Genomic DNA, 72,089 nt, shown 5'->3' with positions numbered 1-72,089 from the left:
AGTCCCTTAGGTTTCCCACCGGACGAATAATGGCGCCGTCTTTCACGATATGAAGTGAGGTGGAGGATTGCGTAAGAGGGAAGCAACAATTCCAACACGGTGTGCCTTTCGCCCTGGACAAATTGCAACATTGTTTCTCTAAATAAATAAATATATATATATATATATATATATATATATATATATATATATATATATATATTGTTCAGAGAAACATTGTTAAAATTCTTCTTTTATAGCCAATTCTTTTGAAACAATGAAGAATATTCACAGTGCGCCATTGGTGCAGGTTTATCAGTCGTAATACAGAAAAATTTGAAGTTTAAATTGAGGCAGGTTTCCACATAACTCATATCTTCTTCCACCGCCTTTATACATCAGCTCATGCAGGGCCTGCTGTACATGGCCCTACAAGAAAATGATGCTTGGACATGGGATCGCTGTGAACGACGCTGTGTGTGTTCATTCAGCAGCCCTATCGGAATCGTGGCATTCAGCATTTGCTTCCTGGAGGGCATCGCGGGTCGGAAGTCTTGTACTTCGGAACCGTACCGCAGTTTTCGTCGTAAATGAACTGGCAGCAATGATCCGGTTTGTTCAGTGCGTCGATGTGGCGCCAATAGGTACATCCAAAACCTGCATAACCGTAGCAGTGAAATGTAAAGCTTGACGGCACTGCCCCTGGCCGACAAGATATATGAGCACCAACCAAAAGCGTACAGAGTTTAATCACTGGTGTTTTTATTACGTAATCATTAACCCACAACTCAATTGGTCGGTGCTTCACTTCGCGCCTTAATAAATGAAGTTAGTCACAGCAACACAACATTACCTGTGCTTGTCTCTTGAGGAGGGGTCTACATAGGTACCGAAACTACTAACAGGAGAAACCAATATGCGTGATCCGGCCTCAGACAAGTTTTGGTGTTTTGCTGTTGCTTCCTATACTATTCAATCAACACAATGGAGTTTGTATAAACTCGAAGCGGCGTCGCCTGTTCCTCGTTCTTTAGGAGTTCTGACATGGTGCTGATAAATTTGCAGGCATAGAAACTTGCACTATGCTAACGGTGCGCACACGAGAGTTGTGATGAACAATTATTGTATCATATAAATGGGCTGCTTCAGTGAGGCATAAACATCTCGTTATTTCGAGTTCATGGGAGCCAATTAGTGGCCCTGCTACACCGGTTCTGACGGCAGAGAGCCCGTCACGCCTATCCCAATGAAAATTACTTGGAAGTGCGAGGCTCGCGATACGGGACGAGAAAGGCGCCCTTGGCAGGGAAAAAAATCGCGAGCTATGGAGGAATGAACTTGCGCAGCAGATGGTACAGAAAACTACATGCAGCGTATGACATTCGCTATGACGTCGAGAATAGTATATGCTCCATCTGCGGGACTCTGTACAATGAAACGAGAGCAATCTACTGGCTACGTGAGCCAATCGTATAAGAGAGAACTAGAAAAAGAGATCCGTCATCGTCAGCACCTGTTCGCTCTCTGTAGAATGACGAATGGAGGGCAGCTTCGCAAACAAATCAGTAGCATGCAATGAAATCTGATTAATATTTATATAACAACCGAGATTTTGGGAGGGCAGAAAGACAGTACACAAATAATGACCTCACAGGCTCTGCGCCCGCTACAGTGTGTTGCACAACCCCTAGTACGGACGCGTAAAAATAAAATATACAATGACTACGTCAAAGAACATGTTGGTTAAAAAACGCGCATGCTAGAATACGTCAGAACCACCTGAAAATATGACAACGCGACAATTGGCTGCGATGCAGTTACAGCACACAAATTCATGTACGTAAACGTCGCAATATTCCTTTTATTTAATAGTGCGAAACTGCACAAGTAACTGTACAAATACGAGGAACGTATTTATAAATGTACGCGAGGCACCCTCCCTTCACTCGAACATGCAGTCAGCTCTCGTAACCGATTCACTGACTTGGGCTCTGGTACAGCTTCCACTGGATTGCATGAAGGGGGTGAGACGAAGTGTAAACGTGTTGTATGTACCCTCTCCCCCCATATTACTTTACCTTTAACTCGTTGGTAACTCGAACTCCACTAAGCATAAAGATTTGCAACGCAGAAATGCTCCCCCGGGACAACCTCTAACACGGTTTCAAGAAATTATATTAAATTTTGGACAAAAAAGCTGAATTTTACGGACTGCCAGAAGCACGATCTTTAGGCAACCTGTTTTCTTACCTAGGCCGACGTTAACTGAATAAATTTTGAAATAATTTGTTGAAGAGCTCCGAACTTGTACAGTCTTACCCTAGAGAACAGATATCACTTTTTTGTCTGTTGAATACGAGTGTTTTACATGTTCATTCCATCATCATCATCATCATGAAATAGGGCACCCATAGCTACTCGTATTTTACATGTTCATTTCATAATTATTATGATCAGATCTAAAATCTATCAGGCTCTTGGCCAATCGCCTTGAGTGGATATGCGCCAAACACATTAAGATCATCATCATCATCATCATCATCATCATTAAAGGCGCCGTTAGCTGCTGGTGGACTTCTCTCGCCTTTCCTGCCGCTACAATATTGTTTATAGTTCGGAATTACTTCAGAAACTACACGAACTTGCACAATGTTTACTAACTTGTACAAGGCATGTTTTATATTGTACATATTTTATATATATCTGCTAAATCTGAATTTTCCAGCCTCTAAAGGCGCAGATAGCTGCACTTTATTGAATGAGGATATTTTTTCTTTTATTGCTCAAGTACAGCCTGTAGACTTTATGCCTAACTTTTCTGAACTTTTCCTATTTAAGAAATGATGATCAGGAAGGTGCAAAATACCGGGTGATATTAACGCTGTTTTAAGTGCAGCAAGAATTCTCATAGTGACTTCGGCTAGTTCTGAGAAAGACAATTTATCTGCTCTTAAGAAAATATGATATGGGGTGCTCGGGTCTGCTCAAGCTGTTCGGTCAGTTTTTTCTTGTCTCCCGTAAGATTGCTGCAAATGAAATACGCTTCAATTATTTTATTTAGGTGGAATCTCCCGAAGTATTGCTCCCTGTAAATGCTACTCATTCATCACCTTCGAGCAGAAACTCAAAATTTCCTGCTTTTCCAAATAAGCATTTTGCCGGCCCCTATACCACAGAATTACAACGAGCAGATTTCAGAATTAGAGTAAGTACAAAAACAGTTGCAGTGTTCTTACCGTTGGCAACGTAACGGTGACGCATGATTAAGCAGTTGTAGGGTTCCCAGAAGATAACATGAGTCTCGATGGTATAGTTAGCTGAAAAAAGAAACTTCGGATAATATTATTGCCTGGAGAGAAAAAGCTTAATTTTTAAAGCTGGACGAACACTTGGAACACTAAGCGAAAACCATGAAACATTTTTGCAAGATTCGATGTTATACATTGATTTGTTAGCTTGAAAGCTTTCTTCTTTTTAGTGATCTCGTGCTATCCACCGGAAACAGCCAAAAGTATTCTTTGAAGAAATTTGCGATTTACTTATTCGCTTCCTTTTATGTTTCGCGGCTTATATTCTTGAATGTTGCCGGTCACATAATAGCAAAAAACAACCGCAGGGATGGCGTTTATACCATTATCAAAGCTTAAAAACTGTGCTTTCGGCAGCTTCATGTGAGTGAAATAAATATTTGTGATAAAATAATGCTCCCAGTATTGCTCTGTATGATATTGCTTATATCAACTGGGGGTGCACGGACAGCTAAACCGCATGATATAATATTATTACTACAGCGCTTCCCGTTTCTTAAATTTTACGATTGTGAAACCGATTTGTGGTGTTGAATATTTCGGCCATGATACATGTGATATAATATAGTGCCGCAAAACTACATGTATCATATTTGACAAGTTGTGTCTCTTGCCTCAAAATGTTTATTTAAGCAAGGGGTACTTAATGCTGGAGTAATACTTCAGCTTTTGATAGCTCAGCAAATCAATTCTAATTAAACTTACTATAATATATGTACTTTATAAAAACATCTTTGTCACGTGCTGCATAGCGACTGAGTTATCCAAGGCGCTAGCAACTACCGAACATGGTGGCTAACAGGCTATGTCATTCTTTTGTTGATCAAGAAGTCGTGGGCTGGACCATTCACCACTGTGTCAAGTTTCGATGAAAGCAGAATGTCAAAACGTGTCTGATTCAAATCGAAGGCAGCCAAAATGAACCTGGAGAGCTCGCTACAGCATATCACCTGGACCAGCTGTTCCTTTTGAGCGTAAGTCAATAGCACCCAATTACAGTAAAGCATCAGCGCTGATTGACACCCTCGCGTAGAATATAAAGGAGATAAAATTCTATAAGGCAAGGAATTCGAGACTTGAATCAAGAAGTGCCTTTTTTTTCGAGGATCACACTTGTATTCTTATCATATGAGAATACCAACATTCAGTAGAATGGACATTCATCGGTGCATTGCGTTTCCTACTTGTGTACTCTATTTGCAAAGTGAATACAATGGTCTCACCATGCTTTCTTGTTACACAACTTCTCCGTATCTCATGCAAATCGGTACTTGATCCCATCTGCTTAGTTTGACACTGCACACCCGACTAATTTCTTCCATGTCCCGATCGGCATTGTGAAGGTCCCTCGTAATCGGAGAAAGGGTGATCGAGAAGGACGCTCGGCCGCTCGCCAGCGTTGTGCCAGGGCCAAATGCGGGAGCGCGTCACCACTACTTGTTTTAGTAACAACCTCAGATTTTTCTACTAAAATTCCCAGAGGCAACTCTGATGCTTCAATCGTAAAGATACCATGGGAAGGGGTTGGTAAATAAGTTTGTCTCATCTTCATTCCTGCGGTTTTATTCACTGCTCCTTATCTGCCTTTGATGGTGTAAATGTCGAAGAAATTCTGTATTGCTAAATCACAACGCAATATTACTTTGCGCACACGCGTAATTATTGCAAATTGTTGGGTTTATTACGCAGTATTTTATTTAAATACAGTAAGCCCGCAAGGTTACAAAGCCGTTTTAAGCCAGAAGGATGAAGCTTACGCAAACGCATGTACTCTGAATAGTTCCCATGGTCTCTGAACCGCCATGCGTTAAGCTCCTGTAGACACTAGTAATAGAGTTATTTTAGTAAATTTTGTGGGACAATATTCCAGGCACCCAGGGAGTGCAAACAACGTTACTTCTGCCGCTGTTAGTAGCAGACGCCTTGCCAAAAAATGTAACATGTAGCAGCCACGTGACCAAAACTAATAATAATAATAATATTTGGGGTTTTACGTGCCAAAACCACTTTCTGATTATGAGGCACGCCGTAGTGGAGGACTCCGGAAATTTTGACCACCTGGGGTTCTTTAACGTGCACCTAAATCTAAGCACACGGGTGTTTTCGCATTTCGCCCCCATCGAAATGCGGCCGCCGTGGCCGGGATTCGATCCCGCGACCTCGTGCTCAGCAGCCCAACACCATAGCCACTGAGCAACCACGGCGGGTGTGACCAAAACTCTGGCGGATCTCAGTCATGCTACCAAAACCATGGCCTCCGAGATCACAAATGACCAGCCCATGCAATATCAGAAGCCATGCCAGTATCATAGAGGTTCCTTCAAAAATTACTTCAGGTAACTCTAACATTAGTGAGGTGACACGGTTCAACCACCACAGGGAATGATATGTATATATCACATGTGTTTCTCTAAACTTCTTTTTTTTATTTGAAGCGGCTTTGTAACCTTGCAAATTAATTGTTTTCAACCAGATATCGCGTTATACCAACAATTCTCAACGATCTTGGATGTCCGTAAAGGCGCATAGCCTTGTTGTGTTTATAAAGCTATGATTGGTTGGAAAGTTGACAGATAGAGTGCAATAAATAACGAGATAAGCATGCCTGAAGCTACAAGCACAAAAATTAGACAATGACGGTAATAATAATCACGGTGGCCCTCTTAGAATCGGGTGATTTACGGGGGGATGAAGCTCGGATCTCACCTGTAAAATATGAAACAAAAGATGCAGAATAAAGAAAACGAAAATATCAACATATAAAGTTATTTCTATTCGCATTTTTTTCCTCTTATGGGACACTGGGCTGTTTCCAAGTGCGCCGCCAGTGTTCGAGTCGGCGTTTCATAGAGTCAACAGCTTTCCAGTCGGGCTGCTCGCAGAGTTAGTGATCACCCAAAGCTAGCGCCAGCGCAATGTTATCGTCGGCGTGCAGTGTGGCCTCGGCCTCGAGATTCGCGCATTCCAGTAAAACCTGGGGAATCGACTCTTCAGCAGCGCTGCCGTGGTTGTACTTTATCCGTGGTGTATTTCGCCTTCAAAAGGGTAGTTCGTAGCATACCACTATGGGCCTTGCGCAGGAGACGACTCTCCTTGGAATTGTCGCAATGCCACCCCTTCACGATGTCCTGTTTGAAGGAGCAGCACACACATCGCTGGTTTTGCCTTTGCGGTCTCCTTCCATCTTTGCAGTTCTGCAGACCTGAGGTACTTTGTCACCTTACGCCTTATGGGGGGGTTGTGAGCCGGACCATGTTGACGCCGTATCGTCCAGTGAGGTTTTTTGACCTCGTTACCAGCTTAGTATTTATCCATCTCGAGTGAATACACTTGTGGGTCTGTCGAGCTCGTCGGTCAACGGTCATTCCTCTTAGTCTCCGTTCATATGAATCTTTCACCATGGCCTTACGCGCCTCTAAGGAGGACTAACCAACATCGGCCACTACTGCCTCATTGGGTGTGCATCTGTGTACGCTAAGAGCACTGTGGCTAGCCTACATTTGTCGGGTTTCCAGAACCTGCCATGTAAAAGAAGACAGGGATATTACAGCATTCCCGAAACACACGCCAGACTTCGCTTCGGGAATGCGGTGCGCTCTTTTTGAAAAAACCCTGCACTCCATTCCACACGCCACTTCAGTCCTTGAACCGGTTAAGGACCATAGGGCCTAAAAGTCAAGAAAGGATCGATGGGTTTTCGCCTTTGCTCTTAGATTCCCTCATAGGTCTGCATGAAATTTGGCGCCGCCGTGATGGTTATAGCTAAGTATTTGAATTCACTAGCCCAAAGCATGCACTTGCCCTGTATGTGGAGTTCCAGGACTTCCTGGTGTGCCGTGGGAGCAAAGGCTATTGCCGTAGACTTATTGACGGTGAAACGTAGCCCAAGATTTATTCCCTTTTCACTGCGTATGCCAAGCAGGCCTTGCAACTTTTCATGGCTGTCTACCATGAGGACGATGTCATCAGCGCCGAGCAGGGCTGGTATCCGCCTCAAGTTCGCAATGCCGCCCTCCAAAAAGCTTCGCATAAAACACAACCCACTTTCGGTCAGTCACCGCTGCATACGAGAGACAGCATGAACAGAAAAGGAGAAAGGGAATCCTTGCAGCAGGGCTCTTGACAGTTTAATTGCTTCTAAATTTTTGGCTCCCCACTTGGTAAGAGCCTGAGTGTCTGCATACAACGCCCACAGCAATACAAGCACTTAGTCCTCTGCACCAAGGTCACACAGAGTGGACCACAAGCTGGACTGCTCTGCGGTATCGTTGGCCTGCGATATTTCCAAGAAAGTCATAAGGGCGGGACTTCCTCGAAGCAATTTCGATCGTCCGTTTCTCAATGAACAGGTAGTCTTCTAGGCACCTGACAGGTCTGATGCAATTTTGCAGCTTTCCCAGCGTCTCAGCCCCCGAGCTTCTTTTTATTCTTGTTCGAAGAATGTGGGCAAACAGCCTGTACATGGCAGTCGTTGTTCTGATGGGTATGGAGTTACCTGGAAGAGACTTCTAAGCAAAGTGTTATGTGTGCATTCCTCCCTTTCTGTGATATGTGCTGGACTGAATCATGTCTACAATTATAAACACTACCTGGTTGCTGAACAGTCACAGTGCCTGAGTTCCCTCTAGTTATTTTTGTAGAAAACGTTGTACTCGGGACAAAAGTGACGGCGCCTCCGAACGCTCTAAGCTGAAGCGCTGCATTCTGGATGAGGCAGGTCAAGGCATCCTAAACGCTCAATTTCGACCACGCGAATGTAGAGTGCACCACAAGAATGGAAAAAGTGTGCTCGAAGACAACCGGACGAACGTATACTTTAAATAAACTGATGAGTCCTCGTAATTACAGCAAACACGTGAAATTACAAAGGCGCATTCTTTCATCTGCCTCTAGAGGAATAATGTAAAATTGGTCCGTAATTCATAGCACCTTGCTATAAATGAAAAGGAAAGCGTATTCTTTTACGTACTTCTACAGGCATACAGGGAATATTTTTGCAGTATACAGCATGTTGGCGATTGCGAAGTCCGCATATTTCCAACTTACATTGGCAGAAGTCCAAGCGAACAACATTTCTTGCCGTGTAGCCTTCCGATGAGTCTATAGTCAAACGCCCGCGCCTAAAACGAAATCAAACGCAGATATTTCAGGGTGATCTTGCTGTCATGCGATGAGCTTTTATGAGATTGAAAAATGAATAAATAATTGCATTAATTTTTTTCCCTAGAATACGGTTTTTTTCATTCACGATATTGACCTCCTCATTTTGACACCGTTGCCATGGTTGATAGCTCAGTCTACCTTTTTCTTTCTTTAAAATCCTGGCCTTTAGAAGATTTCTCTAAGGCCACATGTTGCAGCCGACCGGTAATCATAAAGTAACCCGTGAAATACAACAACAACAATTTCTTTGAAGCTCGAAAGGTACTCTATCAGCAAAGTCCGAACGTCCGACTTCTTGTACCAGCGCTTCCAACATAGCTCTTTAGTAAGATGTCCTTTAAATTGTCTCATACATGAGAATCCCCATGGCTGCGAGACGTAACTGCCGCAACCAGCAACGATCGCTGGGTGCATCACAACAACTACGACAGAAGCCTGCTTTAGTTCATACACAACACTGCAGGCCTTACAACGAACATCTAACGCACACCAAAAATTATGCCTTAGGACAGGTCCTCTTCGCATTAATAAAAAGCACTGGTGATATGGCGCAGGATCTGCTTACACTTTCACATCGGTCTGGTAAGTTATGACAATTTCAGAGCGATGCTTTGTGTTTCTTCCATATTTCTGGTTTTTCAGACCCTTGACTTCGTCGCCAAAAGATATATCTCCACGAAAGTTTCTGTACATCAAGATCCACTCGCCGAAATCAGGGAATCCCTGCGTAAAAGAACACAGATCGTTTCGTCAATATCCTTTGTTCATATAATAGTGCATTCAGCATAGCCGAAATTATACGTAGAAAAGAGAGGTAATTTCTAATGATAAGGCGTAAAAATGCGCTTCTTTCGTAGCAGTAATGTTTATCTGATCATATTTATCTTCTGAAAAATAATGGGAACCTGTAGTGACATTTCCCGATTCGTATTTTTCTTTTTTGCTTAGGCTATGATATTGAGCATTTTTACAACTGTGTAAATACGCACATATAGGAGACAAATCTATCGTTAATTACCTCCAAAATTTTGATAGTGGCAACCGTGAGAGTCATTCAGGGTCCAATGCAATAAAATCCACTTGTTTGAAATTTATGAAGCACTTACAAATATTCTTCAACACCATGTTCGTCATGATCGAGTGACACATAGCTGAATGCATTAACCTTGCCAAGCCAGTTCTTCTGATTTCGATGCCTACCAGTTCTGAATTCTTAAATACCTGCTTAAATATCACCTTCGAAATACGAGCAGTAGGGCCCCACAAACCTCGCTAAAATAGCTATTTTTTATACCTAAACTGAAAAAAGACACCACCTCTACCGTTCGCCGAAAATTCTCATGTTGAAGCAAGTGCGGGTTCTTCGCATGACCTCCGAGATCAGGCGGCGCCCATGGCTAGCTGCCCCCGCCACGCTGAAAAATCTCGGAGGCATGGATGGGTCTTAGGTTATACACGCTAACCGCCAGGTGCACGCATCATCTACTAAGTGGCTGTTTATAAGCTTCTGACAAGAAAAACATAGTTACGAGCCCTACAGGCTTTCCAAGTATGCTTAACTGGTATATACTAATTTATAGCCAATTTTGCCAAAGTTAAAATTTGTTGCAGTTGGTCTTTCAGTTGATTGCGACATCACGTGTGATTGTCTCAGAACACTCTATAAGCACATCACCAAGGGACGACATTCGAAAAACGAAGTTGCATACAGAAGGTTTCAACAAGTCTAAGAAACCTCGAATGAACACATGCAGTGGCATCCCTTCTACTGGCGCTGCCACGATATCTTAGACTACACGCTTTCCCAATCAAAATACATAAAACTGTTAAGCAGCTGTGGATATACAAACGTACATTTTATCGTTCTGCGTATGTTTTGTATTGTTCCTTGTTGCTGTTTGCGTACAAAGTCTAAAAATTTATTATCTTCTATCTCAAAGAAGGAAGAAAAATATCAAATGTCTAGAATATATTTGTATTCACGTAAAATATATAATCTACAAAAGGGTCACACCAAGGCTCAAACAGTCTGACCTTTTTAAATTCCGGCATGTGCGGCGAGAAGGGGGGAGGGTGTTTGAAAGGAAGGTGGTATAGCTAGCGTGCTGGACTAATGTATGAGTACTGTACTATCTCACTAGTCGTTTGCGGCACAGTAGGATCTGCTGGGCTACTTAGCCAATAGGAAAGCCGAAAGCCCTCGAGAAGGGTTCATCCGCGTTGCGTCGCAGGGTCAGTGCCACAGTAATTCGTGGAATAATACGTGCATGCGCAAAGGTTTGAACATGTCATATCACTGTAACGTACCATGTACCAACAAAAATGCAACTCCCTAATCCCAACAATAACTAGGCTGCAACGCCCAGAACTTTATCTTGGTGCGCAAAGATGTTACTTGCGACAGTGCTGCAGGCGAATTGCAGGTGGAGATTAGATACTTCAGTACCGGGTAAGCAGAAAAGATCTTTAATGTGCTCAGTTATCTTTCCATTGGTACAGTTCATGTTAAACAGCAGGCACAACATGTCTCCCCACAGAAGACGTCGAAAATATAGGTTCTTACCAAGCCAAAATCTTGGTACTTCTGGAGGTGTGGTTGTATTTCAGAGTAAACGACAATGCTGGAAAACACTTGCACGACTTGAACCACCAGTAGAAAGAGACACGAAAGTAGCATCTTTCACTCCAGTGGTTTGCTTTACACGAGCTTAGACGTGGTGGAGCGAACGGAGCTGCAGCTGCAGCTTTTAGCATCCGTGCCGAGCAAATTCTCGTGCATGCTTCGTGGCAGTTAAATTGCCCAAGTTCGTCGGCTCGTCACAGAGCGACATCCGCTTGGAAAGGCGGACGCGCATACTTAGAGGCAGTACAATATAAGCAAAGTGCAATCCGACTTTTTGCACGGCGTTAATCATCCTCGTGCTTGGGTGCAGAGTTTGTGCATTTTAGCATAAAAGAAGTTTTTAAGGCGGCACATTACTTAGTTTGTGATTAACGCTGGCGCAATGAACAAGGACGCAGCGACACGACAAACGCGTGGCGCTGAGCTCGTTTCGTCTTTGTCCTTTGCGCTGCCGCTAATCATGAGCCAACTTGCACAACTCGCCACTCTTCTGAACTTAGTTTATATTTTATCATAGCAGACTCCCGCGATGACTTCCCTTGGAGCGGCCCAACGCGGCCACGTGGGCTCTACCTTGAAGCGATCTGCGGTAGGTACGGAGTCAAGGCTGCCGAGAGCTGATGGCTTCGTGTGCGCTGTGTTCTCGACGCTTAGTTCGCGTTGACACGAGAGGCAGCAAGAAGGTCAATTCACTCATTACTGCTGCCGCTCTTTCTCACGCCAGCGTTCTGACAGCGAGTGTTTGCGGTAATCGAATGAGATCTGTTCATGTTTGCTTGTGTGCGCGTGACACCAAGCTTGTTAATTTAGTCGCTAAGCGAATGTTTATAAGTTTACACGGCCAATAAAGCTGATATCCTTACTTCATATAGATGCCTAGTGATTTGCTATCGCTATTGATGCTTCACTTTTGGGAAAGTGCGACATTTCTGTCTTTGATGCCCCAAGCTAGAAAAACAGCAACAGCAATCACAAAGCTCTTCATTAATCAGAACTGCATATCGTTGGCTGTCCCCCTTTCGCTGTCATGATTCCCGGATGCTATAGGTGCAGTAACGAAAAGCTACAGCGTCTAAACTGTTGATGCTTCGTTAGTTACCGTTTAGGTTTCCTAAAAAATACAGTTGGTCACAAAAGTCTAGGCGACACTAGATTAAAAAAAAGAAACTTAACTTCAGGAAAGCCTACGCAGATATCTTCGATTTCAAAGTTTCATCGCGTATTAGCATTTTCGACTTACAGAGTCTTATATTTAATATGAAAAACAGGACAAATGCCGACCACGGTGAGAAAATAATTAAAACATGACGCTTGACATTACGGCCCCCAAACAGGAGCCCCGTTCAATGGATCCCTGTGGGAGTCATAACGTATGACTCTTTTTTGTCCTCTTGTTCGGCACCTGTCTTGTTTTTCGCCGCGATTATTCCTGGCGAGACAAAACTTCATCAGATCCTCGATTTCAGTAGTAGAATAAATTAAGTGCCTCATGTCTCAACCGAGCAGAAATTCACATTTGCATGATGCCCACGTCCCGTAATTTCTGTGGACAACCGTACATTGCAAGAATGGCACAAGAAAAAGCGTAGAGCACCTGACAGGTTTTCTGAATTGCTAACAATGTGCAGCAATGTGTGACATATCAGGCAAGAATGCCAGATATGTCAATATGTATGTGCGCAGAAATATCTGCGGAAAATAATACCATGCAAATGTAGCTGCAGAGAAACGAGTACATTCACGCAAAAGCATGATTGTCAAGTAGACCGTGGAATTGTAACTCAAATACAAATAGAAAAATTAAAAATAAACGCTCACTACACAATGGAGGGCTACCCATTTCGATCTTCTACTAATGACATGCAAGGTTTTTCCTTACGAGGAAGTTTTAGCTCGGGAGGTGTTATGCAAATACATGAAACGGAAAAATCAATTTGCCGGTAATCACTTCACGGATATTGATGACGTGTGCTCCATTTAAACAATAAAGAAGATTGTGACCACCGTAAACCAAATTTCAAATCCGAACTCAAAGAAAAACAATTTCATAATTTTTAAAGTGTACTTAATAGCACAGCTAAATCTACAAAAATTACATAATGTACGCCACTTATAGATATACAAATAATATGCAAGTCGGACATTTCCTAAACTTTCGTAAACATCGAACAAACGTACGTAAGCTGTAAAGTTATACATCAAATTCGTCCGCTTTCGATGTTCTTAAGATTGCGGTTTACAGCACTCAGACAACTGGTTTTGGTCCAGAGTAAGCAATTTGTCAAGTTGGTGTTTTGTGTATTTTTAACTTGCCAATTTTGGCGATTACTGTAAAGCATTCCAGGCCCCAAATTAAGATTTTGCAGCTTCGTCCTATGGGACCTCTTTCTGTGAATTCATCGATGTATTTTTGCTATTTGTGAAATAAAAGTGATTCATTGGCTGGTTGAATGATTGATTGATTTACAGTCAACAGAGTTCAGCTTTCTCTCTTAAACGTGATAAATTTATTTGAAATGAATGCAGAGATTGTTTTATGATAGCATCTCTGAATCTTACATGTATTTAAATAGGCAGAATGGGAGCTGGCCCCGACTGTAAGCTTCGTCTTCAGAGAAAGCTTTAGCTGCGGTACGTCTTAATTTCCCAATTCAAATACATGAGGAATTTAGAAGTGCTCTAACAGACATCCACTGTACCGATTTCAATAATTTTTTTTAAATTTCGATCGGGTTACAAATGCCTCACTCTGTATGAAAAACAATCATCGCACTTCTGTAAACAGCATACGTTTTATATTAAGCGGCCAAATTAAGTACAGAAATTTCAACCCGCGCGTACTTGTTACAATCTTTACGATCCATAAGGTCTTACTCTCCATATAGTGGTATATTTGACACTGGTGGTAAATATGTCAAGTGCGCGTTTTATATGTATTGTTAGGTACATTTTAATGATTTACACAGTTGAAAACTTGGTATTTTAGCTTTCTTTATTTCGCAAAGTGCATCAGTTCTTAAAAAAGAAATCAAAGCCTGAAAGACAAATTTTCGCTCTGTATTCATTAGTTTTGAACTTACTTTTTAAGTCAATAAAACTCAACAACATCGACGAATTGATTGCGCAGAAAAACGATTTCTGCTTTCCCATGTATTTAGCTAACATCTCCCGAGCTAAAGATCATTCAACCAAATATATTTAATTGAGTTCCATGTGTACTTATGGGAAATGTCTGAAGGGACGATAACCCATATCGGTGGATAATTTTTTCCCTTCACTGACTTTTGGTCAACATGTCGACGCGAAATTATTATAGAGCGATAAAAAAGCAGTTTCGTATCCAATGGTTGTCGTGTCCACGAACTCTTTGCGAATATCTGATACCTTCACTACAATTTGCTCAAAACGTATGCCTCATTTGATTTATGTTTGATTTAAGCAAAATATTGGTCAGGCTCAACTGAATGGGGCAAGAGGTACGATGCAATATTCGCGACAATACAGAGTTCAGAACTGCGTGAAAATAACAAACGCATTTTTCTGTTTTATTGTCGTGGCAGGAAAAAGCTGTATAGAAAAAGTTCAGTGCCCAGACTATTGACGTAAACCACAAATATATCAGGCTAATACACTTTGAGCATCTACCGTCGTTCTGTTCAGGTTTTTCGTGCGACTGTACCGGCAACCGGACGCGTTGTTCCCGCGCACATTTTGTTGTTCTTTTCATTCCTCCAAGAACAATCTCAAAAATTTTGATACTTTAATTTGGCAACCGTCTAGGCAGAGAGGTCTCTGTTTCTAATGCTTTATTTCTGGCTTTTGTTTATTCGGTCGAATTGTATTGGAAAAACTTTAATAAAAGTCCTTCAGGACGCACGTCAGCGCGCAGTGCGCGTCTCCCACGCAGGGACCGACAGGGAGTACCTGGCGGCCGCTGCGCGAGCCTGCTGGACGGCCCATAGCTGGTCTTGTAGGAGCGGGCTTCGAATGGTCTTCTCCCACTTGTCGGAGGTAGAATCCGGGGGAGCGTTTCTGCACTCCCAGAGCACGTGTGCGAGTGTCGCCGTGACCCCGCACGAGAGGCACGCATCGTCTGGGCAGACGTCCGGGTAGATGATGTGTAAGGTTGCGGGGTTTGGATAGGTATCTGTATATAATAAGCGTAGCATTAGTACCTGCGGCCTGTTTAGCTTGGGGTTTTGGGGGCGGAAAGAGACGTCGCCCCAAGTAAATGTGTGTGATGATTTCATTGTAGGTTACTGGGGCGTCTCTGTTCGCCTCCAACTCATTGAGACGTGGCTGCCCGGGGGTGACGACGCGGTCGGTAAGCGCGCGCTTAGCGTCGTGGGCTGTCTCGTTGAGGTTGGGCGGGGCACCCGGAATCCGAACCATGTGGGCGGGATACCAGATGACGGTGTGGTGTTTGAGGGGGCTCGGATCAGCGCCGCGGAGGATGCGTAATGCCTCGTCGGAGACGACTCCTCTCTCGAACGCTTCGATGGTCGGTCTCGAGTCGCTGAATATTGTTCGCTTATCGTCGAGCATTGCCACGGCTATGGCCACTTGCTCCGCCACCTCGGGGTCACGTGTGCGGACCATGGCGGCGTTTGAAATCCGTTGCGAGGCCGAGACTACTACCGCGGCGAAGGCTCGGTTGCATCGGTAGGCGGCGGCGTCCACGAAAGCGACGTCGTCCGCATTCTTGTTTATTCGTTTGAGGAATGCGGTGGCCCAGGTTAGGCGCCTGCCTCGATTGTGTTCTGGATGGCCGTTTCGCGGAATGGGTGCGATTGTGATCAGGTCGCGGAGCTCGCGAGTAACCGGCGTAAACTCCAGTAGGTCCTGGGTGTTCGGCGGGAAGTACCCGAGCTCGCGCGAGATGTGACGGCCGGTCTTCGTCATCATCTGTCGTATCATCTGCGCTCTCTCCTGAGCCTCAGCGATCTCTTCGAGGGTATTGTGCACCCCGAGCTCGAAGAGTCGATACGTCGGCGTCGTGACCGGGAGCCCAAGGGCCTACTTCACTTCCTTTCGCATGAGTGTATTGAGCTTGTCACGCACCGGTTGTTTCCACTTATACATTGCGGCAACGTAGGTAAAGTGACATATATATAGGACGAACGCGTGTACGAGATGCAGCAGGTTGTCTTCTTTGATGCCGTGGTAACGGTTGGCCACCCTGCGTACGAGTCGTATTGTGTTGTCCGTCTTTGTCGTCAGGTTGTGGACCGTCTGGATGTTTGATCCACCCGCCTCGATAATTATTCCCAGCACCCGGATGGAGTGGACCCTGGAGATTGGGCGACAGTCTCTGGTGCGGACGGTGATGTTGCGCTCGGTCGGTGGTTTCCACCCCTTAGGCCTTTTGCCTTGTCGTTTTGGGCTGTACAACAACAGCTCCGATTTGGCGGAGGGGCACTTGAGGCCCGTGTGGTCGAGGTAGGATTCAGCAGTTTCGACTGCCTCCTGCAGAGCGGATTCCACAAAGCAGTCCGCCCCGCGAAGCACCAGATGGTGATGTCGTCCACGTATACCTTATGGTTGAGGCCTTGTATCTTCTAGAGGCGTTCGGAGAGCCCAATCATCACCAGGTTGAACAGCGTCGCCGAGAGGGCGGAGCACTGGGGGGTGCCATGCTGTCCGAGCTCGACTTCTTCCGACGTGAGGTCGCCGGCACGGATCACGGCCTTGCGACGGGTTAGGAAGGAGCGGACGAACTCGTATAGAACCGGTGCCCTAGCCCTAAGTCCGCGATCGCCTTAAGTATTGCCGAGTGCTGGATGTTATCGAAAGCCTTCTCCAGGTCAAGGCCGAGTATGGCGCGGGTGCCCCAAGTAGTCCGGGCGTCTATGATCTGGTGTTTCAGGAGAAGCATCGTATCCTGCGTCGAGAGCCCGGCTCGGAAGCCGATCATGTGATGTGTGAAACAGTCCTGGTCTTCGAGATACCGGCTAACTCTGTTGAACACGACATGCTCGGCCACCTTACCCACGCACAACGTGAGCGAAATGGGGCGAAGGTTATCGACGCCAGGCGCCTTGCCCAGTTTCGGAATAAGGACCGTCTGGGTGAGTTTCCAGGCATCAGGTAACTCGCCCCCCCCCCCCGTCATTGATGGCGCCCGTGAGGTACACGACCGAGGGGTCGTCTAAGTTCCGCAGGAGCTTGTTGGTTATGCGATCGGGGTCTGGGGCGCCCTGGAGCGCTCTGGAGAGCCCGGCGTATCTCTTCGATGGAAAATTCGGTCGAAGTATAGTTTAATTTCTGGCTATTTATGTAGTTGTATACGTATGTACAACTATTTTAGCCACGTATCAAACCTGTTTCAGTGTAGTGAGAATGGTGCTTATATTCAGTACAGTCAAATGAATATTTTAGCACAGTCTGTATTCATAATACCTTTTCATGTTCTTGTTTTGCATCACCACTGTCACATGGAACAGTATTCTGTCGCCATTCTATTTAACGCTGTTGCCATGTGACGGCACGTAATGGTTCTCTTGATCTTGTAAACACGCAATCGGGCATTTTTACACCAGTTCACCAGAGGACTGATGAGTTAATTGATTGGTTGACGGACATGCTGTGCACCTGCATGCTGCACTGCAACTTAGCGGGAAAGGTGGAAAAAGGCGCTAGGGTAAACACCGAAGAAATCAAAGATCGAAGTGTAATAACAAGCCGGAGACGTAAGGCTGTAAACAATGTTATACTGTACGTAGCTCTGTACGTAGTGTTTATTAGCTTAACTTGGGGGCCATATTTGATTCAATAAATATAAATTGTTCTCGAGGAAAACACCCAACGTCCTCAGGCACCCAGCTTTTGTTTGCTATAAGGGCTTGAAATTAGCCCTTCCGCATTGTTTGCAGGGAGACAAAATTCGATTACGTGCAGACATTGCATTCCCTCGTAACTTGATAGAAACCCGCCATGAAAGTATCATTTACAACGCTCACGAATATTTTTAAATATGGTGAACAGTGTTTAAATAATGTATTGAAGGCCTCAAAGACGTGCCACACAATGTCGACGCATTTCTCTCCCGTTCTCTCCTGAATTCTCCCTAAACGTTTGAAGCTACTACAGTAGGACAGCAGAAAAACGCCTATCAACATCCGTCCCTCCAACAAGCATGTTCCTCCTGATCTTTACCGCCTCCTACACAATCCTTCGGGTATTAAATAGAGGATAAGGCCACATATCGAGATCGTCAGCTCTGATAGTAGCCGGTCATTCAGGGCAGTGCCAGCATGGTCACAAGTGAGCTGCATGCTGTAGCGGGACAATGGCGAAGAATACCTTAGTTGTCTCGCTGCAACAATCATCACAGGCAACACTTTCTGTCATTCTCATGCGGCAAGGAACAGTCTTCGTAAAAAGACACATTAAGCGATGGTGCCTGTGGAGAACTGTTCTCTCAGTTCGAGATAGTTCAGTTGGTTTACAGATACATCGGAAGGCCGACGAAGGCTCTACTGAAGCTTCGTCGCACGAGTGGCTTAGCTGAACGACTCTGACATGGCCGCGTTCTTTTTGTTTATTTGTGTGTGTTGGTGCGTGAGCGTTACGGGGGTGTAGTTCTCTCTGTGCTTCCGTTCTCTGTTTCACTTTTCATTTCTTTGTCTGTGTTAATCCTCCTTTAGTACACAGAGTAGCAAACCTACCCTACGGGGTGATTTTGTGGTTATAGTGTTGCGCTGCTAAGCACGAGGTCGCGGAATCAAATCCCGGCCAAGGTGGCCGCAATTCGGTGGGGACGAAATGCAAGAACGCCCGTCTCCCCTACATCGGAGGCGCGTTAATGATCCCCAGGTGGTTTAAATTAATCCAGAGACCCCCCCCACCCCCTATTACGACGTACCTAATAAGTATATCGTAGTTCTGTCACGTAAAATCCCAGAATTAAGCCGGAGTAGCAAACCGGGTGTTCGTCTTCCGGTTAACATCCCTGCCTTTCGGATCTCATTTATGTTTCTCTTCATGAGGACAATCTCTGTCAACGGATGTTGAGGGAAGTACGTCATTCAAATTTCTGGCCAAGCAATCCTGACTGCCTTGCGGTGATCTCTACTGGAGACCGGCTGTCCCTCTGCCATTGAAACACGAGGTCCTCGACCCTAATCAGTCAGTGGAGGAAAGTTCCTCCAAAAAGACCAAGAAATTTTGATCGGGTTAATACTCCATATCTGCTATTCAGCGTACTCTTAGCGTTAATGCAGGAGGGCAAATCTAGGGTGTGCTGGTATTCTCATACAAATTCTCTGGCCTTATTGGAGTAGTCGTTACGAAAGAGAAGGAAGCACCGTATTCAATGTTTAAAAGCTCGTCAAAATTGCCAGTGAATGATATGGCAGTTTGGGATAACTTTTTTTATCTTGAGATACTGGTTTTAGATTCGGAGCATTCTCTAGCGTGATCAAACAATACTTTCTTTAGGCTCGAATTTGTTATGTTACATAACATGAGAGAGAGACAAAATACGAACTGCCACTAATATAAAAACGAATTCTTGGAGCGCAGGACGCAGGGAGCTGCAAGTAAGTGTTGGCGCTTGTTGTGATGTCCTTTCATGTTATGGTCGAGGAAATATGTCGGAAATGTATAGTCGGTGTCATATATGTGCTACAAGTTATCATTCCTAAAGTTTTTATTCCTTTTTTCGCTAGCACACAAAGATATGGTGACATTTGCCGTCACTAAAGCACACTTCCGGATGGAGCATAAACTGCAATTTAACCATAAAAAGTTCAGGTTAGCAACCCGATAGCGTCGTATATATCGTTTATTAGTCCGGAGGAACCACTTGAACGAATGCCTCCCACAGTGTCATAAAGAAATACGAGACTCCGAGGATATATAAATTGGCTCCTCTACGAGACCACAGGCACTAAGTTGCTTACAGCAAGATATGATCGTACAATGGAGTATATTCGTAGTTCTGATGCAAGTTTCGTTAAGCCTCGCCAGTTACCCTTCGTACCCGGAGCTGCGAGCCGACCTTCAAGTCTACCAAGATAATAGTCGGGTGAAGTATTCTTATACGCCCTTAACTTTAGTGTAGAAATAGCTCGATCAGGAGCATGTTTATTGAAATATCTATACGCCGCCCGCAGCGGCATTAGTGTACGGAAGGAGGAGGAAGTTTCATGGGGGAGGGATTTTATGGAGGAAGTTATTCCATTCGCGAATACTTCGGAGGGAAAAAAAGCGCATTGAATTATATTGATCGTGGAAAGAAATTTCACTGCCTTCGAAGAATGGTCAGTATGAACTTCTATGTAGGCAGGCATTTTTCCTTTTTAAATACCCGTGTCGCCATGAAAAAACAGGTACAACCGTAAGTACTTCCGACGTCAAATATTGTAGAAATATCATTTCACCTGTGACAAAATCGGGCCGGTATCAATTGTACACCGTCAAAAACATCAATGTTGAGTTTAGTGAAAGCGACCCGAGGACTGGACGCGTCCTCTACATGGTATTTCAGCGAACGCTTTCAAATTTTTTGAAAGATTGCCCGTGGTCAGATAGCACAATTCTAGTCCACGAGCTGATTTGCTCGAAGAGGCGGACGTCACAAAAAGTGGAAATGCATGATTGACCAATTAACAAAAACCACTCATTAAGTTTTTAACTGGTTACCTCAGGGCACATATTGCAGTTTACAAACTCTAGTGGGTGAGACTTCAAGGCATAACAACTTGAATAGAAATGTGTGGAAGACACCATTTACGAGATACCAGCCGTCAAACTTGCTGTGCAAATGCATTGTCGTTCCCCTTACTTTTTCAACAAAACGACGTTTTATGCATTGAAGCACAGATGTAACTGGAATGCCAATGAAATTTTACGCAAATTCGGGAATTCATATCTCGAAACTGGTATCATCCTGAGAATTAGTTTCAAGTGGATCCGCCTTGCGAACTTCCCTGCTAGAATTTGTAAATTGGGATATGTACAGCTAAGATAAATAATATGCACTAAGATTCACCTAGATGGTAGCAACAGCAACAAGGGCGGTTGGTCGTCGAATCGAATGACGGTCGCTTCTATACATGTGAAATCGAATCTTCATGATGCGGTCGCGGCCACGCGATAAGTTCTGGAGCATATCACAACCATATAAAAGCGCGCTGACAAAGTGATAAACCATGGGTCCGTGTTTCTGGAAACTGCTACTGCATTGTAGAACAATGCGTTATCTCATTTCCAGCGTGACACCAGAAATGTGACAACACAGCCGCATAGAGAAAGCGAGCGAAACTTGCCTGGCAATATTGAATGCCAAGAATAAAATGCGTTTGCGAAAGTTTATTAATTTTTTTCTTCTTTAATTGGAATCGCAGTGCTATCCTGACATTGGAGAATGGGTCCTTATGTACAGAAATTATTACTACGACGAAGCTTTTGGTGGAACAGAAAAATGCGTTAAATACAACAGATACGGAACCTACGAAGATTACAGCACGCCCTGTATTTTGCGCTTCGGGAATGGCGTATCAAAGTAAGAGCTTTTGCAGTTGCAACTATTTTATGTCTTATGTTTAACTATGAAATGTGCAAACTTGTTGGTGACACTGTATGATGCTAAGAGACTGGCGTTGTGTTTTGTAGTGCGTTCTATTTTTAATTATCTCTGTTCTTAGTGATTTTCTCGTACATAGCTGCGTTGACATGTGCGATGGCCATGAAACTATAAGAAAATTGTGCAAAAGACTAATTCATTGCAGATGACGACCTCCGGTACTGAAAATGAAAAATAAAAAGAAAGGATTGCAATAAAGGGGTCGTAATGGGGCTTTCGGCAAACAAATCTCTCAAAGCATGGTGTACGTAAAGAAGATTTGCGGTACTTGTGCTAAATGTGTTAGAGCTCTAGCAAAATTCTTGTTCTGGAATTTATGTATTTGTTAGAGTGCATTCTGAATCTTGTATTGAGTTCTCTGTCTCCGCTTCAGGCACGAATTATAATGAACTGCGTAATAATGTGTCAAACACAGACAACTCAATTCCAAGGCTCTCAACACTTCACCGCAAGAAAGAGAAAGTGCTAAAATTGTGTTTGTGCATTTCTGCTAAGTCATCATAATTCGAATGTATAAATAAAGCTTTGCCGTTTAATCAGTGATTCTCCGTTTATGCATAAATATTCAATCGGCGGCTTTAAATGTATGAAATATATTTACATTGAAGATGTGCATTATGAGGAAGAAAAAATTAAACTTTCTACGTTGGTGCCCGAATGCGCCATGTTAGAAGTTTCATCAAACATGGTAGTAACTCCAGCAAAGTGGTCGGCTGTAGCAGTATACAGAGCATATGTGAAGTGGAATCAATACAGATTGCGCATGCAATGTGCTCAATGGACCAGAAGCCCGATGTTGCTGCTCTTTCTTGGCCACGATTCGACAGAACCGGCTCAAAAATGTTGCTTCCACAAATATGGACATGGCGGCTAAAGGCGACATACACGCATAACGGAAAAAGCTACCATAAGGTTTAACCCGTGACCCTCCGTCAGTTGACGGGGATCACTCTATAGCTGTACAAAGGGTACGGGCACAAGACGACGATATGGCACAGCATTAAAGGCTTTGGTTCATGCGGTGTCGCATCGCCAAACATACTGCGTACTTGTATTTAGGGATCTTTCATCACTGCTTCATGCCTCGCAAATGCTCATTTTTGTTTCCCTATTGTATTCCGCGAAGACCATGCAAATATTTTTTTTTCGCCAGTGCAGACAGATCAACATTTACTTAGCTGAAAAGTGACCTCTAAAATACCTCAAACTTCTGGAACAGGAGAGCATGGTGGGTTAATTATGCAGAGCGTTGCTTTTTTCGAAAATGATGAATACTAAAGAAAGTGACACAAAAGTTTTGCATGGTTTCGCATGTTTTAGGCTTGGCACGCTGACACTCGTTTCATCGCCGTGCTACACTGCCAAGAACAAGAAGCAATTTGTTCCTAGCGATGGTAAGCAGAATCACGTTTTTTACATATAATTTGTTCCTCGTGTCTGCTCTACCAAAATTACTAGATTTTGCAAACAAGGCTACCATCACGAAATGAAATGTTTTGATTTAGGTCCCCTCACAGTTTACTCACTAAGGTGAGGCCTATAGGCTACAAACTTCCGCTGGTGATGACGACGTTGCAGGTTCGATACTGGGCCGCGGAGATGCCATTTTGGTGCAAGCGAAATGCAAAATGGCTCGTGTATACTTCAATTTAAGTGCACAACACAAAATCGACGGTGGTGAAACTTAACATGGAACCCGGCCGTACAACGTCCCTCGTAACTCCACTGTGCCTGTTTACGAACGTTGAACCCGGAAATTATGTTTTTAATTAAGGCCGTTTTTATCTGCGTAACTGGATAGCAGCTATGTGCAGTGGTCTTGTCGCACTCCACCTCGATATAAGATAGCATTTCAGTCATACACTTTTTTTACGGATCCGATTTTTCAAGATCCGATCGCGAAGTTCAACTTTTCTGCTGGCATTGCCAAGAACTGTGGCATAAACGTGAAAGTTGTGCAAAGAGCAAACGATTACCCGCGATAGAAAACGCGGGACTACTTTCGGGGTCGATTACGAAATTATCTACGCTCGCTTGTTGGCGAAGTGACCAACTATAAAGATTGTAGGAGCTGCTATTAAAATGCAAAAAATATATTCAGTTGTCTTTTAATGGCAAATGCTAGAAAAATTCGCTGGCATTAGATCGCACCTCTTCGAGGTCCCGAATCCATTATTTATATCCCGTCCACCACATTGCAAAGTGTTGTTCAGGAGCCCACGCGACGCATGTCCTGACTCTTTCAGGAGCGAAAGGCAACTGACCGTGGTAACATATACCATGGTGACCGGTTACTCGCCCTTCACAGAAATTTGTTTCCACTTTTACACGCCTATTGCTCACGCACTAATACTGCCGGACTTTCAGTACTTCAAGTAGTACTATCCCACCCAAATGTGTGTAAAAATATTCATTACGTCTACTCTTTTATCTATGACGTAAATTGATATTTGGCTGCATTATGATAAAACTGCTTTATTTCTTATCGCGCATGCTTTTCATTCTGCGAGTTTAGAATACCCTTATTTGATGCCACTTTTCCCAGCATTTAATAAATTGGAATACCTATTCCCAGTTACACACGGAAGAGGGAAGCAGTTACGAGGAATGCCTGATATTCAAGTCTTGTCAATATTTAAACGTATTTTTCTAGGAGAATAATGAAATTAAACACACTCACTAGTTATGTAGCATTGTGACCTTTTCTGAACTTGCTATTTCCTTGCTTCCACCATTAAGCTGTTTAGTCGATGGTTCAGGATGTACTTCTGCTCACGTTACAAAACTTGAAGCGTTAAAGCTACTTGTGATCAATGGTGACCAAAGGAGGGCTTTCTTATAGATCTGCTACCTGTGCAGGTGCTCAAAAATTATTCGGACTAAGAAGCTTCTACTGGAAAAGCGTTCATGCGGGGTGACACGTAAAAAGCGTATCTGACTTTCAAAAAACGTCCTTTACAGAAGGCAGATATCTTAAGTACATTATGAACCGAAAGGGGTCACTTCATTCGCAGCTCTTGAACAACAAAAATAGTATGGAACAAACATAAAGAAACATTAATAATAACTTTAGAGGTTCCAAAAACAATGCTCGATTTAACAGTGAGACAACTAGAACAGATACACTATTCTTGACGTTTCTAGTTTCAGTGTAAAAGACGTATTGCTGTATGTTTTTGTGCGCTGTTTCCTGAAAACGTATAAAGCAGATCATGCTGTACCGTGTGTGAGTGGCAAAACTTCTCCTAATGAAGGTCTTTCCACGCCAGAAAGAAGGGTTCACTACTAAGGACTTTAGTTCACCCGCCTGTCAGTGGTATCGTGGCCGGGCTTGGAGGAAGGTAAACCTCCTTGTCGAAACGTTGTCTACAGTGACAGCCCTTGTTCGACAACTGTTGACTGCTTTTGTAAGTCCCCGTCTGCCTGCAAAACAAATGGTATTGCACCCTGCAAAAATCACAATTTATAGTGCCCCAAGGACTTCCAAACATTACAAAATAAAGCAAAAATGTTCTCTCCGACTGTGCAACCTTGGTAACAGCCTGATTGCAGCTAATACCAAATTTTGAAGTATGCCCACATGCACAGTGAATGGAACATCAAAAATACTAACAACTACATATACCAACAACTGTTCACACGGAGAAGTGAAATGCCATATTATGCGTGTCAATATAAGCGATCAATGTTATCACAGCAAACATGCTCCCTCTCTGCCATCACTTAGCTTCATTACTAGACTATTGATATTTGAACATCAATGCATTGCTCTTTCCATATCTCTAGCTATGGAAACAAGAGTGATAGGTGTAACGTTAAAGGATAAGAAAAGAGTTGGTTGGGTGAGCAACAAGCGCGAGTGAATGACATCTTAGTTGAAATCAAGAAAAAGAAATGGGCATTGGAAGGACATGTAATGAGGAGGGAAGATAACCGATGGTCATTAAGGGTTACGGACTGGATTCCAAGCGAAGAGAAGCGTAGCAGGGGGCGGCAGTGGGTGGATGAGATTAAGAAGTTTGCAGGGACAACATGGCCACAATTAGTACATGACCGGGGTAGTTGGAGAAGTATGGGAGAAGCCTTTGCGATGCAGTGGACGTAACCAGGCTGATGCTGATGAATAAATGAATGATGCAGTGCTGTTGATTAAGCTGGACAAGTGACAACTTCACTGTACGTAGTCGGTGATCTCTTTGCGGGTAAGGAGCACGCGAAGCAAACAAAAATGTTTTGCCTGCATATCATTGCAAGGCGAAAATAAGCTACATCTCTTTTGATAAAAATTTGTGTGGCAGTCATTCCATAGGATACAGTGCAGGATTCATAGTTTGAATACTTGCAGATAACGCTACTTCGCAGTCGTTCCATACCATATTTATGGACTGTGAGAGTTGCTTTGTTGGGCGGCACCCCCATGCTGGAGACGGTGAGTTTATAAGTTATTTATCAACGTTAAGATTCTTTACGAAACTAACCAATAAGTGGGAGGGAGAATGTGGACGTCGTCGAAAAAGTAACGTACATCGAAATTGCTTCCCGGTTTCATCGCGTAAAAATAGCGTTCATTCTGCACACGATATAAATACTTTTCAGAATGCCCGCTCTCCACGCAGTGTTACTTAAGCGAGGGGACTAGACTGCTGACAAAGCTTGTTTGCGGCATTGCTAGCAAAACTTGGTGCGCAGCGATAAAGGCGCGCGGCTACCAGTGTTTTAAATAAAGTAAATAAAAACAAGTGTGCACTCCGGCGTATGCATGATTCCCACCCTCCACGGTTGCTGATGAGCATGAGGTCGCGGGTTCAACTCCTGACGGCACCAGCGACGTGACGATCAAGGAGAAATGCAAGGACTATCGTCATAGATATGCGTCATAGATATAGAATCTCCTGTGGTCGCGGTCTTCCTTTGCAGGGCAGAAGAACGGCTCGTAACCCGTATATATGACAGAGGCTACAAGCAGTGACTCATCAATTGCTCATACTACCGTAAGCAAGGATAAATGGGTTTCTGTTCAAGTTTCCGCGTCACAAAAGTATGCTTTCTCGTATATTCAAATTATTTGCTGTTATATTAGAATTAAAATCCGATGCTATTGTGTCTGTCAATTGTGTAAGTCGGCCTTAAAACATTTTCTGACGCATTTTACTTTGAGAAATTAGTTCAGTAACGCCTATGCGACGTGGTGCGATTGAGCTTTGTAGTTCAGGATGACTTTTTCTGACGGGCAACGCTGCAGACGCCTATATCAGATTTTCTGCGATGCGGGGTATTTGAGGCTATCGCATTGAAGTAAGCCCAGAGAGACGCTTGCGTGTAGGCCTAGTACGACTGTGCCTTACAAGATGTGCGTGCACCCGCGAATTGCGCCCGCCAACGACTATCGCGGTGCATCTTGTACGTAAAACATGCCCCTCCAGTAGAACGAGGACACTAAGATCACTGAGCTGTGAAAGAAGCCCCCGCCGATCCATTCCTAAACTCAGAGCGAAAGCGTAGATGCAGCTGCAAATGTACAGGTAGGACCAACGCGGCATTGGCATTCGCTCGACGAACAGAGCCTATAAGGAGAGGCACACGCTCAACCACTCTTGTTTCAAGACGCCGTAGGAATTTTCTTCGTGTTGGCGATGTCAAGCTGGTAGCAAGGTCTTTACATTGTATCGATAATAAAGAGCGTGCGTGACCGGAAGCGCCATGTATCGAGATCTGCACACCAAACGTGTCTCTGCGAGGTAGATCCTAAGCAGACAAGCTTGTGAGTTTATCTGCTTAGCAGTAATTACTCCGATAATGCCTAATTTTGCCTGAGAGTATATTGCCGCGAGCATGATAAGTAGCGCCTTTTTCGCCCTTCAGATATAATTTATTCTAGTTTTGTTATCACTTTAGGTAGCGCTTGTTCGTGCTTCCTTCTTCGAGCTACAAACTTACGAAGCCTCTATTCTGTGTGCAATAAGTTGCCACGATGTGTGGAGGCTTTGTCGTAGCGCTTTCACCTTGGTGTTTCCTACAGTAGGCACCTTATTTTTTTAAGTTCACCGGGCAAGCTTGTGGATCAGTGGACGAAGCAAATCTGCGCCTTACAGGACTGCCCCCGATACGCGCCGCAAGGGCAACAGCTACGTTTCAAGCCTAAATAGTTTGGTGAACCCCATCTGTGACTTCAGAGGATACGCGGACCATGGCCACTTAGTAGCCTTGCAACGACTGCTTTCACGGCGCGAGACATGACCCGCCACGCCGAACAGGGCAAATAGGGCCGTGGGAGACCTGAGCCAGGGTCGCGTTAAACCTTGCCGGACGTACAAGAACAGGGCAATATATCGTGCGAGAAGCTCGCACGATAGCGAACGCTTCTCTTGCAGAACGGGACAGGCTCACCAGATACAACAACATAACCAGTGCATATTTGAACGCCAGAAGGATATATCCACCGCCGAGTCACAAATTGAACAGGAGGCAGGCCGTCGCCTGGCGACAACTCCAGACGAACACCTTCCCTAATCCAGTCCATCTGAAACATATCTTCCCAGATAAGCATAAGGACTACACGTGCGAATTGTGCCAGGAAGGACCAGCAACGCTCAAACACATGCTGTGGGAGTGCAATGTAGTTATAGGAGGGATGGCAGTTACTCCGGAGACCCTGTCGTCGAGGTGGGCCGCCGCTCTGCGCAGCTCAGACCTCGGAATGCAGAAGTGGGCAGTCCAGCAAGCCCGTGAGGCGGCGTTGAGGCTGGGCCTTGACGTTCCCCCGTGGGAGACCTGAGCCCGGGTCGCGTTGAATCTTGCCGGACGTACAAGAAAGTTGTATCCATCCAACCATCCATCCATCCATCCATCCATTCACTGTAGTGAAAAACGTTTCTGCAATATGGACATGTGCGCCAAATGTAATCACTGAACTTATGCGCAGTGGCTCGCGTTCCTTCTTAATATTGGCTTTAACTATATATATATATATATATATATATATATATATATATATATATATATATATATATATATATATATATATATATATGCTTCAGCTCCTACCCCTTTTGTTGTCAATACTGCAGTTTGTGTCGCATCAGTAAGCTGACCTTTTTTATATTACGTAGGAACTAACTGCCTAATCCTTCTTTTGTACAGGACGCGGCTGTACCTTGTGGCGTCGTTACGACTCCCTAGATCGCCGAATCGACTACTGCGAATTTATTTACGACGAAAACTGTGGCTCATCGCCTAAGTACAAAATGTACGACTCGACGTGCACATGGGAAACAACATCGCCTACGGAAGCCCCTGAAGAAAATTCGGAAGCCCTTGAGGAAAGTTCGGAAGCCCCTGAAGAAAATTCCGAAGCCCCTCAAGAAAGTACGGAAGCCCCTAAATAATGCGGGTTTCAAGATTAAGGCGTCAGTTTTCGAAACAAACACCAAAGCGAACATCAGTTCCCGCAACTAAATTACTCTATCAAGACACCCGGCAATGCGACAAAAAATGCTTGACATTCGCGAACCAAACGAATGTCAATATTCCATTTATATAGCTCGGTCCTACACCGCCGTGATTGTGACATCGGTATAACGTCAGAGATTTCACTTTATATGTTCGCTTACTTGGCTCGTTTTGCTATCTCTTTCTGCTGTCTTCCACTCCCGCTGGTGCAAACCTCACGCGAGACTTCGCCTCCAAGCTCTTCACTTCGCCTCCAGACCCTCACCCAGACCCTAACTTCGAGGATGCATGACCACTCTGTTTTTCTTTGTGAACAAGCGCGTTGGAGACTGAGCAAGCTAGAAAACGAGCAGTACGGTTAAACGAGAGCTCCTTTCTCGTATTTGTCCAATTAGCAATTCAGCGAAGCGTACTTGTGTATAGGCTCATAAGGGCCGATAGCGAGGGTCCGTAATGGCGTCGCGGCACTTTTTCTAGTGAGTAGTTGGCGTCAGTGGGACGCACGTAAAATAAAGATTTGCCGCTTCGCATTGCGCCGTCGGTGCTCTGTCACTGGCAGGGTCGTCGGCGACGGGAGGTGATCTTTACAGGACGTGCCACATGGGCCCGCTATGCGCATGCTCTACCGAGCAATGAACATGAACGCCAGCGTAACCTGTAAATGGTTGTTTTGCAATAAAACGAATTCACAATAACAACGTTCCCTTATTCCTTCGTGCGTGGGCGCCGAAGAGGCATCAACTAACCGCTCCCGGTTCACGCTACGCGCCAGGTTACTGCGTAGGGAAGTTCCCGTGTTGCCATAATTTTTGTAAGCATGTCGCTTAAGTGACACAAGAAAGTCGCTAAATTTCTGCTAAATTCTCCTGCAATGTCGCCTAAATTGTCACTAATAGTTTTGAGTAATATTTATATAACGTAGGTGTTTTGGAACATTATAATACATCCTAGCATGGCGCAAATCATTGACCGAAAGGTGTCACGTTTGTGTAGGACCCGTGTTGTGAAAAATAGACGGTGTTTTTACCGGCACAGTAGTGGGCTCTTGCTTTGTTATTATCGACCACATAATAATGGACAACGAGCACTGAAATTCGGCATTTATCCTCACGTTGACAGGTGTTTAATACAGCACGATTCAATAGAACGCAAGAAATCTGATTTTGTTTAGCACGCGACCACACTTGGTCCACGTTATCCCTGAAGATTGTTGAGTCCTGAGTGCTCGTAAAAGGGTAGCGAAATTCTTCAAGACGCACAAGGGCGAATGTTAACATGGTGATGAGAATAACGCGACCATTATGCAGGTAAATATGCTCCCACCCATTGGTCTACCTGCAGGTTGTTTTCAATACTTATTTGTCTGAAACCCATGCGATAAGAATGCAATGTACTCAGGTTCGCATGGACGAGCCGAGTTGCTCCTATGCATACGGCTTGATGCTGTCGATCTATCTAATTGTTCAAATGCTATGTTCCAGGTCTTAAAATAAAATTTGTAAATGTCTGCCAATTTAGTGAAAGTGCAGAATTTTGAGCGTTAATATCCGTTAACATTGGTTTTGTAAGTAATAAAAAATCATGAATTTCGTGAGAATACTGTGAATCCTGTGCAGGCAGCCATTACCTCATCATGATCCCAGGGCCTACGTGTCATACATTGAATTGCGGCCGCTCACACGTAGCTTTTCAAATGCGTTTTAAAGTGTTACTTTTGAAGCAGCTTTCCGAACCACAAAATAAATATAATGTCATTACCTGCTCCTTCCCCGTCGCTCAACAAGTATCTGGTCTCTGAATTGAAGAATGTATCACTAAACAAGATAGTTAAGGCGCTAAATCTTGCTACAAAATCTCTAAAATGGCAACACAATCGGAACACCACCAATGGGCAGACAACGCTTGCTGCAGGAATCATGGTGACAGAACCCATGCGCGACGCAGGAAATCTGCAGTTTTTGAATGATGAAGTACGTCCTAAAAGCCATTTAGAAAGCGACTTTTCTAATGTCAAAGTCACAAAAATATAGCGAATTATTCTGTCATATCCTTAAAAAAGGTCGCCGGTGGCTAAGCAGAAACATTTGTCGTAAACAGACAGAAATGTCACTTAATCTAATGACAAAATCAGTAAATTGGCAACTGTCAGCACGAACAGATCAGTATAAATTAAGATTTTTCAAACTAGTTCCCCCCCCCCAAGACTGTTTTTCTACACTCTCGTGAGGCGTTTAAACAGGGTTAGGGTGACTCTAGGGTAATATGTCACACTCCTGAATAGTTTTGAATAACCGGGGTTCTTTAACGTGTACTTCGCATAATTACACGGGTGTTCTTGTGGTTCCTGCCCATGAAAATGAGGCAGTCACAGCAGGAAGGAAACCCATGATCTATAGCCAAGCAGCGCAACGCCATAGCCACTGGGCTACTCCGGATGGTCGAGTAGGGGGTTTCATTCAAAGTTCAGCACGCAGGACTCGACGTAACATATGCAGTAAAGAGACGACGAACCTTTTGGAAGTAAGTCGTGTATTTTTAACGTTTTCGGCTGGTAGACAAGCTTTCGTCAGAGATGTATCCTGATGAAGGCTGGTACGAACATAGCATCTAGCAGGGTGCCCTGCCGCTTAAAAGGCGATTGGACAGTTACGAAGGCGTTGGCTGTGCGATTTACGCCAGCAATGTGCTTCCCTCGCGGCGGTCCACGATAGCGATAAGCAGACCCAGCGGCAGCAGACCCGGCTAAATGGTATGTTCGTGTGAGCGCGGAACGCTTGGAAGCAGTGCAATCACGACCCGCAAGCGGGCATGTCACGTGGTGTTTTTTTTTATTTCGCGGACATCCTCAGTAAGCTGAAAAACACTACTACTTAACATATAGAAAGACAGAAACCATTTATTCGGAGGTTTTGTAAGCCGCTCTGCAACTTTCTAATTGGAATTTTTTTCCTAGCTTCGTTGCTTCAGAAATTGGTTAATTAAGCTTGACTAATTGTCTAATTAAGCAAAATACACATAATAGTGTGGCACACAACATACGAAACTGAGCAACATGCATTTGGTCGCATCGTCTTAGAGTGCACCGGCATATTTTCAACCTCTGGCTAAAGTTAGCTGAAACACCCTGTGTGTACCTTCTCTAGCTACATTTTCCTATTCACCGCGCAGTTAGGGTCTTTCTCAGTTGGACCGTAACATGCGCTCACCTCGGAAGGCTGACCTTCCCGGCCAGCAAGCGCTGTCGTTGAGGTATAGTCCCGCACGATACATGACTGAACAGAACGCCGCTGTGTACCAGTAAATGCAGAGGTATGTTCAGAGGAGGATGTACAGGCTCGTTGCATCGAACAGTCATCGCGAGAAATATAAGCAGAATGCTGGTGTTGTGGCCTACTCAATCGACATTGCTTTTAGGCATGCAGGCAATTGTGTCCCGCTTGTTGCCCTCGTTATTATGCAGAGTGGTGGCGCTATTCACAGGCGTTGGTGCGGCTGCAGAAGGCCCGGACCCAGTCGACTTCGAGTATCCAGCCATCGTGAACTACTGCAGAGGAAGTCCCTTGCGATATCCACCACCCCATCGAAATCTAAAGACAGAGGATGCCGATGCCTGGTGTAGACTCCAGACAGGCACCTACACAAACCTACACATATTCCATCGCATGCACCCCACCACCTACAGGGACGAATGCCCGTTGTGCGGGGCCACACCAACCATATACCACATTACGTGGGAGTGCACGCTACACACCATAGAACATCACGACACCAACACCTCGAGGCAGCAATGAGAGGCACTGCTGCCCAGCTCGGCCCTCGACGAAATGCTCAAGCTCATCCAGAGAGCTGAGAATATGGCAAGAGCCAGCGGAGCCTTGGTCTAGAGGCCCCGACCATTAGCGATTATTCTGATTATTTTTTTAAAATGTTTATATTTCCCTTTCCCCTTGAGCCTTCTGCTGCCTAAGTAGGTTTGGGGAACGCTTCACTGCACCAGGTCAGGGGAGTCCTCCATCGTCTCGAACTTGATGTCGCGTGGTTGATTCCGTGAGTATTTTAGTTCCTCTAGTTCGTCGACACACTTGACCTTCAGAGGCACGTACCGTCGTGAACTGGCAGTTGGGTCCGCTATTCTCAGGTGTCGGCGCCCAGTTGCGTAAATTTCTACAGCCGCGAGTTTGGTACTTGGCTTGGCTGCCGCAGGCTGTGACGAGGAAACAGCGCGTACCACGGACGTCGACGGCGAGTGCACCAGCTGCACTGTAGAAGGTGCCCGTTTTTTAAAGCATTTTCTTCCCTGTAAACATTACGGCGCAATACTTGAACTGAGAAAAAACGGCGAGATTCCGTTGCTCAAGTCACGCGCATGCGCGCTGTTTGAGAAGGGAGAAAAAAAAAGACGAGCAAATGGATGAGCGTGCGATGCCTGTTGCGAAACTTGTGAGGGCTCGCAGAACGCGCAGTTTTGCCACCCCCTGCCCTCACAAGCCTGGGCTCCACCATATCAGATGCTGCTAGAAGCGTTTTGCCGCGCCTGCATTTGGATGCAGAAGTAAGCGACTATGCATGTGAGGACGGCGGCAAGATATTTCTATTGCTTCACCAACTAATTGGACCTAGTATTTTGCTTCTACGTCTGCCTAGGAGCCTAGCAGCTACAGTTTGGTGAGTACGCTTTCAGTTTGAGAGTGTTTTGAGAGCTGCGCTTATATGACAAGCATTGACGCTAGTGAAGCTAAATGCAATGTATAGCATTTGTAGTACAACACATGTGCTAAGCGAACTGGGTGCTCGGCAACGAGGACATCGTTGCCTGTGAGGGAGGCGTTATCTGACCGCCATGCTCTGGTATTAATTGTCCGCGTAGAGTAGTGCATGTGTATTGTGTTACGTTTTTCCTTGCTTTTAAATGCGTAAGCATTTCTACGCCTACCCAAAGAAGAACCCCGTACATTCCTCCGTGCGTCCATGGCTTTCTGGGTAGGGCCTGCAGCAGCGAGCGAATCGACCTTCGTGCTGCCTCTCCCTTCAACGCGAACTAAGCGGCGAGAACACGGCGCACACGAAGCTAGAGAGGCTATAGCACTCGGCTACTGTGTCCGGCTACGACGCACTGTGTCCCCATGGCAGATTTATTCAGTATGGGGCGCGCGTGGCCGCGCCGTGCGCAGCCGCTACCGTATATGGCTGATAACGAATGATAATGGTTCGCATCGAGAGGAGGCAGCGTCATCGACCACGTCTACGTATGAGGTCTACCAGGTGTGACACTACTCATTTACTAGTCATATCATAAGAAGCCAACAAACATTTACGTCACGTAGGCAGCGGCCAGTGCTCATCTTCCACGGAGCAGTGGCATCATCCAAACGCAGCATCATATAACATGAGCGAACATCGCCACTATTCGCCTCTTCTTCGTCGTCTTATGATGGTATTAGCTAACATTTTGGTATTGGAGCCGCGCTTCTTCTTTTCGCGATTCTTTCGTGGTGGTTATGGCAGTTACACCAAACACAGCAGCATACGATGACGAAGCAGCAGGCGATTAGTATCATATGCTTACGCATCATTCACATAACTGCCACAGGAGATTCTGCGTGTAATTTTTTTCACTTATGTTCAATTGCGCCAGCACGTATGCTCGCTCCCGTTGCTTCGCTTTGCGTACTGCTGTGCGTACCTCGGATCACGCGTCTATGATATCCTTTATTGGTCGTTTATGTCACGCGGGGGAAAATCATAGGCGCTTGCCATTTTCAGGTAGACACACTTTTAGGATATGCTCGTCATATCGATAACAAAGGCTGTTATTCCGCCTATATATGCTTTGCATTTCTGCTTCCTGTTCTAATGAAATTTTCACTTATGCTGCAATTGCTGCAACGAGATTCTCATATTTTTTTCCGAATTCATAGAAACAAAGCTATCGAATGCAGTTCTTTAGACTTGGATATGTGTGATCCAGCTAGTGGGAATAATGGTAAAGCGGCTACGCTATTAAAATTTTTTGCACCGGAAACGGGAACTTGTTATTTTCTTTCTCTTGTCAGAAATCCGAACTTAGCTGTATCAATGGAAAGGAAACTAGATCCTTCACTGTAGCTTAACCAAGCGTTCAGCGTAAAAATGTTTATCAAAATATATCAAAATATTTTCCATTTGGCTTGCCTTCTTCCAGAGTACTCCTTGGGATCAACACAGGTCGCGGCACAAAATCGACGGCCATAACACGGGTCCGAAAGGTACTAATCCTTGAGCATCGGATCAAAGAATCCAACTGGCCATTTGCGTATATCTTTTTCATACTTCAAGCATAATTATTTGTGAAAATTAAACTGAATTGTGGTGTAGTGAGAGAGCACTGCGAAAGAGTTTTCGTGCACCTATCCTATACGCTGTGTTCCTTTTCGGCCCCACAGCCCAAGCATCCTGCCATTCTCCAGCCTGGACTTCACCCCAATTATGAAATTAGCCTGAAATGCCTTTTTTTTCTTCAGCACTGCCAGAAAGCTTGTTTTGCGCAGTAAACGAGTTACTTTCTACCTTCTCAATTATCTAACACAGCAGTTTAAGTCCGCAGCATTTCTGCTGATGCAAACGTCACTCGTCCGTATTTAGAATAAGGTGCTTGTTCATGCTTTCATTGTAGTTAGCATGTAGGGTGTAGATGCAAAAAGCTTGCTGTCCACTATTCCTCTTGTGTATATTGTAGATCCCATAAAAGTAACATTACTGCCAAGACAGACCAATACGCTAAGACATCTTGGCACTATATGGTTCCAGTTTATGGCCAGACACATTACAGATCGCTCTAAGTGCATATTCCGACATGGCTTGCCAAACAGGGGTATCACAATTCAGTGGTGCACTGTAGTCTAACACCAGAAGATTGCTCTTCTTCGTTATTTTGCTATCAATTTGACATCTTTATTTGCTTAGGCTGTTTCCCGTCTTTTTTCTTGAGATACCGTGACTTCCAACATGCCTCAAATAAGGGTTACCATATGTTAATGTTGGTATCAACTGTTGCTTTTGGTTGTCTTGTCAGCCAGCTCTTTCGAAGTATGTTTATTCTTCCCTTAGTCTTGCTTCAGATGCAATGAATAACTAGTAAAGTTTAATGTAAATTGAGCCTGGCAAACCAAGAAGAGTCTGCGGCAACGACAATAAAAGACACTTTTACAGTGAGCATGATATTCTAATGATGCTGAATAATAAATATATCAGGTCATCTATTTTATAGAAAAGCACAATTTGATTATTTACGGAATAACTGCTAATATTGCGGTAACTCTGACAGCTTGTCACTGGGGTGCCGTGCAATCAAATTACAGAACCCAGTATAAGTTGCAGGCGATTGGTGTAAATATGACTGCCTGTTATGGTGGTTCCAGGGAATGAAATTAGACAGCTGTATTTCTTACGGGAAGTTACTGTAAATTGCAGCATGTTCTTGCGCTACCGGGGGAAAGAAATTAGACATCTATATTTTCTCACGGGGAATTGCTGTAAATAGGACGGCGCGTTACTGTAGTGCAGTGGAATGAAATTACGGATGCTTGTGCATCTTACGGGAAATAGTTGGCAACCATAGCTGCCGGGAAAAGTACAGTAAAAACAACGGCGCATTTTTTTACAATGTGTCCAACATTGGATTCCTCGCTTATTCACTTACGGTTTCCTTCGAAGCCTGCGCCGCGCCCGCATGCAGGAGCTGCCAAATTCACATCTTTCATCCGCCTGCTCAAACATCTATTTACAGCCATCTTGTTCCTCTGGGGACCGAGTGTCACGCCTATCATACTCACTCATCCATATCGTTCTTCAGCTGCTCCCCTAGTTTTCGAATGATGTTGCGCACCCAGAGTCATAGTAGGAGCTGCGTGGACGCATGTTGGGGTAATCCCAGAGCTGCTTATAGTGCCGTGTGGAGGAAGGTGTCCATCCGGTTTGTCTCGGTCTGAGTCAGATTATGGGAGGGGAGTTGGTAGGTTAACCTGGTACTTAAGAGGGCTTGCACGGTTGAAAGTACGTCTTTTCTAGGAGTCCTTGTGGGCGGTTCCTAATGCGCTTTATCATGTGTATCACTTGGGTGACTTGTTAACGCAGTATGTGTAGGGTATGTGTCGCCTTCCCGTAGTATAGAAGGTGAAAACCTAGCACACGGAACTTCTCCACCCTTAGAATAAGGTTGCCATTGAGATGCAATGTGGAGTTCGGTGGTATATCGGCCTTATTACGTTTGTTGAATACAAGCAGCAGCTCCGACTTCTCAGCTGCGCAGACGAGTCCCTCTGCGGTTGCATACTCTTACGCTGTGTTTACTGCTTCCTGTAGTGTGTCTTGAACTGGATAGTAGGGAGAGTGTCCAGCACAGCGATGGAATGGCCTGCCACAAAGTCACGGACACGAAATCAATAATAGAGAGTGTGCAGGGGCCTTATTGTGGTGTAGAATCCCGCGCCCTTTTTGCGGCAATTTGTGCAAATTTGCCTCGTGCGGAACACATGCCCACTGAAAAGTTTCGGAACCTCCACGTAGAAAGCTTCATTGACAGCTTGGGCTTCAGGTACAAATTTGCTGAACAGAGGTTTGGCTCATCATAGTATTGTTGTACCAGCCCACGGGAGCCACTTTCTTCCCAGTTGCGTTTTCCATACTGAGGTTTTACGATTAACCGAGCACACGATTGGTAGTCGTTTATAGGTCCTAAATGTCACCTTTATTTGGTTGCGCACTCAAGGTATTCTATAGTGTTTATTTAGATAAATAGAGTGGAACGATATCTAGGAAGGTCGGGAGGCTGATTAGGTGCAGTCGACCTACGCTACACGGTACCTGGAGGAGGGAGAAGAGATGGCTGAGGAAATAGAAAGGGAGGCTAGCACTTACAACGTAAAGCCCGGACACAATCTATAGCCAGCAATTGGTTAAATCAAGTTTACCATTCAAGTCATACGCTTGACTATCATTATTTTCCCGTTTGACTTTCGTATATTCTCTGTGACCTGCCTGGGCAGTTTGATGCTGGCAGATGTTACTTGAATATGGCGGAAGTCCGTGACAAAAGAGAGCGATCATGTTTACGTGCCTGATCATCTGTATAGGGGCATCCGGGAATAATAGGGCCCTGGTCCAAATGTGATCGATGTACACTAAATGCTTTGAGAGCGCGTTACAGCCCCTCAAGTGCAATCACCCCCGGAAAGAAAACAGCTGAATGAACTTCCTGAAAGGGCTGTCTGAGATAGCAAAATCAAAGCGTTAGCTCTGCACCTAGACGATCGTGCGACAATTCATCTCTTCCACTGCAAGACTTGCAAGCTTGGCTCTGTACGGCCTCTGTACAGTAGACGATGTATGTGGGTCTGAAGTCTCTAAAAGCCTATCTAGGCATGCTAATCACATTGATTCCGCTAATACTCGCGAATAACCCTGAATACCCGGAGCTGAGAAGCGACCTACAAGATTACCAAGATTCAAGTCGGGTACGTTTTTCGTCATTCGTGAATTGTCAAGAACGAAGCGCTAGAACTTATATGAGAAAGACAAAAAAGGCTATTATGCGATGTTAAATGTGCTTCTTTAATCCAGAAACGACATGAAGTAGCTCTTTCAATATAATGTTCTCTGTAGAGTGTGAAAACAGGACAGTGCATTGACATAGTAATTCAGGCTATATAATATTCTATTTTGTCATCAACCATGAAAAGAGAACAAAAGGGCATGAAATGTAGAAAACGAACTGGACGAACACCAGCTGAGTTAAGTGTGTAAACGAGAAAAATATTTTGACAGATATCAATTTCAATTATGGTGGTTGTTTCAAATATAATGTGTGACCTAGATTAAGAGTAAACTCATTCATTAGGCGGGGTTTGTACGCAGTGCTCGTTTTGAAGATTCCCTGTATTTTTGTCCTCCTGTCATGCTTTCTTGTCTTCAAGAAAAGGTGCTCTCTGGCTATGCGTAAAAGAACACAATAATGGAAGCTAACTATTGCCGTCATAAAACTGTGAAATTCTAACGGGCAGACGAGCTGCTAATATTTAAGGGTTTCTAGCATATAATCATGCAACAAGCATGTGATGGAAACAGTAGGCTCACAAGTTTTCGCAAACAATACATTAAACCCGGTTCGAACAAACAATTGAAGGTGCGCTCACTAGACATACCAGCTAAATTTCATCAAGGTAGCTGAATATAATATCGTGATAGATGCATGAATAAGGGATGCACTTGTAAAAAGTATTTCGCGAAGAAAGTATTGGGGTAAAACACTGTAATGCGTCAGAGAAATGTGTGCCATGAATTCTGTATAATTATACGTGCTTACAGAGCGTACGTACAATTACATTGTCATAATTCTTGTTCTTGCGCTTAACACATTCATATCTCACACATATTTATTAGCCAATTATGTATAGTTGCTTTATTGAGGTAAAACATGAAGACATGGGTCTTATTTGCACCGGCGATTCGCAGAGATTGCGCCACCAAATGCAGCTGGTAATTTTAGCTGGAAAGCGGCTTCGATCATTACTTGACTTCTCAGTCGCGTGACTCCCCTCGCAAAGCTGTTGGCTCTAATTTGGCTCTAACTGAAAGTCAGTATACCAGGCTGCGGCGATCGCTCTCGCCGAACGCTTCCAAAGCAGTGATGCTGATTGAAAGATAAAATTTATTTTAATTTCAAGACTTTTCGAACAATTCCGAAATTAACGCAAAAATCAGCTTGTCTGAAGCATGCGAGCTCGGTGGCTCCGCGCACGATCGATTTTACTTCTCTCTCGAAAAGTTAAAAACGAGCAGCTGATGTGATACACGTAATTCAGAGACCATCAGTTTGTTTCTCATACTGATGTCACAAATTAATGGCCACACTTATTATCGGCTCAAATTTTGTTTGCTCTTTATCCTTTCTTATCTTTCAGTGCTATCCTGACGTTGGAGAATGGTACCTTATCCACAGAAACTACTATGAAGATGCTGACTTTGGTGGAACAGCCAAGTGTGTCAAATATAGCCGATATGGGTCATACGAAAACTTCAGCACCCCCGCAGTTTTTACTTTTGGGGAAGATGGATATCTGTGAGTACCTTTGCAACACAACTTTTACAAGCTACACTAGCAAAGCCACGGTAAACTGATTTTGCTTTGCAGGACAAACCAATGATGTCTGAAACTCTTATACTCTTCTGTGACTGTCACTGAATTTCTACGAGCAAAAAGCAATGAGAGAATATTTTGTGTGCTCATGTTTTATGAAGCACCGTTCGCGCTAATTGCGAGAAATTCGCAAATTGCGGTGGGAAAAACCACGAAAGATCACACGTCTTATACGCTCAATAATTATTAAGGACCAAGAACTTTGGGACCCTTCATATAATATGCTTGCTGATACATACATCACGGGGCATACTCAAGAAATGGATCACGTGGGCATGCATTACCCAAACAAGCACATATGCCAGCCGTTTGAACCGCCGAACGATAGCACGGGTATTGAACTGCTAATACTGCAACCAGTGGTCCAAATTCAGTAAGAATGTGTACCACGTACGTCTCATGTATGCCTTCCATTGAATGCATAGGTAATTTTCTTCTACATCACAGCGACTAGTCGAAACTGCAGTTATATATCGATGCTCCATTTGTGGGTCAGCAACGCGCAGGACATTTTTGACGGTCAGCATAAAAAATAGGCGCTACGGAATAATGTTACGTAACCTGCACATTTTGCATGAGCAAAGTGGTAATTGCGTTAACTGAAGATAGATAACTCTTCTAAAGTAAGTAACCATTGTAACAAAGCTAGAGAAGTGCAAGATCTAAGCGATGTCGTCTTTCCTTGCAGGACGGGAAAGCTGACTATGAGTTCGACAGACTGCTACGTTGCCAAAAACAAGAAGACCTTTGTTCCTGACAATAGTGCGTATAACTTGATAAACCACCGTAGTCATGACAGGCATATGGCATGGATCAATGTAATAGAGCCCTTAAATACTTTTCAGATGGTGGCCCGGACGAGTCGTTTCACGTCATATACATTGAATGTGCCACTTGTTTCGTTGCTCGCCACCCGTACGCTGGTGACGGTGAGTGTGGTGCTACAGCAGATACTGAGCACAGCGATGTAGAACAAGAGCGTGCCCTCGAGAACTCGTGCTGTCAGTTTCTTGAATCGGAAGACACAAGGCTGTATGCCCTCGCCTTGGTGCCTTGCAATCATTTTCTACTTTAAGTCGGCGGCTCGAAGGTAGATGAGTGGCCCACGATCTATGTTTGAAAAAACGTTTGACTCGAATCAATTTTCACAGCACACATCTAGCTGCCTTTGCAACATTCAGTGTCAATGCTTTCTGCCTGTGTCTCTAAACACCTTGTACGCGGTGTAGTGGCTCAGTGGTTATGATGCCATCCTGCTGCGTACGAGATCGCGATTTCCATTTCCAGCTGAGGCGGTGGCATTCCCATGGAGGGGAATTAGAAAGCGTACGCATACCAAGCTTCGCTCGCGTGATGAATAGCCTCAGGTGGTTCAAATTCATAATGAGCCACTCCTAGTACTATAGTTTTCAGCTATTGCTTGGATATCGGACAATTAACAATAGCAATGAAAAAAAATCAGCCCTTGTTTTAGAGAAAATAGAGATGAAGTAAAATGTTCATCCCTCCTCGGGTGACGACTTACGAAGTAGTCGTAAAACAAACAGCGACGGTGAGTCATACTGGCTTCTGCTTGCTGTCGTAAATTTCGAAGGTCTGCCCAATTTCTTTTTTATCTTATACGTAGATTACTTACTGAGCTCCTCATTTACTGCTGGCTTCTTATCGGTCTTATTTCGCTGCAAGACGAAATAGTGACAATTTACTGAAATAAAAGTAAGCGTGCAATGCTTCAAACGGCGCCTAACGTAATTTGATTCAAAGTAGGAATCGTTCTGGCATCTTCACTGGTGTATCAGCACGAGGCTAGCCACAAAGTCAGAGACATCTAGACAGCAAATTGTGCCTCTTGATGACGTCGGTGGCCGCATTTGCAGTGTGAAACTTGCAGGGTGAATTATTCCATCTGCTTCATTGCGAATCCCTTGAGTTTATTCGTCCTTCCAAGAAAGAGCACTTCAGATGACATCTTTCAGCGGGTCTCACCTATTCATAGTTCGCACTCCGTAAGTTAGCTTCAGAAATACGCTTACATTACTGAATAGAAAATGAGCAACATAAACCTCATGAGTAGACATTCACACAGCAAAAAAAACTGAATCGATGTGCTATAGGCCGTCTGCTTGATGTAATTGTACTCTGGTAATAGTTTCCTTTCTACTGTGCAGGCCAGGGCTGCTCCTTCTGGCGCCGCTCCGACAGCCTTCATGAATCGGCGCATTGTTGCGAGTTCATATACGACCAAAACTGCGGCGCCTCTCCGAAGTACAAGATGTACAACCCCACATGCACGTGGAGAACGCCCACAATAATGCCCGTAGCAGTTGAAGGGCTTTTTGCCTTCTCGCTGGACCTGCCATAGCTCCGGGAAGACACGGCGACTACATTTGGTGCAAGATGGAACAGCGGTGTTATGAAGATAGGAAAGATGATTGTGCGAGGTTTCAACTAAATTCAAGGTTTATTGCGTGCGCACATGCTGGCAAAAGTAGTTCTCAGCTGAGCCTAAAGAATCTTTTGAACATGTTAGAAGTAGTATTTTACGAACACAATAGGCACCCAGCCTACAGTTAAAAATAAACGTTTACTGCAGTACGATAGAAATTGTATCTTGCTAAACATTAGCTGAAGAGGAGGAGAAAAAGGAAGAGGCGCAGGCCATTAACAAAGAAAGGCGATCTTGACAGTACGTTCCACCTGGGCCCGCTCTGTGTGCTCCACTCTGTCATGAACATGAACTTCGGTATAACCTGCAAATGTGTGTCGCACAATAAATCGACGTGTTATTAGTACATTAAATAAAAGAACGTGTCATTATTCGCTGCATTGTATACTAGCACTAAAGTGGCACCTACTGAACCACCCTCTCGCGATGCACGCCGAATCGCTCCCCTCTCGTTGGTAGGAACCTTTCGTGTCATGGTTTGCGATAAAGGATACGAAAAAATAACGTGTACTACAGAACTCGAAGCGAAGCTACGTACAGGCTTGTAGCAGTGCAGCTGCCTTTGTTGGGGTGCTGTGGGCGAAGGCTGAGCAGGGCCATGTCACGTACTGTAAAGATCGCTTCTGATTAACAAGTGTAGCACACGGCTGGCTAGCTTACGCTTAGGGAAATGATAGCGGGAATGCGATATATGCCAAAAAAGAAAGATCGACTCACTGAGCATACACCTACAGCGGAACGTCGCCTGATAGTAACAGGCGACGACGTAAGGCTGATGCCCGAAGGAAGCGCGACTGTGCTTTATTAGCTGCTTGAGCATAGAAGAGTATTTTTGACAAAGTCCTAGGATATTTTTATTTGCTAACGGCCTAATATCTAGTGGCAGAGACTAGAACGCCTGCGGCGTCCCTTCATTAACAAACATCCAGAATCAGACGAATTTACCTGTGACTCCAGACCTTCTGACTTTTCATGATGCCTTCACTCATACTGAACTTTCATCATGCTTTCACTCACTGCATATTGAGCTCACTCAATATGCAGCCAGTTGAATTAACCCTCAGTGTATACTATCGCCATGCAACACATAATGAAGTCTACCTGCCACGTAGAATTGGTTTTCAGCAATTGCAAGAAAACATTTGAAAGTTAAACGGTAGAAAACTATATTTAAGTATGATTTCATACCTGCGCTAACTCAGACCTGTAACCTTTTTCTCAGTTTATCATTTTTCGGAACATTTAGTATGAAAATGTTACAATTGTACATTGTAGTATTCTGCGAGATATCAATTTGTGCGACTCTGGCGTTTATAAAGGGCCACATATCAAACGCTTCAACACACCTGGTTTCAATGGGATAAACCGAACACGATGATCTTCTTGCTGCTGACATTTGTATTTCCTTAAAATTTTAATAATGTTTGTTGACCATAGCGGTTATCTCTGAAGCAGTGATTATAAGCTTTCTTATTAAAAATGTTGGATCATATTTTGTTTTACTTGAATTACTTGCAAATGAATTTTTCTGCGAGTTCATCTAAACAATTTTTAAATTTTAGGAGATCGTCCGCCAAGCATGTGGGCATTTAATGCGTAGTGGAGACAAGCGAAATATACGCCCACTCCACACTATTACTTCGCGATACGCTGTTATCGAGCAATGTATCTGCACATTTCTTTTTAATGCATGTTATTCTCGGGACTGTGTCAAAATTTCCACCTGTGTTTTTGACGGATACTGATGAGCTTTTTATTATTTTGATTTCTTTGATTCATGGATGATTTACGTTTAGTCGAATCGATAGTTACACATGCATTTTTTTATCCCGAGTTCCGAAATTGTTCACAAGCTTTTGTGCAATCTGGGGAAATTGCCGTGGATCCTGTGCTCTTTTCTCTCTCTTTTACTAATGACAGCCATATTACAAACAATAAGTGCTCGTGAGCCTACATCGCCCAGTCACGCACACAAGCCACAACACTTATGCGGACTGTAAATTATTGTGTATATTCATTTGTGCCGAAATCCGTATTCTATTCCTTTCAATTTTCATGGTCATTATCACTCTCACCTCATGACAGGATTTAGATAAAAGCGTTCCGTTATAGAAACCTAAAATAAAACCTACAGCTGAGATTTCTAAATGATATCACGGTGTTCTGCAGTGCGTGAAAACATTAGAAGTGTCGCGTGTTGTAGTTTCCAAAACACCATGTGCACTGTGTATTTTCCAAGCTTTGCCAAGCAACTCGTGCCCAAGTCAGGTTCATAGAAGAAGAAAAAAAGAAACCCTAAGCGATGCATCGCCTGTTACTTCAAAAAAGTATCGTCCAGCTCAATACTTAAACCTACACAGCCTTCAAACTCCTCGTGCATAATCTCAAGTCAGGTTGAATCTGCTTTTTCAATACAACGGCAGTTCAAAGCAAATGTTTTTGCGTTCCATCAGGCTACTTTTGGACATACCGCGGTGGTGGAGAGGGCAATCTGGCTCTGAGACTGCGACAAATTGGGTCAATATATTGGTAATAATTTAATGAAGTAACAAACTAGTTTTCATGCACCATTAGCTTGCGAATACATGGGCTATTCGTAAATGTATCCAAATCTCTGTGCACATGGGATTATGCAGCATAATTTTGCGATGCCCCTGAGCACAGTAGAGGTGGAAAGGGGAGCTCAAATCTCCGCACATGCACACAGATTGTGTGTGCGGGCCAGCTTTAGCCGCTCTTCTAATACCTATGTTTAACCAGCTAACACAGGGAATACTCCGCAGTTGGCAGAACGACGTCAGTTTCACGTGCCCAAGCTGATTGGCCAGGAGAAGGTCAGTGACTCTTTCCTTCACCTCTCTTCAAGAGTTTTCAAGAGCCAGGAGCTCTACGACAAGGACGCAAGAAGAACTCAACAATGTCCGTGCCCTTAACTGACGCGTTTGTTTTGACAAACGAGGCACCTATGTATTTCTTTTTCGGGACTGCTATAAAAATTTTGTTCACAACACATAAGCTAGTTCTAGGTCCTTAGGTATGAATGATAAAAGCGGTGGTCACGCTCTATACCCTTCTGTACTCGTTAACATAAAACAACAGGACGAAGTTGTGCAAACGGATTAGTTGATATGTGATGATGTGCGTAATTCGAAAGCGGGCAAATGACATAAAAAGACGTTATGTTCGTGTTTGAAGCTTAATTTTACTGAATGAGCTTTTGTGAGAACCTTTCGAGCGTCAAAGCACTTTGAAAAAACGGCTCACTAGCGTAGAGGATCAGGAAATAGCTCCGTATGTTTAGACTAGAGCTTCTGTTGAACGTTTTAAAAGCGCTGGGATTTTAAATAAACGTTTTATATGAAAGTTTTAAATGAACGTTGTCAATGCAGTAGTGAATACACCCGGAAGTACATGGTACGCCAATGCACTGTACAAAACACGGACACGAAAAACGATAAGTACAGCAGGGATGCCTCCTCGTTCTTCTGGTGTCCATGTTTTTCACGACTGTATTTCAATTATATGTCCTTACGAACTTAAGCACCTTTTTTTTGCTTTTATAAGCCCAGAAGTTGCTCATAACAAACCATGCGCGCAGATATGGCACTTCCTCAAACGTGAATAAAAAGTGAGGTCCCCTACCATTGGCCTTAAATAAACTGAAATGCTAGCCCCTTTTCCTTTTACATTCCGTCTTTGGGCAAGATGAGTGAACTGACATAAGCTCAGGTAAATATATGACAGACCGGGTTTGCGGCTTTAAGTTAAAAACTCACATCAAGAGTTGTCAACAGCAGCTGTCTGTCAAGTGGGTAATGCCACATGAAAACATGTATATAACCAAAATTTGCAGTGAAATTTGCGCGCTTGTACACGGGAGAGCTGTCGCTGGGTGCTTACTTCTTAGGAGCATGTTCTTTCTAGCATTGTTTATGAGCTTTGCCAACGCCATTTTAGCAGGTGAGTCACAAATATTTAAGCACATTGGCGCTGATAGTGAATTTAGTGCCTACTTAAATTTTATAAGACCAACATTACAAAATATGATAGGGCCAATACGAAAATGTTCAAGTTATTTATCTTTCTGGTAGCAGTAAACACTAATTAAAGTTCCCGCTTTTCAAGATTGGGTGTTCCAACGGGTACTAATAGGTACAGTCGGCCACAAATGTTTGCGGGGACACGGACTCTGCGCCAAATGGGGACTTCTAGTCGCTTCAGATGGCACTACTAGTTTGTGGATCATTGCGTAGGCCGCAAGAACAACTACTCATATACACCCGCCGCGGTGGATTAGCGGCTATGGCACTGCACTGCTAAGCACGAGGTCGCGAGGTGTAATCCCGGCCGCGGCGGCCGCATTACGGTATTGACAAAATGCAAAAACATCCGTGTCCCTTGCATTAGGAGCACGCTCAAGATCCCCTGGTGGCCAAAATTAATCTGGAGTCCCCCACTGCAGCGTGCGTAAAAATAATATCATGGTTTTGACATGTAAAACCCTTGAATTCACTTCATTTACTTCAACTACTCCTACAAACTGAAATTTGTATTTCGATACGAATATCGCGTGAGCGTGACTGTGATGGCGAATTCTATCGGTCCCTTCTACCACGCGTAGATGTGACTATATTTGGCATGTGTCGCAGCGCAGCCTGGAACTACCGTCCGGAACAATGTTTAGATTCTCGCTGCTATCGTCCTCATGTCATTTATTCATACTAGCAAACACAAATGTGCAGCTATTTACAATTTGCACTAGACTAAGAGAACTGATTCCAAACGGAGAACATCCAGTCGATGCTGACGGAGAATTATGTGATCGGTTAAGATTAGACAATGCAGAGATAGATGCACATGATCTTGGCTTGTAGCGCGAAGGGAACACGGACGCAGAAAAAAGCAGACAGGACCGTGTCCGTGTTCACTTCGCGCTACAAGCCAAGATCATGTTACCGTACCAACTCGCCCAACTGTCTATCCTTTTGCGAGACAGATGCAGAGAAAAGTGGACATCGCTGGGAAAGACTTTTTCGTGAAGGGGTGATGAATAGGCTATTGATAACGTGACGTCTTTCAGAGGGCGCGTGGCTCTCCACATGTTAAGCGTTGAAATTTCTTGTGCTGCAGGATATTCCATACAATAATATTGGCGTCATCCGCTAGCCCTAATAAGTTCTGTGCCCTAGGATACATGTTATCACCATAATGACGTCCGTCAGTCGGTTGTACTATATACTTGCTGTAGATGTATTCCAGGTCGACATATTGTTTGTCTGCAGAACATAAGGAAAGCGACTGCGACCACTGGCATTCATCTCGGGCCTTCTGTGCAAATGACATGTTTTTCCTTTTCGCAGTTGCGGCTGTTCTTATATAATTTGGCTCTCACAAGGTCATCAATCTATCCGTCTACGGGCATCGCCGAAGATGTATTAGGTCACATCGTGATAGCGGAAACCTGGACCCACAATACGAACCGGAGTGCAGCGGTCGCTACAGTTTGTTCGCTAAGGGCTCCAGTTGTAGCCGTATATTTACTTTGTGTGAAGTATTCTTCAACTCAACTCAGTTTTTGGCGTGCGTGTTGGCGTTTTCACTGGGCGATCTTGACAACTGTGTACTCTAAAGGTATGCGTCACTGGGTATGTGCACTAGGCCGACTGGACATGTGCCCCTGAAGCCACTGCATATGTGCAACTGGGTCATAGCGTACGTGCAACAGTAGGGAGTACGTGTTCGTTCGCTTGCTCATTCGATCGTTCGTTCGTTCGCTCGCTCCTTCGACGTATAAAAACTCTAGGCAATAGGAAAACGACAAAGCGTGTTTAGCGCCTCATGGGCCCCACCAGCTCAACATACGTCGGTGTCTTGAGAGGCAACAATCCCCGCAATAATTCGCGTCACGTAGATGTAAATTGCAGTTTGTCGGCCTGCTTCTTTTTTGTCGTTGTCACCACACCATTCATTGCTTTTCTCAAGGCACGGAAGGCTTTGTTTATTGTGTCCAGGTGCAATATTTCCTTTTAAGGTGCTCTTCCGCGATATATACCGAGAATAGTTGGGGTCGTGTGTGCCATAATTCTGGGCTTATATGTTGTTCGCGTGAATTCAGAAAAAATGACATGATTAGAGCTTGTTGAAACCAGGCAAGAAATTCAGGTGAGCGGTGGCACAGCGTGACAGGGATTTTATAAGAGCTTATGCTATTTTACTGAAAAACACTAATCATGGCCTCTTTTTATAACAAGAACCGCAAGAGCCTTCTGAAATAAAAAAAAATTTCCTGCATTTTAAACATCGCTTCCCGACCACTTTACCACTGGAATCAAACTTTTAAATCATTGTAACTTCCCACCGTGTTGACATTTGTTTTAGATTATACAGTTTTCGGTATGCACTGGCGTCATTAAAGTTGCCAGAGTTCTTTGCAGCCAGCATGAGGAAAAAGCTAAGCGGCATGTAGATCCGCTTATCTCTAGAAGAGTTGCGGAAGCGTTGAACGAGACAACAATACCGCGTACATAACAACACATGATCACTCCCTATATACATCAATTTTAGTTCAGCACCCTCTATTGCTTGCTCCATATTGCTACATTGGCCCTTTCAGGTGCTGCGTACACAACTGTACACGCTACGACACTACATCATAGCTAAAATATTATTGAATGGGATATTTAAAACGTGTCACGTGCATGTTTAAATACTTCTGATCTGAAATATGCAGCAAGTTTGAATGTCATGCGCAAGACGTTTTAGTAGACCGAGTGGGAAAGTGAATGGTTGATCATTCTGCTCAGTAAGAGTAATATGCCGTCTTATGTAGTGGGTTCACACCTTTCGCTGTTTTTCACTACCTGTTGCATCAGTCATAATTTTCATGTGGCTGGATAGGGGCTTTTCAAGCCTGCTAGACATAAACGTGTTGAGGTTTTTATATGTGGTGGTCCTGTAGCATGCAATCCAGATTCTGTTAAAAAACAAAACACACTAAAGAATTAAAACTGTTAATATATTGTACAGTGGTAATGCTTTTTATGATTCCTAATCTGAAAGAAGTGCCATGAAACTCAACAAATTGAAATGACGTCTGAAAGGGCTAAACGAGACACGTTTCGCAAGTTGTCAAATACAGAGCGTCATTTCTGATTTCGCACTTCCTTCCTCAAGTCTCTCTCAGGGAAGAATTCGTTTACCCAAAGCTGTTGCAGCAGAGAAGCGACGATGGACGGTTGCTCCTTCGAATTAACGACGACATGACGCTGCACCTGCAGAAGAGCTCAGTGTTGGCCGATGACCTCTTTTTCACGACCAATTCTGGCAGGCAGTCCGAAGATACATTGGTGAGAACATGGCAAATGAGTTCTGCGAGAGCCCGCAGGGTGGAGAGTGTTCATGAAAGGAAAAAAAATCATCATTCATCCGACTTGTAGTGCGAAGCTACAGAGGAGACCCATGCGAGTTTCCCAGAAAGAAAGCCTCGCATCGGAAGAAATATTCGTCCTGGTCCGAGATCTGAACCCGGGACCAATGACTTCTCAGAGCTAGCAGATCGCTGAGTGAGAGCGAAATAATTGACAGCTCGAAGCACTGGGATACTAAATACGAACTTCTAGCCTACTGGTTAGGCCAGTTGTTAGAATGTAAAGGCGTTGGTCTCGAGTTCAAATCCCGGATCAGGGCGGATCTTTCTTCAACTGCAAAGCTTTCGTTCTGAGAAACTCGTGTTGGTGTCCTTTGTAGCTTCGAGTTACTAGCTGTTTAGATGACAGTTTTCCATTTCATCGGTGAGAACACTGTCAACACCTCTCAACACGAATGACCATTGCACACGGTACGACTTCGATATTTACTACTGAAGGGACCCTAAAGCAAAAAGTAATTAAATCTGTAATATTAAATTGCCTAAATAACAGGAAAGCCACTTTTGCCGTGAAAGGAGGTTTTGTAAGCCATCAGAGACGCAAAACGAAAGACGAGTTGTCGCGACGTCGTTAAGCTCCCGTTGCTCAGGCGTAGCAACTTTTCTTCAGTTAAGACGGACTGAATTGCAACGTAAGAGAGCAACAGACTGTACTTGGCATGTTTAGAGAGTTTTACAATGCCCCAATGATCAAAAGATACAAAAATGAAATGAAATCCGTATGGTCACAGTGACATGCACCTTGCTGGGATTTTGGCGTGATATTCAAGAAAAGGTTGTTTGGCCTTCATTTTATCTTCATGCAGTTATACCGAAATAAATGAAAACAAAGTTTTGAAACAATACCTTACTTTCTCTGCCTTATCAGCCTTATCTGTCATATATGACCTGCCGAAAGTGACACACTGTTTCTCTTTGGTGTCCCTTTAGTGTCCTTACTTAATGACAAAAAATTATCTTGCTGGGTTTGATTAAAGCCCTCTTTTTATCCAGTGGAATGGCTCTCGTATAGAAGAAAACCTGTACCACGACAGCAAGTATCAATCGTCGATTATGCTTTACGAAGACGACCACTCAGTGAAAGTGGTAAGCGCGTCATTCATCAGATTATTGAGTTTAATTTACTGCAGTGTAGTATGACGGTGCACAAGTGAAAATGAATTTAGTCCCAAAAAAGCTTCAGACACATTTAAACGTCTAGTGCATAGATTGCATGAATATCTTATAAGCACCGGGTTTATCAAGTGGACTTCTTTTTTCCTTCTTTTTCAGGAAGGCATATTAAGCGCTACATTAAGGATAAAACCAATGCCATCGAGCGAACGCTCCGGAGATGCTACAATACTTCATAAAGTTTACGAAATTGACGACGTAAAGCAAAAGTTTGACGAAAGTTAGTACGGAAAGGGGTATTTTTGGTATCTCTATCCATCTTAGAGTCGCACAAGTCTTACGTGATCTTGTAGAGGTAATGATTTGCCTGAAAGGAGTTCAGGCAACTGTTTGTAATGTCATTGTGTTTATGTTATTGCCAATAGCGCTACCGATGCTCATAAAAGTGCTTGATCATATTTGTTTTGTTGTTTGTCTTGCTTTGACCCAAGGAATTCGTGATGTATCTTCATTCACTTAATTGATTGATGTAACGTCCCATGACAACAGAAGGCACCGTCAAACTATTTTCATTACAATTTTATGAGAAAGTACCGAGAACGCCAAATGGTAGACAGAAGCATACTGTCCTATGCTAAAAAAAATAATCTGCACGATATTTCAAGCCCAGCTTCAAGAACAGCGCAACACAACAATCGCACGTCATCTAAAGCAGTCTCGCAAGCTACGCGCGCCTTGAGTGCACGTGTTGAAACCAGGGTCGGTTCCATTGGGCGCAACATGCAAGCGTAGTTCACATCATTTCCCGTTCAAGCACTGTCCCAGTCAAGTTGACTGCTACAAACTCTTGCTTCTTCGAGTCATGTTTCTGCCGTCTGCCTTTTTCAGCGACTGACACTTGGATCACACCCTTCAATGTTCCTTGGTACAACGTGCCATGGGGGTCATCGAGTAAGTGTTGCGATATTTTCTTTCCTTTTTCTGACAGGTAAACTGGAATGACATGACGCGGTTAACTCTGTAGGGTGCATACTTAGTCGAGCTGGTAATCCGTTACTGCTTTTACCAAAGCACACGTAAAAGAATACGGTAGATAGAGAGAGAGACAGTGGTGGAGACAACCATGTGCACCTGCGCAAACATAAGTTAAAACATAAGTAACCTATCTGGTAAGGGACTTCTCCAAAATGCTTAGAGCATAGCCTGCAGTAGTAGTTCAAACTCAATTTAACTTCATTGTCCGTATTTCTCGTGGCAAATCAATAATTAACGCTAGAGAAGAAATATTTTTTGCAACTTCCTTCGATCCTAACAAGAAATGTCAGCTTCTTCAACAAATGCTCATACAGTTCAATAAATTTCAAATGCGTGCAGTGGCTTAGAATCATACTCACTGCAAACGGCTGTCACTGCTTGCAAGCGGAGGGTCTCACACCACTGCCATACTGGCTAGCTGTTTTTACTGGTACCGTCTGTCTGGTAGCTCCTGACAAACCTTCCTTTCATTTAACGACATAACTTTATTTGTATGTGCTAAAACACTCTTACAGAAAACACCAAGAATGATTGGAGTAATGCATTTGCAGAGGCGTGCCCCAACCATACAGCTTCTGTTCACAGGTCTTGTCATGGAAAGCCATCTAGTAAACCACACAATGTTACCTGTTCCTCACTGGAAGTATATCATAGACAAAAATATGCTGAAATAAAACCTACTGCGAACATTGTCACATGCAACAGGTTACACGTGTCCCCACATGCCTGCCACATTTCACAACCAAAGCACTGCCGCAAAGTTATGACGACGAGGCACAACACCGGGCTTCTGCATGTGATTCCATACAGACAAGACGAAGGAGCTGGGGTTGTTGCGTACATTTACGCCCACCTCATGCGTAGCAAACATTTATGCGGATTAACCACAAAGCGTCATTTAACGTAGAAGCCCTGATACCGTGAACAACGAGCACGCATTGGACAAGCTCCTCCACCGTCATCATCATAATCAGCCTATTTTATGTCTACTGTAGGACAAAGGCCTCTCCGTGCGATGTCCAATAAGCCCTGTCTCTACGGCGGCAATCCTTATGGTGACAGCGTCTACTGTCACCTATAGGTTATTAGACACTGTGCCAAAGGGTAGTATTCTTCATAGTGAAATCCAGAGCTCTTTAGTCATACCGTTTGCGAAAATCTCCATAAGCCCTGTGTTGCAGAATCCGGTAACGATAATTCGCCGAAAATGTGGGAGTCTGCTGATGGTCGCGTAACCTGTGAACTGCAAAGATAACCACAAGGTGGTGCTCTTTTTAGTAGGCATCAAAAAGAAAGCCTAAAATTGACAACATTTCATACGAACATCGTATTTCAGTCGAATTTGCTAATTGTAGCGCTTTTTGAAGTTTTATGTTTAGTCCCTTGACAATACAGAAGAAAGGGTCTCGGAACGAGAAGCTACAATAGGTGGCATTATAGGCTCTAGCCGACCATGCGCTGAAGAAAAATATTACTTTGTTGCTCACTGGTGCCACGTCAATACACCCATAGACTGGCACTCGCAGCATGCTCGGTTTGGGAATCGAAGTATAGTATCTGGCACAATCAGAGAATTTTTTTACAAACTGTACGACCTCGCTATTCTATATATTCATGCGAAACAAAATCATTGCAAGTGCAAAAATCACGTTTGCGATTGTCCTGCAGCTAATCGCCGCATATGAGAGTTGCCGATAAATGGAACTGGTTCGAAAAACATTAATCAACTAACGGTATTAGTCTATGCCTCCGTGGTCCTGTGTGCGCAATTGTAAATGCGTCGCATAGATCTTGAGATACTTCTCACGAAAACTCAGCTGCAAGTTTGAATAATATGCGCACGCTGTTTTAGTGAAATGATTTTTGAGGTTGATCGCTGGGTGTTTGTTCTGAGTGTCCGTACGTCTGCATGTAGCAGGTCCACTTTTCGTTTTTCGCAGTATCTACATCAAGCTTATTCTTCATGAGGCTTGACATATAGATATTGAAGCATGTTAGACTGCAAATTATTCATATTCTTGTATCTGACATTCCTGCAGAAAGTTCTCGCATGTCGTCCGCATTCTGTAATCTCTGAAAAGTTCACCGGAGAATTGTCAATGCTTAATTTGTTTTCCAACGGTACTTTTTTCGGGATTCGGAAAGTGCAAGAAATGAGGTGAAACTGAATTCTGGATGAACATAGTAATTTTGAACATGAAGTAAGCTGTAAGATGCTGTATATCGTGCAGCTGAGCCACCACTACCGGCGAATAGGGAGCTGCCCGAAGAGTACGTCGCAGAAGTCCATGTAGTGTCTTGCAGCAGCCACGAGAAGCAGTTCGAGACAAACGAAGAACTCATCGCCTACATCGCCGTCCTAATGAACGCAGTAAGACCCACTCTTCCTGAGTGGCCTCTGTCCTGTGTATCTTCTGCTCTATACATAAGATATTGGTCTCGATTTCTTATGTTGTATCATTTAACCCTGGTCACTTAACAAGTCCTTTGAAAATGTTGCGTATTTCGTTTACAAATATGAAGTGATCATTATCATTATCCGCCTGTTTTATGTCCACTGCAGGACGAAGGTCTCTCCCTGCGATCTCCAATTACCCCTGATCTGAGCCAACCAATTCCAACTAGCGCCCGCGAATGTCCTAATTTCGATTGCGTTTCCCTTCTCTTGGTACTCATTCTGTAACCCTAATGGCCCAGTGGTTATCTAACCTACGTATTACATGACCTGCCCAGCTCCATTTCTTTTCGCTTGATGTCAGTTAGAATATTGTCTATACCCGTTTGCTCTCTGATCTAAAGCGCTCTCTTTCGTCTCTTAACGTTATGCCTAGCAATCTTCGTTCCGTTGCTCTTTGCGCGGTCCTTAACTTGCTCTAAAGCTTCTTTGTCAGTCTCCAAGTCTCTGCCCCATATGTCAGCACTGGTAAAATGCGCTGATTGTATATCTTCCTTTTCAATGATAATGGTAAGCTTCCAGTCAGGAGCTCGCGATGTCTGCCGTATACGATGCAACCCATTTTTATTCGTCTGTGAATTTCCTTCTCATGATGAGGGTTCCCAGTGCATAATTGACCTAGGCAAACGGACTACTTCACAGACTCTAGAGGCCGACTGGCGATCCTGAACTCTTGTTCCCTTGCCAGGCTGTTGAACATTATCTTTGTTTTCTGTACATTAATTTTCAACCCCACTCATTCACTTTCTCTGTTGAGGTCTTCAATCATTTGTTGGAACTCGTCTGCCTTGTTGCTCAACAGAACAATGTCATCGGCATATCGAAGGTTGCTGATACTTAGAACGACAGAAAGCTGAGCTAGTTGGTAAGGATTCCTTATGCAAAAAAGAGGTGAGGCGTGCAGACAGGACACAAGAGTAGAGAGATGGACAACACGAATGCCGACTATCAATTGTACCCGCCGTGGTTGCTCAGTGGCTATGGTGTTGGGCTGCTGAGCACGAGGTCGCGGGATGGAATCCCGGCCACGGCGGCCGCATTTCGATGGGGGCGAAATGCGAAAACACCCGTGTACTTAGATTTAGGTGCACGTTAAAGAACCCCAAGTAGTCAAAATTTTGGAGTCCCCCACTACGGCGTGCCTCATAATCAGAAAGTGGTTTTGGCACGTAAAACCCTATAATTTTTTACTATCAACTGAAGGGAGCACTGAGGCGAAAAAGAAAGAAGACACAAAACTCATCTGCGCAAGCTCAGGAAAGGTATCACCACGTGTCAGTCGGGTACATGTGTCGGTCTACGTGAGAGATAACTGTTAAGGCACGCGTCTTATGGTAGAGGCATGGCATATCTATAACGGTGGAAGTGCGTGCGTGAGTCAGCCTTCGATTACCTCACATAAGGAAGAGATTAAATCCATTAACAGTTATCTCTCACGTAGACCGACACATGTACCCGACTGACACGTGGTGATACCTTTCTTGAGCTTGCGCAGATGAGTTTTGTGTCTTCTTTCTTTTTCGTCTCAGGGCTTCCTTCAGTTGATAGCCGGCGTTCGCGTTGTCCACTTCTCCTCTCTTGTGTCCTGTCTGCACGCCTCACCTCTTTTTTGCATAATGTTGCTGAGATATTCGCCGTCGATCCCTACTCCTAAGCCTTCCCAGTTTAATAGCTTGAATACTTCTTCCAAGCACGCAGTGAATAGCATTGGAGAGATTGTGTCTCCCTGTCTGACCTCTTTCTTTATAGGTATTTTCCTACTTCTGTAGAATGAAGGTACCTGTAGAACCTCTATAGATATCTTCCAAGGTATTTACGCAAGCGTTCTCTACTCCTTGATTACGTAATGCCGCTTTGACTGTTGGTATTGCTACTGAATAAAATGCCTTTTCGCAATCTATGAAAGCCACAGAGAGAGGCTTATTATACTCTGGGGATTTCTCGATAACCTGATTAATGACATGGATGTGATCCATTGTAGAGTATCCCTTCCTGAAGCCAGCCTGTTCCCTTGGTTGACTAAAGTCCAGTGTTGCCCTCATTCTATTGGAGATTATATTGGTAAATATGTTATGTAATACTGGGAGTAAGCTAATGGGCATATAATTTTTCAATTCTTTAACGTCTCCCTTTTTGTGGATTAGTATAATGTTTGCATTCTTCCAGTTTTCTGGGACCTTTGCAGTCGATAGACACTTCGTATAAAGAGCCGCCAGTTCTCCAAGCAATATGTCCCCTCCCTCTTTGATTAAATCGGCTGTTATTCCATCTTCTCCTGCCGCTCTCCCTCGTTCCATGTCTTGAAAGGGACTTCTGACCTTAGCGCTAGTTATAGGAGGAGTTTCTGTATCCTGTTTGATAAAAAAAATAAGTCAGTTAATAATCACACATTAGGCAGTTTTACTTTGCCCGTAACGCTACTGGCTTTTGCGGAATACTGGGTTATCGGAGACATGAGTATTTGGTTGGCGGCGCCATCTGGTGTCAATTTTTTTATCAGAGAGGACGCACAGTGGTTATAGCAGTAACTAACGATACTGAGTTAGCTTGGGGACTGGTGTGAAGTACTGGCATTGACGTAATCGTTAACACGTTGCCTTGATTTCTTTTTCTTGCACAATGACAGCAATGTAACACGAAAACGAGTCTAACGCGGTGTGATTGGACAAAGCCCAGCTAGATGTCATCACCAGTGCTGTAGCTGCAGTTCGCATCTCCAGTAGGCAGTATGTCCTGTAGGCTAATACTTTTGCAGACAACCCAGAACTCCCCTATTACTATCTCATATCGTCATACTTTAGTGTGATAGGGCCCAAGAGTTTGCTGCTATATATCTGTAAAACATTGCGAGAAATTGGCAACACAAAAGAAAAGATCAAAGTATCTAAACAAAGTTATATTTCTTTGCTTGGCATGAAGTTCAAAGGAAGTCCTAAAGAATTTTGAAAATTTGTGAAAGCGAACAATAAGGAGATGACCACAATGATTAATTTAGTATTGTTGAGAATACCGTGTACGACGATTACGAGAAGGCTTGCTGTCGGAATTCCTATTTAAATCCGTCTTGTACGTGCACTGAAGTACGTGAAATGCCTGAGTACATGCCCATGGTTACTGTAACGTACAATGGTGTCCATAAGCTGCTTACAAGTCTAAAGGCGAAAGAAGCTTGTGGTCCTGACGGCATACCGTCTCAGGTAATGAGAGCTTGTTCTGAAGCACTAGCCCACTTCCTAGTTGTGTTATTTAATAAATCATTGCACAGTAGTTCATTGCCTGCTTAATGGAAGGTAGGTGATGTAGTTCGAAGTCATAAAGGCGGCCCTAAAAATTCAGTGCAAGAATACAGGCCCATATCTCTGACATGCGTAAGCTGTCAAGCAATTGAGCATATTATTTACACTGCCGTATTGAAACAACTTCATAACAATAATTTCTTTTTGAATTCCCGACATGGGCTTAGGCTTGTATTGTCATGTACAACGCAACTAGTAGAATTCTGCCATGGACCGTTTCCCTCTTGTAAGTCAGGATTTCAAATTGACTGCATATTTTTCTATTTTAAGAAAGCTTTTTGATACTGTTCCTCATGCTTTACTAATACATAAATTATCCTGCCTCTCGATACACCCTACTATAATCAATTGCATTAGTAGTTACACAACTGGGTGCACTCAGCACGTTCTGGTCGATGCAGTTTCATCAACTCAAGTCACCGTAACTACAGGTGTACCGCAAGGCTCAGTTCTGGGGCCGTTGTTATTATTAATTTACATGAATGATATTGTGGAGAGCCTTGAACGGAAAGTGCATTTATCTGCACATGATTATATTGTTTATAGAAATGTTCTAAACAAACGAGCTGTCTCCAACTTACAGAATGACCTCAACAGGATTCATGAATGGTGCCAAAAATTGGAGATGTCTTTTAACAGTTCAAAATGTCAGTTCATGTCATTTACCCGAAAGCGTCTGTCGGGGAGATCACTTTATAACTTGAATGGCTTTTGTCTCGAAATGGTTCATGCAGCATTATAAATATATTGGTGTCTTATTTTCTCAGAAAACTTATGGTGGAATAAACATATTAAATATCTCGCTTTAAATTTGTCCAGAATACTTAACCTCATTAGATGTAATTTTTATCAGGCACCTGTAAATGTAAAATATTAACCTTATGTTACAAATGTGCGTCCAATTCTTTAACACCTTTGTGCAGCGTGGGACCCTCAAACCTCGTATCTTCTTGAAAACCTCGAATGAATTCAAAACGGTGCTGCGAGGTTTAGTTCTGGCAATTATGACTTTCGCAACCGTGTCTCAGCAGTTAAAGAAAATTTAGGCTGGAAATAATTAGTGCATAATCGAATGACCGCAAAACTGCAAATGTTTTTATAGATATACTCTGGTGTCACCGGATTAGACAAAGATCTGTACATTTTGCCTCCACACATTGTCTCTCAGCGAAGTGATAATGATTATAAAGTTCTCGAAATGCGCTGTCGCACTGAAGTTTTGCGCAGTTCAATTTTCCCGCACAATTAAGCTCTGTGGAATAGGCTCCCTACGAGCATTAATCAATGTAAAACCTGTGCCGAGTTCAAATATTTATCGTTAAATTTATCACACTGCATATTACCATGTCATCATTTCTTCCCATGTGTCTTTGTTTATGGTTTTCCCATTGCAACAATTTACCTTTCGAATTATAGTTTTCTCGGTTGCTCTTGCCTATGTTGTCCTCCTCATGTTATCCTTCGTCTTTCTTTCTGAGCTTTCTGTATGTGTACATTTGCTTCTTGGGGTCAGTCCTTTCTGTACCAGTATATCTCTGAAATGCCCCCCGCCCCACCTGCTACAGTGCCCTTGTGGCGCTGCAGGTATTCGCATAAATAAATCTGTTCCATCAACAAGTTCACCAATTACTATTATTGCTTTCGATCTTACAATGACGAATAAGTCGTAAGAAGCCAACAAAGACACCAAGGACAAAATACGGAAATTACTTGCACTTACTAACTGAATTAAATAAATGACAAATTAACTGCAATGAAATTGGATGAAAAAAGAACTAGCTGCAGGTGGGGAACGATCCCACGTCTTCACATTACGCGTGCGATGCTTTAACCAATTGAGCTACCGAGGCGCCATTTCCCCATTCACTTTCCGGGGTATTTATGCGTTGATACTACAACTAGCCCAGGGAGTCTTAGCGTCACCACTCACAAACCTTGGCGGCGGATGTGGAACATCCCTTCTGCCGCAGGCGTCACGTACGTGATCTTTATGGGTAAAGGCAACTGGTCAATCAACCCGCACATCCTACCTGAAGGCATCAATGTGGCCGAATTCGAGACCCTCGTTATGTAATGAACGAGAAGAAAGAGGGTTAACCAAGAGGCCCGATTTTTATTAATCATATCATGAGAAGCCAACAAACACCAAGGACAACATAGAAGAAATTACTTCCACCAGCTAATATAAATTAAAGAAATGATAAATTAATGGCCGCGTAATGCGAAGACGCGGGATCGTTCCCCACCTGCGGCAAGTAGCATTTTCATCCACCTTTATTGCCATTATTTTTCATTTCTTTAATGCAATTAGTAAGTGCAAGTAATTTCTCCTATGTTGTCCTTCGTGTCCTTGTTTGTTGCCGTCTTACGATATGATTAATAAAAATCGGGTGCCTCAGTTAACTCCCTTTCTTCTCATCCAGTGACGAATAAGGACGCTTTACGGTTGTCGATCATATTCACAAATCAGTGAATTATGCAGTCGAACTCAGCATCCGACGAGGAAATAACTATATGAACGATGCACTGCCACTAAGCTTTCTTTAGACGGTGAGGATATAAAACTAATGTAAAGTTAGTGCTCATTTAAAGTGAATCGTGGTTCTACAAGGAACATTATAAAGAATATTTTGCGATTCCCACTACATTTTTATACATGCTCCTGCACAAACTAATTAATAGTCACATGGACGTTTATGATTAAAAGGAACAGAGCACAAAGCGTGGTAAGGTCCATGCATGATAAATACGAAATAATGCAAAACCCGTAATAAAAGTCCAACACACATTCTATGCTTGACGCATTTCAATCTTAAATAAAATAATTGCTGCCAAACTTGTGATACCGGCTATAATATTTCACTAAAAATTACATATTTCGTTTTCTGACGGTGGGCGCAGCCCGAACAAAAAGCGAGAGCCATAATCTTGTTCAATTGCACTATGTTCATTATACTTTGGTGCTCAATTTAGCCAACATTTGAAAAGCTTAAGAGCCCCTTCGTGTCAGTGTCCAGGTTGTGGGAAGTATTTAGAATAGGCTAAATAAACTTGATGCAGGCAACAGTTTGATGAAAATTAGTGTGATCACCTGTCATAACGAAGAAATTATTGTTGGTTCTATAAGCACCCCTAGGTGTTTGGGGGTTTCGTAAAGAACGTGAGAAAAAATTGATGTGGATATTGTTGCGGCATCTACAAACACTCTTATAGACATGAAACGATGTTTTTAAGCGTTGTCTTTGTCCCTATATGCAATAATTTCTTCAATGTCAAAAGTACTTGCATTTAGGGACACGCTTCCATTGTTAGGAACGCGTTTACAAACATTGATCAACAAAACGGAAACTCAGAAAAATTAGCTCTTTCTATTCTGCAAGCCAGTGTCGTATCAAACGCTTCAAATCTCCGTTAGCACTACCATTAATTGGCGGAATAGCACATGTATACATTTAAAATGGTATAATTTGCTGCAGAAGCATCATTGCGAGGACTATTACATTTCCAGCCGAAGTCTTGATCATCACATTTGGCATTTCCAGGTGAATATATGGTACGAAGGAATGGAGAACCCCAGAATAAGGACGAAAATCGTGGGCATTACCCGCAATACAGTAAGCACCAAACTTTTATGGCGTTATTTATGATGAAAGCTCTGGGGTGGGTCTACAGTGCGGCATGTAACCGGCTTGTATCAAATGTTTCCGAATGCGAATGTTTTTCGCTGTGTGTACATTGCAGACACCGACACACAAATTGCACGTCAGGTATCACGCCGGAACTTTTTGTATAAGTGAAAGTGATAGACGCATGGCGCATAATTCAGCAGTCTATACATAACACGAAAATAAAGTATAAGTACTTATGACGTAAGAATTTTTTATCATCGGTACTAATTTTTACATTTTTTTTCAGGATGGGGACTACGAAGTAAGGGAAGACGGTTATTTAATAGCTGACAGAACTCTCAACAGATTCGCCGAGTATGCCGACCAAAGTATCCCAGGACACCCTGACGCCGTTTACTTGATGACCAGGTTTTTCTTCTATTGATATATTTACATATGAAGACTGAAATATTGCAGCCAGCATTCTTCTGCACCAACCACACTGCACGGAAAAGCGTTCCGCATTGTTGTGTGCCAATCAAAAAAATTGTGGAAAATCTTATCTATATATTGCAATTTTTTAGTCGTCGAATATGTTGAAGCATTTAAAGATATATGAAGCATTACTGAAATATGTAAAAATAATGTTACCATTCTTTGTACACAGTTCGTTCGTTACCATGACTACCACATTGTCATTTCACTTTACAGCCAGGAAATGGCATCTATTTCGCTTTCTGGAACTATCGACACTGGCGTCGCAGGTAAGCGTCACGAGTCTCAAAATACGCGCGTCTTCGTGCTCGAAACTAAGTACTTGAAATAAATAAAAACAGTTGCGCAAGAGAAACAGTATTATAGAAAACGATCAAAGATTACAATAGGTTGCTAGTATGACAACACTCGCAAATTATGGTAGGTCAAAGAGGAACTGGCGCTCCTATACAGCGATTGACTGTAAAACAAAAGACCTGCTCGAAAAAGACCTGGAAAGCAAAACATTTTACTCACGCATAAGGTGGCAAGGTGGTGGCCTGGGATAACGTTGGCAACCTTTTCTGAAACAGGCCTGGCATTCGTCGGAACACTGTGTGGATTCCAGAATGTCGCCATCGGTGAAGACCCGGCTGGCAGCTTCAAAGGAGTTTACCCTGCTGCCCACGAGCTTGCACACACGTATGTTTTTTTTAATCCGCTTTTTCATATTACCCGCTGCATATTCATTGTTATTGAATTGAGAATAAGTTGAAACTGAACACCTCAGTGCCCTCCTGAGTTTCCGTACGTACACTATACCGCAGTGTTGCACAAATTATGTTTCTGTTGCAGAGCACAATTTGTGGTGTTATAAATCTGCGTGTGTCGCCGACCCTGTGTGAGAGAAGGCTGAGGGTAGTTGAGGGCTTATTTTGTTTGGTAATTAAGGCCGTACGAAGGACACTGACAATAAGGTCATAGAAGAAAATAACTGTCATGTTTGCTTGCATTGTGTAATTAATAAGGAAAAGAGACATGACCATTGGCTAAAACACAACTTCATGCCGGCGCGATGTCGACCTACGTCTTCCACTAACTTTCCACTGCTCATGTCATCGCCTACTGCTTAGTTTGGCCACTCGTGCATATTATTTTGTAGTTTACATTGTTTTGCTGTCGTGCGTTGAGATATATTTTGTATCATTTTATGTATTGTGAGAGAAACTGTCTTTCTCGAAACATTGTTTCTTATTCGATGTCTTCACTGGGCCCACGCAAAACAGAATATATTTATTTACTTTTTCAATGAGCACCGTACGTGCCACCCTAGGGAAAGTTTAAGGAAATGCGGGGATTTTTAGAGTTATCCAGGAAATATCTTGGGTGTCGAAAGGGTTAATAATTCCATTTTGTTTTTAAATTTGCAGCCTTAGTAATGCGTGCATACAATTCCTGGACCACTGCAGGTTGGGCTCAGTCCATGACGGTGATCCCGGAATGAGAGCAATACCCAACAACCCGGGAGCCAAAGATTGTCCCTGGGAAGAGGGCTACCTCATGAGCTATGCGGACGGCGGAACTAAAAAGTTCGAGCTGTCACCATGCAGCCAAGGCCAGATACGGGCGCTACTCAGGTACATCTTGGCGAACTGAGAATTAACACCGAAATCAATCCAGAACAATGCCGCGAATCACTCACGTAGACATAAGGTGTTTGGTTGTTTACGGAAGAAGGAAAAAAAGAACAGCTTTGAAGCGAACGACAACATTAAAACAATTACGAAACAAGCCATAGGGAAAGGTTCATGAGGAAGGGTCCTGATAGCGCCATGGGGTAGGCAGGCAACAGGTTCCGACTGAGCTGGTGGATTTGTCACCTTACATAGAGAATCCTGAACTGCACCCCAAAAACCTGCCGCGACTTTAGCGATACCACAAGACATCTGGAAAGCATGTTTTGCTTGCTCTCTTCCCGTGATTCTGTGCACAAGAACTGTAATGAGTGAGGTAAATGGGACAGCAAACGATGTCCTAGACATTGTCCTCGAGAGACAGAGCTTGTGTGACACCGGCCCCATTTGTGAGCTGTACAATTGCGTGCATTCAGCAGACTCAGGGCATCAAGGCGCATGCACCAACAAATACGATGAAAGCGAATGTACCTTCCGTGGCTGGCAAGCTGCAGTGCAGCGGGAATCTATACGATAAAGGCCAGAAATGCGCTGTGAGCGTAAGTTAAGGCCATGGAGTCAGCATCAGATTTTAGAGCAAATGACTCAGTCAATGGCTGTGGCGCTCTCTTTGGAGCAATATTCTTGTTTAATGTCTCGCTTATTTTAAAAAATGTAGAGTTTTTCTTTTAAAATTACAGGCACGTGCCGCAGACATGCTTGGACGAAAACTCCGACAAGGATTACATGTCGAGTCATCGGAAAGCACCAGGCCAACTGATCACAGCCGAAGATTACTGCAACATTCTGACGAAGAATCAGGGACGCGGCGTTCCGTTGATGGTATAACTTCAACGTAACTGTTTTCACTACACTCACAAGCCCCGCTTATATCTAGCATACTAAGACACGAAAAAAGTTGTAATGGCATCTTGCTGTTTGACACCATGTGGATTCTATAAAAAAAAACAAAAACAGCAGCTGTGTATGAGTATTTATGCAGCAGACAAAAGAGACATTGGTGCATTTGTGCAGATATCAAAAGCGAGCCTCACATTGCTATTTAAAGGATCGCATTGTTGAACGAACGTCAGTGGTGGTTAAAAGATTGTCTATTTAAACAAAAAGATTGTCTATTTAAGTATCTACATGCGCTGCGGCTCAAGCTATGCTTCTTTCACGAGGGCAGGAGTAAGGCGGGAGAGGGGAGGGGGGCTTTGAGTTTTTGTTGTGTGCATGCTAATGATTATACATCAAAATTTTCTCCAGAAGGTCTACAAAGAGACATCCACAAAGTGCCGTCGACCACAATAAAATACCCGGCATTCATCGCTATTCTCGTACCGCTTGAAATAAATCTGATATGCACCCGTAGGGACCCCGAAAGGCCATCAATGACATATTGCATTTATTTTTATTTGACGACTGTATGTTTTATTTCAACTTTGTTTCTTCCTGGCCAGACGGGCTTAGGTCGAAAATTTGACTTAACATTTGACCATGGCGCATTATAGTGGAATGTGTGGTGTGTTATGAAACGTTGTACGGCGCTGGCAAATACGGAAACAAATACGAACTGCGCAGGCTGTACACAGGTCGAACATATTGTGTTGGCCTTCGTCTTCCGTAGCACTATAACTGTTTTTATAGTGTCAATAACCAACTAGCCCATTTTTTCAGAATTATTCTGGGGTGGTGTATGGGCCTTAACTTCACCGACTCTATTACGGTGGACAAGATGGATGCATCCCTACTTCTCTCTTTTTGAATGTATTATTGATTGATTATTGATTGGTGGTTTAAGGGTCCCAAAGCTTCATGGGGAGCTATGAATGACGTCGCGTCTCCGGTAAATTTTTGCCCCCGTGGGTTCTGCAGCATGAGCTCAAGGTTCGTAACATAAGCGTTTTCGTGTGTTTTTGTTCATTCAAGTTGTGTTTTACAGAGTAGCGACATATGAAGAAACGAGCTCTGTATATCTTTTGACAGTTTATTTTCTTATTGCGACAGCCAGTCAAGCACTCGAAACTGGTTTTGCCTAGTGCGTCTGTCCATTTTGCAACGCTAACCACGACCGTTATCGTCTCAGGGTTAACTGTGTTCAGGACGCTTCCTCAGCCTGAGCTTCACCATCGCCATGTAGAGACGGAAAAAAGACAATAAGGAACCAACCCAGGCTGCTATCGAAAAAAATGCGTTTAGCATGCTTCGGGAGCTGGTTATTTGTGGCACTATGACGGCGCTGTGTTATGCGTGGCGCTTCCCTTGCCGCCTTTCTTTGCCTGTAAGCGGGAGCCAACTGTTGCTTCGAGCACCCCTTCCCCGAGCACCAGTTGGGAACCCCGTGCAGCGTATGGAACCGCCTCTCATTGCAGACGGTGCCGCGTTTCAAACGACATCGTTGGCACAGCCCCTCTCAGGCGTCTTCGACCAGAGGTGCGGCGTCGCAACGACTCTTTCTCAAAACGCTATACTCCGTTTCATACATAGAAGTGAACGCTGTGGAGGCTAGACAGACTTTTTGCGGTGGCTTCGTTCGTATTTGAGTGTAGTTCTATGTTTTCGGACCTTAGTTGTGCGCAACTGATTTTATAGAGGCTCAGTACTGAATGAAAGAACCTTTAACCCTTAGAAACATACACACTGTGGTATGCGGTTGTTAAAGCGTTGTTTTAGAACATTAGTATTTTTGTTGTTGTTTGGGTTTTGTTTTTATTTGCAACCTGTCGGGAGGATCCTCTCGTGTATGCTCGTACGAGCGAACCCTGTTGGCGCCCAGTGAAGCATGGACGGAACGCCCAGCGAAGCACAGACGGAATGCGCGGAGTGATAAATTTTCTTGACCAAGCTTCTTGCGTAGTTTACACAGCGTTGAATGCTATGTATGGAACGGAGTACAGCCGTCACTAGCTGTCACGAGGGAAGAATTCGAGAATGTTCCTCTTACCAGCCAGTACCGGTGTATGGTACCGTTGGAGCCGTATCCCCGTGCGGTCTTTACGACCGTGCTACACTGCACAATCTTCGGAATCGGCTCACGAAAATGTTCGGGCACAAGAAATTGCAGTTGGCTTCCTAAAAGAAGCCGAGCTGAAAATCTAACTGCAGGGAATGTAACCAGTGTCACTGAAATGAGCAAAACGAGAAGACTGTGAATGCGGGAGCCAACGTTTAGATAAGTGCACTTGTCTTTTTCAAGGCGACGTATGACAAGTCCACTTGTCGAAACATTGGCTGACGCTTTTGCCTTGTTCTCGTTTTGTGCATCGTCTGCAATTTGCATCTCCCGTCTTTTTCGCCCGTGTTTTCCCCAGTGTCACTGCAGTAATGTGTACTTGAGAGCCGGCTGTGCTAACGATAGTGCTATGACACAACATTAAAGGAAATCTTTACTGCATAGAAATAAGACGGTATGTCACTACAAGCGGTATAATTAAAGTACACGCATGGCTACTACTCAGGCAGGCAAAAACATGCAGCTAACGAGGACATCCACTTAGGCTGCTACTCTGCAGCTTGGTAACCACTACGTACAATCATCATAAATCCCGACGCAGTCAAAGCTTTCTGATGAGCCATGTTCTGTTCTAATTTCAACCTACGTTTGTAGTACGTGTTGCTGGTGCTGATTCCACAGTTTTATGAAATCACACGAATCCTCACGGGATGACAAAGGTCCTTGACGTGCAGCGGATATGAGTCAGTTAGAAACGACGAGGTATTTCTATCTTTCGCCGAGCTGAAGCTGGCAATACGTATCCCAAGCCTGCAATATGTCGTGCAACAAGTGTGGTTATAACCCAGCAACAGCGCTTGTTAATTAGTGCAACGTTTGCTTTTGCTCTACAGCAAATTTGAGAGCAGTGGCGTATGTCCACGCATTTCGGAGGGCGCAAGAATTTATGCTGTAGCAGAAGAGTACGGCAATGTGCGCATAGTTGTCCTTGTTCACAGCATAACTGTGCTATTAAATTTTTTGAAATTCCTAATTTGAATTATAACATTACTTTTCGAACACTCCCCGCACCCTCAACCACCTATCCCGGCACCACTGACATCCTGGCAATTCTCCCGCAATTAAAGAGAGGGAGTCCTTGAGGAAGACACAAACATGTAAAAATAAACTGGCGGCTTTTACTTGGTGATAATGCAGCTATCGCAGTACATGAGTTTAGGGTCGAAGGAATCACTTGAGTCTGATCTCATTTTTCCTCAAGTGTTATTATCTGAGTGCATATTAATACTTCTGTACTCGGAAGGTGTTATAAAAGTATGTGACGTTGAGTAACCTCTCATTTTTTTCATTTTTAGAAACCGGACATGCTAGAAGAATGCCGGTTTCAATGCTGTTTGAGAACGTACTATGGCCCTGGTAGGTGCAATACGGAATTCGTCCCCGAAGGAATGCAGTGTGCTGAGGGCAAGGTAGGTAGCTCCAGCATGCTTGTATCTTTACCGCCTTTTTTAAAATTATTATTCTAACAGATTTTTCATACATCACATAGAACATACAGCCTATACTCCATGGGATATTGCTTCGTCTTCTGGTAGCCTATTCAGGAGTGGGAACTTGTGATTTTTACAGCGATGACTTGAACGACATGTCCTGAATATAGGACGCACACGGAGTCCCAAGCCCGTGGGTTGTCCTGCCCACAATCACCGCAAAACGCTGATTCATCGTCATTCTAGTCTAAAATTGACGGTGGCTTAGCTCGGCTATGCCAGGATATACGTAGCGAAAGCTAAGCATGGGTAGCATGGGTATCCTTAGTTAACCTTGATTGCAAGTCCAGCTTAGCCTGGTTGTCTAGCTATGTTGCGGCGTTTAGCCAGTCGTTCGGTGCGCTGTTCGGCTATTTCCTGGGCGATTCGTTTCCTCTTTATCTCGTTCCGATGTCGATTCTAGGCCTCCTCCTGCTTATCAGAATTGTCGCCGTCCATACTGTCGCCTCAACTCTGGTTGCGGCGCACGCAAGCTCTCCTTTTCAATCCTCCGACATGTTATTAGGCATGCGATGCAGCTGGCGAAGCGAGCGGAGGCGAGCGCAACAACGAGAAACTCAGTGTTACGTCATACCAAACGGTGACGTCGGAAAGGCGCGGCGCTGCGAAGCGGCGGAACACCTGTGGCTCGGTGCATTGCTCGGTGCTACTAGTGGCACATGCGCAGTAGTGGCTAGGGAGCGAGTGAGAGAGAAATATCCGTGGCGAGGCGCGCCTTGTGACGTCATGTGCCTGCCTCGGAGCACCGCCACGGCGAAATCGTAAGTTCGCGGCCAGTAAAGCTTTCGCTTTAAAATGTCCGCCCAGGCGCTACAAGGATTTTCAGGGACGGCTTGGACGCAGGCACAATGCGCCTGTACACCTTGTGAGCTCGAGTGTCCGGAAGTTACACGAAAATACGAGGTATTTTCGTGTAACTTCCCCTTGCTTGTGATTCAATCCATGCATAATGTGATTGACCATAAATTTGAAATCTCTGATCGTTTGGCGGTTTGAACTGCGTAACCCTACGCCCCGCCGTTCTTTTTGCATGTTGCATAACAAGGACGGAGGGCTTTTATCAACTTCATTACTTTTTAGCGGAAGCAAGAGCACCACTATTCATAGACATCTCAATTAGCAACAGAGCGGCAATTGTCTGCTAATAAAGAGAAAGTGCTTCAAGATCGAGGAGTTTTACATGAATTTGTTAACTAATGACGGGTTTGGTCAGCTTCATTGCAAACTTGTTTCAGTAGGTGAACAAAAGCTTTTACTGTATGATATTCTGGATCGTCTGCGAAAATTTGCTTTACCCTACACGTTGCACAGATATTTCGAAATAATTAAATTACGCTTTTCTTTTCAGACATGCCGAAAGGGTATTTGCGGCAACTTCAAATGGGAGCGCTAACACTTTCACGGTAGCATCGATGCCTTCCAAATGCGTCACATGGTCAAGCGCCTACATTTATCTCATTAGCTCCGGAAATCACACTAACGTGAAAGTCAATGCTAAAAATAAAGTTCTTTTGCTTTTTTGAAATCTGCGGTATTAATTTATGCTGCCAAGCATCCATCACCTTTGAGTTCTGGGTTTCTCAACTTTTTTGAAATGGGCAATTCAGAATTGCTGTAGAACAGCTGCAAGCCTGCTTCTGAATTTTTTTGAAACTCAGTGTGCATGTACCTGTAGCACTCAGAAGTTTCTGTGTCTGTGCACTAAATTTTAAAGAAATTGGCAACGAAGCCATGGCGACTGAACTTGAAGTTGCAGTGCACATAGCAATAAGTTTTTTTTTTAACTCAACTGTTAAATCTTCTTTTCTGCTTGAACATTCATATGCGCATGCATATATATATGAATGCTCAAGTAGGTAATCATGATTTCACAAAACCAAGTGCCGTCGTTTAGCTTCTTCCTTTGTTGTGTGTCTTAATATGCGTAAAAAAATATGCCTCATTCTCGTCGTAGCTGAGCGATTGCTGCACCAAAGTTATTTCTAGTATTTTTTGAAAGCTGTCCTCGCTAAACCAACGCACGTAGCCTGAGCCTCAGTCGTAGTTTTATCTGTAGACATGCTCATGACCACTCCTCGCTGACAGGTATCAAAGCAAACAGTCACCGGTAGATGTCGCAGGTAGGTGCAGTCCAGAGCCGGAACTCGGTCACTCCAGACACATTGGCGGTATCCGAACAGATCGGTAAGGAGAGCCAATACAGATTCTTGATTTGTGTAATTGCAGGTGGTCGTTCAATCAAACGAGCCTGAAATCTTATCACACGGACAACACAGTGTAAGAACCGATTCGTGAACTTACTTAATAATACGCTTTTTAGGACACTTAAACTGATATGGGACACATATTAGCACAAATCTTAACGGAACACTAATGAAAAATAATAAGTAAAGCAAGATTGAAGGATTAGGCTGATGTAATGACTAATTTGTTATGCATAACAAAAAAGCAGCTTTTGCAAGGGAGAGAACGACGAAAATTAGGGTGATGGGCGATGATTTATTGGCATCCCACTTGAGACGGGGCGGTGGCAAATAGCCACCTAGCCTGCTGGAGTGGATCAACTGGGCTCAACATGCTTCTTGTTCTAGCATTTTTGTTTATGCAAATCTTTAATCTTTTTTCTCTTTCTGAAGATTTCTCAACCTACCTTGAACCGCTACCTATGCCTGTAATGGATCCGGTATCACTCTCTCTCTCTCTCCTGCTTTCTTGTCACCGATACTCTAAACATGATTTGCTTCTCTCCACTGCTCACCGATTGATGATTCCGTCCACTTTACATGCAAGCGCTTCAGGAAGGTGCGCGTTACTTCCGGGTATCACTGGGTGAATTCCTTCGCATTCCATTCGGAAGTGCTGAGTGGTCTCCTATTTTCTTGCTGCAGCACAGACCTGCATATTTGCTCCAGTATGTCTTCGTTCTTAGGCAACCAGCTCGCGCCTTAAATAGCAGGGCACAATACGCTTGCGCAGCATGGGACCCCGTCACAAAAGTTCTTGAAGATAAGTTAGAGCGTGTTCAGGAAAGGGCTGCAAGATTCGTCACGGGCATCTACAACTACAAAATTAGAGTTTCGCAAATCCGGGACAATCTAGGGTGGAAGTTGCTGTCCACACGCAGAAAAATAATCACGTTAAAGCTTTTACACAACTTTAACAGCGGTAACACAGGAATCGATAAGAACATATATTTAAAACCACCTCATTATCAGTCTAAGAGACGCGACAATCCCAAGCAAGTAAGGGCCTACCAAAGTCGTATTATTGTATTTAAGTTTTCGTTCTTTCTGCGAGCAATCGCAGAATGTAATTTGCTCCCGGATGAGGTAGTGTCTGCACCCAATTTTTCATCTGCCATAGAGAACATTACATGAATCTGATTTAGACAGTATTTCCAGTGTGCCGTTTTATGCATTGTGTAAGGAATTTTATAATCGTGTGATGTTAGTATTGGATGTGTTGTCTTTCTGTACTAATTACGATGATTGTATTTTTAATAGCATAACTGATATAATGCCGTTTTTGGCGAAGTTCAATCTTTGACCTTTATGCTTGTAATTAACGCCCCTACGTTAATGCCCAACTCGGACGCTGTAGGTATTTGTAATAAATAAATAAATAAATAAATAAATAAATAAATAAATAAATAAATCTTCCCTTCGTATTATCGTGCAGGTTTTCCCTTCCAATTTCTTACTTGCCATTCTTGTCTCCATAGTCATATCTGTTCCCATTCTTTGCATCCGATAAACGGTTTCTCTTTCTCTAACT

General features: G+C 43.8%; 2 protein-coding genes across 2 annotated transcripts; both read left to right on the top strand.

Annotated features, from left to right (window-relative positions):
• The first annotated feature begins 33,564 nt into the window (after positions 1-33,564).
• On the top strand, positions 33,565-44,194 carry LOC142564800 (uncharacterized). The gene is made up of 6 exons (XM_075675963.1): positions 33,565-33,775; positions 35,292-35,355; positions 40,048-40,205; positions 40,972-41,045; positions 41,129-41,212; positions 42,452-44,194. The coding sequence occupies exons 4-6, from the start codon at positions 40,988-40,990 to the stop codon at positions 42,643-42,645; spliced, it is 336 nt and encodes a 111-aa protein (XP_075532078.1). The 5' UTR covers positions 33,565-33,775; positions 35,292-35,355; positions 40,048-40,205; positions 40,972-40,987; the 3' UTR covers positions 42,646-44,194.
• A 2,338-nt stretch (positions 44,195-46,532) lies between these two features.
• LOC142564857 (venom metalloproteinase BumaMPs1-like) lies at positions 46,533-69,840 on the top strand. The gene is made up of 14 exons (XM_075676037.1): positions 46,533-46,689; positions 49,903-50,075; positions 51,149-51,241; positions 51,428-51,548; positions 52,157-52,219; positions 54,535-54,674; positions 61,597-61,668; positions 61,970-62,091; positions 62,374-62,426; positions 62,730-62,838; positions 63,606-63,773; positions 64,511-64,652; positions 68,121-68,234; positions 69,664-69,840. The coding sequence occupies exons 1-14, from the start codon at positions 46,545-46,547 to the stop codon at positions 69,706-69,708; spliced, it is 1,560 nt and encodes a 519-aa protein (XP_075532152.1). The 5' UTR covers positions 46,533-46,544; the 3' UTR covers positions 69,709-69,840.
• The last annotated feature ends 2,249 nt before the right edge of the window (positions 69,841-72,089 follow it).

Source organism: Dermacentor variabilis, chromosome 11 (genome assembly GCF_050947875.1).
Source record: "Dermacentor variabilis isolate Ectoservices chromosome 11, ASM5094787v1, whole genome shotgun sequence".
Lineage (NCBI taxonomy): Eukaryota > Metazoa > Arthropoda > Arachnida > Ixodida > Ixodidae > Dermacentor > Dermacentor variabilis.
This window is presented reverse-complemented; position numbering and strand designations above follow the sequence as displayed.

What these genes read in the sequence shown, in the direction of transcription:
- LOC142564800 (XM_075675963.1), top strand. Translation starts at nt 40,988, where the DNA reads ATGAGTTCGACAGACTGCTACGTTGCCAAAAACAAGAAGACCTTTGTT. An exon ending in GACCTTTGTTCCTGACAATA is followed by an intron (nt 41,046 to 41,128) that starts GTGCGTATAACT and finishes AATACTTTTCAG; the next exon opens with ATGGTGGCCCGGACGAGTCG. An exon ending in CCACCCGTACGCTGGTGACG is followed by an intron (nt 41,213 to 42,451) that starts GTGAGTGTGGTG and finishes TCTACTGTGCAG; the next exon opens with GCCAGGGCTGCTCCTTCTGG.
- LOC142564857 (XM_075676037.1), top strand. Translation starts at nt 46,545, where the DNA reads ATGCCACATGAAAACATGTATATAACCAAAATTTGCAGTGAAATTTGC. An exon ending in AAAGCAAAAGTTTGACGAAA is followed by an intron (nt 51,549 to 52,156) that starts GTTAGTACGGAA and finishes TGCCTTTTTCAG; the next exon opens with CGACTGACACTTGGATCACA. An exon ending in CAGATACGGGCGCTACTCAG is followed by an intron (nt 63,774 to 64,510) that starts GTACATCTTGGC and finishes TTAAAATTACAG; the next exon opens with GCACGTGCCGCAGACATGCT.